The sequence below is a fragment of the Aotus nancymaae genome, unplaced genomic scaffold (genome assembly GCF_030222135.1).
Source record: "Aotus nancymaae isolate 86718 unplaced genomic scaffold, 86718_ANA_hifiasm-v0.15.2.pri h1tg000036l, whole genome shotgun sequence".
Classification (NCBI taxonomy): domain Eukaryota; kingdom Metazoa; phylum Chordata; class Mammalia; order Primates; family Aotidae; genus Aotus; species Aotus nancymaae.
In genome coordinates this window covers 29,029,939-29,102,027 of record NW_026988450.1, presented here as the reverse complement: position 1 = coordinate 29,102,027, position 72,089 = coordinate 29,029,939, and the positions used below count along the sequence as shown (strand labels likewise).

The window sequence follows — 72,089 nt, the reverse complement described above, 5'->3', positions numbered from 1 at the left end:
GCTGAAATCCACACATACACTGCCAATTACAGAGAAAGGCCTCTGCTCCCCTTCCATCTTCCAAATCTGACGCAGGTACATGTCACTGTAAGAATCTGTAAGTGTCAGAAACTGCAGTAGCAAAGAAGACAAGGAAATGCAGTTCACAGACTTTTAGTCCCTGGGAAGACTATGGGAGGAAATGGGAATGCTGCTGAATGACATTACATAATATCTGGCATATTCATCAATAATAATTAAAATAGTTATAAATCTTACATATTTTTTATATTGACAGAGTATATCCTTGACTAATTTTTCAGAAATCAAAAAGTAACTTATATTATGAGTTCTTATATTTCTAAAAATATCTTTATTTTGAACTCACATATGATTATTTGGTTGCATACAGGATCTTAGATTCAAAATTATTTTCTCAAGACTTTAAAGATACTGCTCCATTATCTTTTAGCTTTCAGAGTTGCCAAAAGAAGTTCAGAGGCAATTTGATTTTTATTACTTCGTAAATAAGTTATTTTTACCTCTGTTGAAATGTAAAGGATTTGAAGTTTCAAACGTCAGCATTTGTATAGGCGTAGTCTTTTTTTTGTTCATCTGTTTGGCACTTGGTTGGTTCTTTCTATTTGCTGACTCAGGTTGCACTAGTACTAGACCATTTTCTTCTGTTATTTCTTTATTTTGTACACGAACTTCCCTTCTCCCATCTAAGTAATGTAGAAGAGCTTTTAGATGAATGCTGGAGCCCTCCACCCATCCTTCTTTCTTCTTAACTTTTCTTTTAATGGGAGTGATAAGTTCTGTTCTCCATTTGAGGATATTAGCTATTCTTATTTCAAAGCCCTCTGTTTTCTTCATTAAACCAATCTCACCTTTTCTGTTCATTTGTTTTTGCTTCTGTTTGTTTTATTTTAGTGTCTCTATTTTATGGCATTTGTTTTTCTCAAACATTGTGATTCTCTGTGGTATGCTCTTCTTTATTTCTGAGTTTTTGTTTGCCAGCATTTGAATGCCATTTCTATTTAGCATAAACTTCATGTGGTGAATATAGAGAGGGGAATGGTGGGCCGTGAAGAGAGAGGGTTTGTTTTTGGATATGTGGACTCCTATCCTTTGGTGTGAGTAGCTATCTGAGGCACTACTTTGCCTCTGTGTCCTTAGGACTTACACTCTTAGGACTGCTTTAGTGTAAGTCCAAAGAGTGATCACTGCCCAACGCTCAGCAAAACCTGGAAAGGGGAAAGGAGTCAGTTGGGCAGGATGCTCAAGAAACATGCTCTCAATTAAATATGTACTCTGAGATCTGATTGCTTTAGCATCTGTTACCTCTTGACTCTGGGCTTAGGGCTCCCCCAGATTGGATATACCTGTGCAATACATGGCTTCCTCCAGCTGGGTTTCCCTATAGATCTGAGTCCATCTCTCTTTCAGAGGTTGCTCAAAATTTCTGGCCTGGTTATAGAACTTTTGTTTTCCATTACTGCAATAGAATTATTTTATCTTTAAGTATCTTTGATGCCATTTCCCAGGTACTGAGCAGAGGCAGTGATAGATGAGTATATCCAACCTTACGTCTTGATCCAACTGGTGACTTCTCGATTATGATTTTTAAATTTATTTTCCTTAAATCATTTACAGTATCACTGAAATGAAAGAAACTCACCACTGAATTTTGAAATTTTAATTAAACAATTAGATTTTAAAACATGTATATACAAAATTATCATCCTTGGTTTATAGCACCAAAATTACAAAATTGTTATTCCATCTGCTTTTATATGTTATAAGGTGCAGACCTGCCCAGTGACTAAAAATCAACTTGTGAATCTGTTGCGATTACTTTTGAATCTGGGTTTTTGAGTGTTTTGTTTTTACTACCCAGACATTTAGAAAAAGCTGTCATTGGCTATGGTTGTGGGCTACAGCCATGAAAAGAGAAGATGCATGTCAAAATCATTAAACAATTTATGTATTTCCTTTATTTTATCCATTCATTTTCATTCATTCATTCACTCCATAAGTATTTATAAGGCTCCTGCTATAAACTAGCACTTTGTTAAATGTTAGGAATAGCAAATCACAGTATTTTCCAGAAATCCAAGGAAATGAAGCTGCTACATAGGTTACGAGGCTCTAACTGGTAAGAGATGAAAGCAGTGAGATCACAAGTTTGTAAATTATGCTAGGGAATTTAGATTATCTTAAGGGCAATGAGAATCTCCCAAGATATTTTAAGTGGAGAAGTGACACAATCAGATTTCAATTTTAGACACCTCCCTCCCTCCCTCCTTGGCTAGAGGGTGTAGAACAGATTGGAGGTGGGTAAATTTTTTTTCCAAAATACTGCCTTGTTTCTAGCACCTTTTTCTTGCTCTTCTCCTACATTTGGTGTTAGCATCTTTTTACAAAAATGAAAACCTAGCCAAAAAACATAGTCTAGTTTAATTAAGAAGGTTACATTTGATTCTGTAATACATATTCTGTAACAGTAGACATTGCTTACGTTTAATAGATATTTTCCCATCTCTTTTGTGGTAATATATAACTATGCTTGGTTTATAGCCTTATAGTAGAAATTATGTTTCTTTCTTCTGTAACCATTAATTTTATACTGAATGTGTTAACATTAACAGTTTCCAAGATAGATATTACTCAAGATGTGAAACTTTGGGAGAATCATTGAGTCAGTCTGTTACTCCCACTATTTCTGTAGAGTATATAATTTACCATTAATTGTTCATCTTCCAGTAGATAATGAAAGAACTATAGGAGCAAAATATTGCTTCTGAGTGAGTGCTTGTTAGAGTAAATAAACGAATTACATAGTAGAAAGTTGTTGACAACAGCTCAAAGTTGTAACTGATTCTTATGTTTTGTTGGGTGATGTATTCCTTCATCAGAGTAAAAGTATGTGACTAATACGTTTTCTTTTTGTGGCTGCAAAAACTGTTAGAAGATATATATTTATTTATACCCTACTTATGTTCCAAAAATAGTCCTGGATATATGTATATAAATATAGGTTCTCATTGCAGGTGAATATATGTTTGAAAATTAAATCTCTTACAACACTTCTAAGAGAATGTAAGTTGTCTAGGTACAAATATAAAAATTATTTTGAATAGCTATTTGGAATGAGTTTAATATAAAGTTCATGAAAGAAAAGCTTATTTTTCAGCACTGTTCATATCAAGCTACCAATGTCATTTTTCACAGAATTAGAAAAAACTTTTCTAAAATTCATATGGAAACAAAAATACCCTGAATAGCCAAAGCAATACTAATCAGAAAGAACAAAGCTAAAGGAATCATGCTACTCAACTTCAAATTATACTATAAAGCTATGGTAACCAAAACAGCATGGTACTGATACAAAAACAGATATGTAGATCAATGCAACAGAAGAGACAACCCAGAAATAAACTGCACACCTACAGCCACCTGATCTTTGACAAAGTCAACAAAAATAAGCAATGGAGAAAGGACTTCCTATTCATTAAATGGTGTTGGGATGGCTGGCTTGCCAGATGCAGAATGAAGCTGGATCTCTTCATCATATACAAAAATTAATTCAAGATGGATAAAAGACTTAAATGTAAGACTTCAAACTATAAGACTTGTAAAAGAAAACCCAGGAAACACCATTCTGGACATCCATTGTGGGAAAGAATTAATGACTAGTCTTCAAAAGCAATTGAAACAAAAACAAAAATTGACAAGTGGGACCTAATTAAACCAAAGAGCTTCTGCACAGCAAAATAAACTATCAACAGATTAAACAGGCAACCTACAGAATGGGAGATAATATTCACAAACCACGCATTTGACAAACGTGTGATATCCAGAATCTGTAGGGAACTTGAACAATTGAACAAGCAAAAAACAAACCCATGAAAAATGAGCAAAAGACATGAACAGATAGTTCTCAAAATAAGACATACAAGTGGCCAAGAAATGTGAAAAAATGCTCAACATCACTAATCATCAGTGAAATGCAAATCAAAACCACAATGAGACGCCATTTCACACCAGTTAAAATGGCTATTTTAAAAAAGACAAAAAATAACAGATGCTGGTGAGGCTGCAGAGGAAAGGAAACACTTATCTACTGTTGGACTTATGTACCATTGGTGGGAATGTAAATAAGTTCACCCACTGTGGAAAGCAGTTTGGAAATTTTTCAAAAATCTTAATACAGAGCTACAATTCAACCCAGCAATCCCATTACTGGGTATACATCCAAAGAAAAATAAATTCTTCTACCAAAATGCTGAGTGTGGTGGCTCATGCTTGTAATCCCGGCACTTTGGGAGGCTGAGGTGGGAGGATCACTTGAGACCAGGAATTCAAGATTAACACGATCAACATAGTGAGATTCCATCTCTACGAAAAATTAAAAAAAAAAAAAAAATCAGCTGGGCATGGTGGCACATCCTTGTAGTCCCAGCTACTCAGGAGGCTCAGGTGGGAGAATGGCTTGAGCCCGGGAGTTTGAGGTTGCAGTGAGCTGTGATTGTGCCACTGCACTCAGCCTGGTCAGCAGATTGAGACTCTGTCTCAAAACAAAACAAAAGCAAAACAAAAACAAACAAACAAAAAAACAAACAAAAAAAAACCCCCACCCTGTAATAGTTCATTCTCACACTGCTATAAAGGACTGCCTCAGAGTGGGTAATTTATAAAGAAAAAAAGGTTTAATGGACTCACAGTTCCATGTGGCTGGGGAAGCCTCACAATCATGGCAGAAGGCAAAGGAGGAGCAAAGTCATGCTGTCAGGCAGAGAGCTTGTGCAGGGGAACTCCCATGTATAAAACCATCAGATCTTGTGAGACTTATTCACTACCATGAGAACCATGGAGGAAACAGCCCCCATGATTCAGTTATCTCCACCTGGCCCCACCCTTGACACTTGGGGATTATTACAATTCAAGGTGAGATGTTGGTGGAGACACAGCCAAACCATATCACCTTCCCAAAACCCAAAAAGACACATGCACTCACATGTTCATCACAGTATTATTCATAATAGCAAAAACATGAAATCAACCTAGGTGCCCATCAGTGGTGGACTAGATTAAGAAAATGTGGTACACATACAACATGGAATACTATGCAATCATAAAAAATAATGAAGTCATGTATTTTGCAGCAACATGAATATAGCTGGAGGCCATAATCCCAAGCAAATTAATGCAGAATCAGAAAACCAAATGCCACATATTCTTAATTATAAGTGGGAGCTAAACCTTAGGTACTCATGGACATAAAGATGGCAGCAGTGGACACCAGGGACTAGTTAGAAGGGGATGGGAGGGAGGGGGGAAAGGGCTGAAAAACGAAATATTGGGTAGTGTGTGTGACGGGACCATTTGTACCTCAAACCTCAGCATCATGTGGTATATCCATGTAACAAACCTGCACACGTACCCCTGAATCTGAAACAAAGTTGAAATTATATTAAAAAGCTTACATCACAGTTCCTTTTAGATAAAAATAACAAAAATAATGAATACTTTTCACCTTGTAAGTATAATAGTATGTATGACTCACTAAGGGACAGCCATTGCTTTTAGTCCTGAAAGTTGCTAATACATTTAATTCTCAATAAATGTTATGAGGTTGGTACTGTTATTATCCTCTAATTTATATGTGAGGAAACAGAGGCCAAAGGGGTTAATCTATCTGTTTATTGTCACGTGACTGCTAAGTAACAAAGGTGGGCTTTGAATCCAGCATTTTGTTCAAAAGTCCAAATTGTTGTCTAGCACATCATGCTGCTTCCAAATAGCTATCTCAATAATTCAAACAAGAGATAATGTTAGACCAGACAGAGGCAATAGGATCTGTGTCTATATGCGTATCTCCATCTGGATAGGCAGATTTTGAGAATAGAGGCAACAGAGTTTTCTTATGTTTGTCTGTGGGGAACGTAGAGGATAAAGGGAATCAAAGATACTACAAGAATTTTGGCTGAGCAATTAGAAGAATGAAAATGCGAAATATGGGGAGGGAATGTTGGAATATTGTTTTGGATGTGTTTTGAGATGCCACTTATGTATACAAAAGAAAATGTTTAGTAGTCAGTTGGTCACATGAGATGGGAGTTCAGGTGACAAATCTGGGAAAACGAGTTTAGGAACTAGCAGCCTATATATGATGTCTGAACTGTAAGAGGGATGTAGATCACCCAAGGAAGTAAGAGTAAGCATGGATACAGAAAAGAAGGAGATCAAAGACTGATCCCTGGGGCATGCCGACATGCAGAGGAGGTAGCAAAGGAGACAGAGAAGCAGTAACACTGAGATGTGAGGAAAGCCAGGAAGGTGTGGGGTAGGGAAAGCCAAGTGAAGAAAGACATAAAAAAGGAGACTCCTCAGTTGTGTCACATGATTGGTAGAGTAAGATGAGGGCTGAGAACCTACCATTGGATCTAGCCCCATGGAGATCACTGGTAACCTGACAAGAATAGTGTAACTGCAGAGGAATGAAGGTGAAAGCCTTATTGGAGAGGGTTTATGAGAGAAGGAGAGGCAATACATGGAAGACAATGAGTGGAGACGGTGCTTCTGGAGTTTTGCTGTCAAGTGAACTACGGAAGTATATCAATAGCGGCTGGGAAAAAATGGAACCCAAAAGTTTTTTAAGATGAAAAAAACGCAGCATATTTTATGTTGAATTTGTAGAAAGAAAAATGATGAAATGGGAGGAAGAGAAGAGAATTTCTGCAGCAATACATCTGAGATGGTGAGAGGAGATGGGATCTAGTGTACAAAAGGAAGAACTGGCTTTAGATAGCTCATCTGTAGTAGTGGAAAGCAGAGCATCAGTGTGGTAGGTGGGTAGATGTGTTGGAAGGAGTCTGTGGAAACTATCTTCTAATTGCTTCATTTTCTCAGTGAAGTAGGAAGAAAAGTCATTAGCTGAGGATAGGAGAGGAGGTGTTGGAAGTTTGAGGAGATTTAAGAGAGTATAAGACTAGGGACATATAGTGTGATTGCCGGGAAAAATTAAGGGCTCACTTGAGGTTCCTGTTCATGAATTTAAAGAGACACCAGTCAGCATAGCTATTTGATTCCTACTGTTATGTTCGTCTATATGGGTACAGGCATGGATTAGGTGGAGAGTTAATTTAGCTAGCATGATGGGTTTGACCTACTGAAAACAACACATTAAGAGAGGGAGTTATGGGGTTATATGAGAGAGATTACAATAATTAAATGATTGGAGTTTAATCTGGGTAAGGAGGGAAGACTAAGGATGATAAGGGACCTGGAAAGCTTCTATAAATGGATGGGAATCCCAGTGATGTTGAAGGATAGGAATCAAGCTACTGAAGAAATTTAGCTGGAAAGACAGGAGATGGTGGTCAGAAAGTGGCATGCATGGAATGGAGCTAATGGAAGGATTGTGATACTTAGTAGTGAACACCAACAAGGAAGAGAGTAGTTGAATAGACTGGAGACATGAGCTTCAAGAGTGGGTGTGTCTTAGAAAGAACTTAGAATTATCTAGAAGTCACAAATGAGAGCAAGGAAGATACTCAGCGTAACTCCTTGAGAAGACAGCAGAGGAGGCAGTGTCCTCAGGGGAGAGAGAAGAAGCAAGCTCTGTGCCTCTGGATTCTCTCTCTGCTTCTCGTCATCCTGCTCGGCCTTAGAGGCTGAGTTCTATACACAGGATAACTGGGCTCCCCTGCTCTGTAATTTCTGGTTGGATTTGGCCAATGTGAAACCTTGGCTTGAGATTGAAGGGTGAGGAAAGAAAGATATTTAGATATTTATTCCCAAATCCTTCCTTGCTAGGCTGCATTTGTTAGAGGCTGAGTTCCTCTCCTTAAGGTCATAGCTTCGGGTCAGGCAGTGCTTCACCATCCTCTGTTGGTTTCTCTTAATCTGCCCTCACCCTGATATAGTTTGGATGTTTGTCCCCTCCAAATCTCATGTTAAAATGTGATCCCCAGTGTTCGAGGTGGGGCCTGGAGGGAGGTGCTTGGGTCAGCAGAGATCCCTCATGAATGGCTTGGTGCCCTCTCCATGGTGATGAGAGAGTTCTTGCTCTATTAGTTCATGTGCGAACCGGTTGTTTAAAAGAGCCTGGTAGCTCTCTCTTGTTCTTTCTCTCACCATGTAACAAGCCTGCTCCCCCTTTGACTTCTGCCGTGAGTGAAAGCTTCCTGAGGCCCCATCACAAACTGAGCAGATGCTGGTACCTTGCTTGTATAGCCTGAAGAACTGTGTGCCAAATACATTTCTTTTTTTCAGAAGTTACTCAGTCTCAAATATTCCTTTATAGCAACACAAAATGTACTAAAACACACCCCTTTAATATAATCGTCATAAAATCCTCTTCATTTACTCTTCTGTACTAGGCCTTCTGTTTCCTGCTCGGATCTGAACCAACATGGTGATCAGTAAAAACCTAATGACTTTCGGGTCGCCAAGTCTGGTGGGCAGCAAGCCGGCCAAGAAATCTGCTTCCAAGGAGATTCAGATTCCAAGGAGGCATGTTTCTCAATGTCCTTGCAGATATGACCGAGGAGAATAAAGAAATAGGAAGATTTGCTTAGAGAACAGCCAAGAACCATGAAGAACGTTGGACTGAGGAGCTCCTTTCTGGGAGCATGATGGAGACGGTCAAGAAATGTGTTCCATCTCAAGGGTAGAGGGGCCTCACAGTGTCTGGCCAGTGGAATGCCAGAATTTATATGATCAGTAAATGTGGTGTTGCTCCCATTCTTATCCTTTAGAATGAGCGTGTTTGTTGTGATTATACTGTCCCATTTTGCCATTACATATTGAATATTCAGGGAAAGATGACTTCTTAATTTATTTGTTTCTCAGGTCACAAGAACCCATGTCTAAGTGTGTGTGTGTGTATGTGTGTGTGTGTGTGTGAGAGAGAGAGAGAGAGAGAGCGAGAGAACTGTGCATCATCCAAGACATTGACCTTGAACTTGATGCCATGATCAAATGATACTTTGAGGTTTTATATCTTGTGGACAATGTGAGTATACTTTACATGGAGGAAGGAGAGCGAGCTGAGTATTTAGTGATCAGCAGGATGACAGTCATTGGTATGACTCACCAAATAAATATTTCTGGCTTTCCTCCTGAGTTTATGATGAGACTGCACTTTTGTGCCCATTTCAAGTTAAATGAGATCATATCTCTTGCTTTGGCCAATGAGATGTGATGTGTACTTCTGGGTAGGAGCTTTAAGAGAGCTGGTGCATGATTTGCCATGTGCACATTTGTTCCCTCTTCCATAGTGACCAGCAACGTTCCAGATAGAGGCAGCTCCATCGCCTTTGGCTCCAGAGTGAGGCACAACATAGAGGAGAATCCACAGCGAGCAGGATGAACATGTAGCAGGAGTAGGAAATAAACCTTTCTGTTTTTAATTTACTGAGATTTGGGGGTTTTATGACAGCCTGACTTAGCCTTTCTTGTTGTACTGTAGTGAAGATAATTCCATACCGAGTACAGTGTGTGTGTGGAAGCCATTGGCATGTCAGAGTGAATAGTTTGGGGTTCAACGAGAGTAGTGTTTGTTTTGTTTTATTTTTTTTTTGAGACAGGGTCTCTCTGTGTTGCCCAGGCTGAAGTGCTGTGGCACAATCACGTCTCATTACAGCCTCGACAACCTGGGCCCAAGCAATCTTCCTGCCTCAGCCTCTCAAGTAGCTGGGACTACAGGTGCATGCCACCATGACCAGCTAATTAAAAAAAAAATTTAATAGACATGGGGTTTCACCATGTTGGTCAGGTTGGTCTCCAACTCCTGAGCTCAGATGATCCACCTGCTTCAGCCTCCCACAATGCTGTAATTACAGGTGTGAGCCACCACACCTGGCCAGCTAATTTTTTAATTTTTTGTAAAGACAAGTTTTTGCTGTGTTGCTCAGGCTAGTCTCGAACTTTGGGCTCAAGTGGTTTTCCCACCTCAGCCTCTCAGAACGCTGGGATTGTAAGTGTGAGCCAGTGTGCCTGGCCAAGAGTAGTGTTCTTGAGGAAAGAGAGATGGTGGAACACTTTAATGTCATGTAGAGGAGTGCAGATTGCATTCTACAGATAGAGGGGAGGGGCAGTAGAGTCCTGGAGAGACTTGATCACTATGTGTGGGGGCTGCGAACTGGAGCAAAGGAGACTTGTCAGAAGGCTGTTGCAAGTGTCTCCCAGGACCCAAACTAGGTGGTGGTTCTGGAAGTAGAAAAGAAACAAGGACTGCAGGACAGTGTGGAGGTCAAATTGACACCATTTGATGTTCAACTGGAGGAGGGTGGTGGGGGACAGTGAGGAATCTAGGACGACTCAGGTAATCTGGGGGAGCTTAGGGGGTCTTAGCTTTGCTCTGGGCTCTGTGCTTGTCTTAGTTTCAGCAAGTGGCCTGATGTCTTGTCCAGGGGTTGAGAACAGAGGGATGATGGGTTATTTGGCTGCTAAAGCCACAGAGGTCATGTCTTCCCCTTCTCACCCTCTCCCTCAGTAGGAGGAGGGTAGATGGGACAGAATATACCTATTGGCACTTTTTTCCCCATTGCTTTCTCCTCTCAAGTGTTGTGAAGGCTGGTGAAGAGCACAAAGGTGGGACTCTTGCTAGAAAAGAGAAGGAACTTTGTCAACTTTCAGTTGTTCCATACATTTTTGGGTGTAGAAGAGATAGGAGAAGAGGATGAATCATCAAACCAGTGGAACTTTGTAAATTTTCACAGAACATTTCAAAGCCATTTATACAATTTAAACACAGTACTGAAGAAGTCAAAACTCTGTTAAAAAAAAAAAAAATCTGTAAATGGAACCAGGCTAACAAACTGGGCAATTCACAGAATGGCAAATCTTCGCAAAAAGCACTCAGTTCATCTGTTAAAGGGTGGGGAGCATCTTCAGACTTTTGAGGCTTACTGAAATCAAGTTGTGTGAAAGATGCCGAGTCATTGGTACTCTGATTCCACCTTAGCTCTATCCCAGCCCCTGGGTGCACGATTGCTTCCATTGTTTCTCTGTCCTGCAAGCCACAGCTGTTCATCTTGCTTTTTTCTGGATTCCTTTACATCCTACCACCCCCGAACTTTTTTGAATAAGAGTGAATGAGTTTCTTTTCATGCCCTGCCTCCAACGGAACATGCCCTGATTGAAACAGATGCTCTCTGTGGCAGCCACAGAGAACGCACACACCTGGATCAGTTGCATTGTTGACAGCAGGACTTCTCAAGTGAGAGCTGCAGACAAGCAGTATTAGCATCTTCTGGGAAGATGTTAGAAATACACATTTTCAAGCTTCCCGAGACCTCAGGAATCCAAAGCTCTGGAGGCAGGACTCAGCAATCTATTTTTAATAAGCCCTTCATGTAACTCGGAAGCATACTAACATTTGAGGCCCCTGCTCTAAGGAGGCTTCCTAGGCATCATCCACCCTCACTGGTGTGGAAGGCTTGGAGGTGTTCTTTTTCCCCCCACTGTGAATTATGCTTTTATTTATTTTACTTTTAAATTTTTTTTGCTTTTTTATTTCCATAGGTTTTTGGGGAACCGGTGGTATTTGCTTACATGAGTAAGTACTTTAGTGGTTATTTGTGAGAGTGTGATATACCCATCACCCAAGCAGTATACACTGCACCTAATTTGGAGATGTTCTTCTGAGGAGCCTCAAATAAGGGGAGAAGTCATGAGATGTGGGCACTGTGGTCTGGAGCCGACCACCCACCTTGCCTTCCTCTGCTTTTCACCTTCTTTCTTTTTCTTTTCTTTTCTTTTTTTTTTTTTTTTTTTTGAGACAGGGTCTCATTCTGTCACCCAGGCTGGAGACACTGGTGCAATCTCAGCTCACTGCAGCCTTGATCGCCCTAGGCTCACGTGGGGATTTTCCTATCTCAGTCTTTCAAGTAGCTGAGACTATAGGTGCTTGCCACCATGCCTAGCTACTTTTTGTATTTTTTTGTAGAAATGGCGTTTCACCATGTTTCCTAGGCTGGTCTCGAACTCCTGCCTTCAAGTGATTGGCCTGCCTCGGCCTCCCAGAGTGCTAGGATTACAGGCATGTACCACCGCACCCAGCCTGCTTCTTCATCGTTGAGATTAGGCAGTTGTTGGACTGGCCAGCAGTTTCAGTTCTCATACAAAGTACTATGAGAAGCTTATTAACTATTTCTAATATTTCAGAAACTTCTTAGAAAAGATCTATTTCCCCCCAGTACGCTGCAGAGGCTGACCAACATATTGTGTTTGCTGTTTTGGAGCCCAAATAAGCTACTGGACTGTGAACTTCTTGTGGTCATTCATGTTCATGTTTCCAGGGCTTATTCTGATCCAATGAATAATTCAGGTAATGTTTTCCAAACTATGTTATATAAAACCAGTATGAAGAGACAGCTCATTTCTTGCTAATCGGAAGCTCATGTGTATCACATCAAGCACGGTGTCATCTATTGCAGTGTTAGAGTTCCACAAATATTAAAGGATATTCAAAATAGAGACCAGGTGGCCTGAACCCTAAACTTGGCTTATTAGAGCTCCTGTGGACCATGGCTCACTGTACTTATTCATAAATCTGTGTGGTTTCAATTATTTATGATTTTCTGCTAAAACTGGATGTGGTTCCTTTGGTCCTGTAAGATCCATCTGGGTCACTGACAGGACCCTGCTGCGTCCATGTGTGCCGTGTGTTTTCTGGCAGTACAAAATTCGGCAGTACGGCAGGGAATCACATCTTAACAGACGGCCTAGGCTCGGGGAGGCATTCTGTGGCCACAGGGGAGAACTTGAGATGATGCCAGGAACCTTCAGTGTTTTGAAAAGGGCTCTCTTCCTCAGAGTTATCGTCTGAATCTTTGGTATCTTGTTCAGTCCTGTAAGTTTTTAAGGGGAACAGATTGAAGACCTCTCCCACTGTGCTGGCCCATCAGAGGGCAAGAGAAGAGAGATGCAGCCTGCTGCTCCCAAAGGGAAATGACTCAGCAGGGCATTGGTTTCCTTCAAAACCTCATTATTATCTCTTTGCTTGTGAGATTGTCTCATTCAGTGGCCGCCCTTTTAAAATCTGTACTCCAGGGTCAGACACACGAGGTGGCAAGAGAACAGACCAAACCTTTATTAGTTCACAGAACTCCAATTCTTTATTAATCACAGCTTGCTCACAATGACATACAGGAAAATAGCACTAATGAAGAGTAAATATGCAGGCAGCAACCTTCAGGAGTTGGGAGTTGGGGAGAAATGACTTCAAAACTGCGATAGGTACTTATGGTGGGTATCTGGTGATTCTTAGTTGGCACAAATGCCCTGCCTAGCCCCCTTAACTGCGCCAGCTTCACAGATGGAGTGTTTTGTTGTTGTTGTTAATAGGCAGGATTGCCTCACACTGGGGAAGAAAGACCAGCTTGAGTGAAAGTCCGCAGTGTTTTTGATTTTGTTTGTATGTGTGTTTTAATGCAACAACCAGCTCACAGTTTCCAAGTGGAAAAATATTCAGTAGCATCATGTACTTGTACTATAGGTAAGAGCTTAAAATGAACATCATCAATCATGGCATCCACAAATAAGCCACCTGACACATTAATTAATTCATTCCATCAAAAGAACTTAAACTAGAGAATTAAGCCCACTTTATGAAGAGCGATTTCACGGCTGCTTGAACCATTCGAATTTGGATTTGTGTTCAGCGCTTTAAAAGGTTCAGCTTTTTGCTTCTACCCAGATTGGTCTCAGATCTGTCTTCTCATCCATCCCTTTCTAAAGCCAAAGCACATTTGTAGCACATAATCCAGGAGAAGAAGAAGTAAATGCTATGACTGGTGGTATTTCTTAGCCTGGTTTTGTAGTTTCTTTTAGGCAGTAAGTAGATTATGAGCAAACAAATGTGAAGGTTCATGTGGAGTCATAATACCTGTGATCTAGGTATGGTCTTAGTCAAGCTCAGAGATAACAAAGCCTTGTAGGTCATTAGGCAATGGTGGGTTTCTAGCACCATAGACTGTCTACTGACCTCATTTTTCTTTTGGAATGGAGTTAGACATGGGGAGCTTCAAAAAGAACAGACCTAGCAAATTCATTTGAGTGGAAAGACACAACATCAAAAGCCTGTTACAGGACATGTAAGATTATGAAATAACTTGCATAATGCAATACTTGTATTTTTTAACAAAAATGTAAGTATTTACAAAATAAGATCCAAGGTATTTTTTAAACATCAAGCAAAACATTCTGCAAAGAGACCGCATTGATTTTTTTAAATTTTTGATTCTTTTTTTTTTTTATAACGAGTTCTTTTTAAACCATGTCATACATTCCCCATCCTGATATCACATGATCCATTATAATATAGGCAGGGGGATTTACTATTAGTGGGGCGTGCCAGACCCTCCCTTGCTTCAGCCAGACAGTTCAACCTGGAGTTCCTTGTTCCTGCGCACCTCCGCAGCATGCCTCTCCTGAAAAACACAAAAGGAAGAAGAAATGTCACAGGCCCTCGTTGTCTGGTCCTTTGTGTACCATGTGCTTGACTAGAAGTAACCCAGTTTGGTGTTTTCTACCTTTAGGCATTTTTCTCATTTCAGCAGAGAGGAAAACATGGGCCCCAAGAAATGTCATGTTAGAAGAGACCTTACAAGACTTACCATGTTTTAAAAAATATATTTTACACTGTTTTTGTTTAAAACTGTGACCAAAAGTTCATGTTATTAAGATAATTTTGAATATTAGGACTACAGTGTAACTCCAGAGAAAGGCAATAAAACATCACATTATTGTTTCTCTATCATTTCTAATGATGTCGTTCCTTTTCACTAATATTTTAAGGACTTCGTAATCCTGAGGGACACTTCAGGAGGGTTAGATCCAGGCACAAGACTTTCTATATTCCTTCTTAAACTCTTGACCTATTTGTCAAGGCCTTTCGTAACTGCAGTCCAAGTGACTTTTCCAGTCATAACCCCCATCTTTTCCTACGAACACCTGATGTTTCAGTTTAATGGAATTGTCTTATGCAGTTTTCAATGCTTGACAATCCTCGTCTTTCATCTCCACTGGTCAGGATTATAAACCTACTCTTTAAGCCCTGTGACTGTTGTCCATTTCTTTACAAAGATTTGTATGAGACTGCAAAGGCCGCAAACCTGTTTCACTTTCCATTTAAACACCTGCATACCTCTTTCCTTTTATTCGGCAGTTGTTTTATTCTAGCTTGTATTATGAGCCTCTCTGTTCTTGTCTCCTCTGTTGTATTTGACTGTAAGCTCATTGAGGGCCTGGACTGTGTTTTCTCATTTTTCTTCAATTTGCAGGGCCTAGCAGAGTGCTTTGCAGATAGCATGTGATTGGTGGATGTTTATTTACACAAGGAACCAAGGTACTGGCCTTGGGTTGTGAACTGGCTTTCCTGAGGAGAGAACTGATGGAGGAAAAGTGGCCCCAGTATTTTTTAGTATGTGGCTATACATCAGATGGCCAAAATCACATTGTTTTGCATATATCATAGCTACTAAATAGATGTTCGTTGAACTGAAATTTTAAGATGTGAATTATTATTCGTATTATTTATATTTCTATTTAGAATGTTGCTTATATGGCTTCTCTCCCTCCCTTGAAGCTCTAGAAATTATTTGAGGCTCTACAGATTCTTTTAATTCAGTTGCTTATAGCCATTACTGGATAGTGAAAAAAGAAACAAACAAAAACAACAACAACAACAAAAAAAAGAAAGAAAAAAAGAAAAAAATTCTTTTAGTTCAGGAGAAATAAACTTGACCAGCTATAAAGTAAATCTTACCATTAAACTCTATTAATCTCAAGGAGTCTATACTAATAGGGTTCTTTATATTATAATACTGAATATTTATTAGGCACTTAATATGTACCAGGCCTGCATCAGTACAGGTTTTACCTGTATGAATTCTGTTAATCCTCACAATAATCCTACAGTGGACATTCTATTATTGTCCCCACTTTGCAGATGAAGAAACTGAAACACAAGAAGGCTAAGTAACTTGCCCACGTTCATGACACTAACAAGTGGGATTTAAACCCAGGGAACCTGGCTCTACAGCTCACCCTCTGAATCACTGCTATACAATTTCAATGTTGAGTGAGGAGAACATATTATAGTTGTGTGGAAAAAATGTGTCTTTTCAAGTGTAGGTTCTGGAAGAAAAAAGGCTTAGACCACCCTACACTTTTTTCAAAGATACAGAGTTAGAGTAAGCAGGAAGTTGACTCTAGAGAGAGAGATTAAAAACAATTTTATTTAATTGGTTTAAATGAGCTTTTGTGTATGTTCAAAAACCATGAAGAGAAGCAAAAAGGCATGCATAGAGAAATCAAATCCTGTTTGGAAATGTCACAGGGGAAATTAGCATGGATGCAGCTGATTCTTCTTTTCGTTCTGCTGTTATGAGGAAAAAGATGAAGCAAAATCTTTTTCTCATGCAGAAAGAAACTAATTAGTGAGAGCTGAGCTCTGGCAAAAATTGAGAAAAAGCCCAGACCATCACTATGCTAGGAAAAAAAACCCCTCAAGTCTAAAGATTCACATAAACTCAAATTTATAACATAGCAGGAAATATTATAATTAGTATTATTAGGCTACTTTGGAGTACACTTCTTGGTAAACTCAAAATTAGTGTTAACGAAATGGATTTTGCCATAGGAAAGAATAAATAGAATTTGTGAGCTTGAGATAATGTGGAAAAAGATAAAATGAATTATTATGAGTTTCTAAATAAAAATTATTTGTTTTCAGGCATTTTAGTCACTCTTATCTGAACACTTTACATTCACATTATCAAATATCTACTCATGAAATGTTATTGTGACTTTATATCAAAATGTGGGGGAACCAAAGGAAGTTCATGCAGGAAGCATATAATTTCCCGCACAGTCTGTTTTTCTTATCAGCTCTCTGTTTGCAATTATCAGACTGGGAATCTAGCGGTTCCTAAGGCAGTTGAGATACTCAGAGAAGGTTCATCAGGAGACTACTCTTTGATAATATTTATTTCATTATTGAGCTCCTGATATTTGCTAGGCACTGTCAGAGGCCCAAGCATATCTAAATTTACAATGTTTTCTGCAATTTACCCCCTTCCTCCCATCAATATAAAGGAAATGTAATAGTGTTTTAGCATTGTATGCAACTATGCCTTTTATATGAAAAAATGTATGAAAGTTGATTTTAGGAAAAATTCTGGTTCTCTACTTCTTTCCTCTGATTTCATGGAAAGGTTTCTCTACTGGAAGGTAAGAAATATGGGGTATTTTCTTTCTTTACATTTTAATGTCCTTTTAATCTCACTAGGTATCCAATATAAACAAGGGCTTGGACTGTTATGACCTGGGACGCCAATTCCATCTATGGAATTCTGTTATATGAGCCTAATTAAATTCAAGGTGAGGTCAATACCATCAAAATTCCTTCTTTTTACTAATGACTATGCACTTGCAATATAAAAGAGGGGTTAGGGTGGTTGTGTGAGCTAAGAAAGCACATGTTCATACATTGAGATGATAGTGATCAGGGGTGATGGGCGGCTAGTTAAAAGGTTTGGCGTCAAAGAGACTTGCATTCATATCTAGTCTTTGCGGCCTACTTGTGATCTTGGCCAAATGACTTAACCTTTCTAAAGACCACGTTCCTTAGATGTGAAATGGGGATAATCGCAGTATTTTCTTTTAGGGTTGTTGTTTGGATGAAATGTGATAGTACATCTAACAATGCCTGTCTTATAGCAAACAATTAATAAAGGCTAGTTTTAATCCTGTTTCTTATTTCATTATTCATTCATCAGACATGTTCAATAGCAAATAGTTGCACAAATGCTATTTGTGAATCAGAATCACAAGAAAACAAAAGATGAAAAGAATGCAATAGATATAAATTGATAATAGTTGAAGATGTAACTAAGGGTTAAATATTATTAACATCAGGAAATGCAAATTAAAACCACAATGAAATACCATCTTATTCCTGCAAGAATTGCCGTAATTAAAAAGTCAAAAAACAATAGGTGTTGGCATGGATGTGGCGAAAAGCAAACAGTTTTACACTGCTGATGAGAATGTAAATTAGTATGACCATTATGAAAAACATAAAGAACTAAAAGCAGAACTATTATTTGATCCAGCAATCCCTCTACTGGGTATCCACCCGAAGGAAAGAAGTCATTGTATGAAAAAGACAGTGTCATGCATGCTTATAGCAGCAGCACAACTTGAAATTGCAAAGATACAGAACCAAAAGTGTCCACTGACCAACAAGTGGATAAATAAAATGTGGTATATATACACCATGGAATACTACTCAGCCACAAGAAGGAATGAAATAGTGTCTCTTGCAGCAACTTGGGTGGAGCCGGAGGCCATTATTCTAAGTGAAGTAACTCAGGAATGGAGCACTAAATATCATATGTTCTCACTTATAAGTGGGAGTTAAGCTATGAGAATGCAAAGATATGAGTGATATAATGGATTTTGGAGACTTGCAGGGGAAGGTTGGGAGTGGGGGATGAATGACTACACGTTGGGTACAGTGTAAACTGCTTGGGTGTCAGGTGCACTAAAGTCTCAGAAATCACCACTAAGGAACTTTTCCAAGTAACCAAACACCACCTGTACCCCCAAAACTGTTGATGTTTACAAAAGAGTTACATATTATCAAAATTACCTCTTAGGGAAAGAATCACAGAATCTTATTCTCTGAAAATATTTTTATCATTTTAAGTTACATCACATTATGTGCTGCTATTGCCACTAAAATAATGGCTATATTTTCATTGAATATTTTCTAGATATCAGAAGTGAAATGATAAATTATAGTGAAATGATTCCTTTTATTTCCTAAGCACTGTACTGCATGGCTGGATAGGGTAAAGCAGTTGTCAGGTCTGTCTGGGTTACTTGCTTCTCTCCTTTCTGAACAATACTGAAAGCTCCTTTGGTATTTGTTACCGTATTATGAGCGCGGAAGTCTTGGCATTGGCTAAGATGATGCAGTAGAATTACAAAAGAAAGAAGATACGAAACAATCTGGATTAAGTGGGGAATTCAACAAGGTTCAGTAGAAGTCCTCTTCAGTGACTTGCCATGTTGACCCTCTCTATTCCTTCCATTGTCCTGCTGTCTGATGGCTCCTAAATGCTGAGTTGTTTGAGAGGAGAAGGCTCTTCCCTAGTTTTGCCACATACTGTCCCCCTCATTGGTTGTGTTATATGCTTGATTTTAGCCAATGGTATTTCCACAACTGTTTAGCAATTTGCATTTGAAAATTTAACTGTCTAATTTAAAATACTACATTAATGGAAAATTGTGAGGGTGGAGAGAACCTTTGGAAATACTTGAGAAAGTGAAATATTTAGTAGATATTGGGTGAATCAACTATGAAAGCTATGGAAAAGTTGCAAAAAGTCTATATCCAGGTTATTTTGCAGGTGTCTTTAGTCCCTACTCAATTTTAAAGAAATTAAAACTGTAAATCATAGCTAATGTGAATAGGTGTGAATAATGACAAGAAAAGAAATTCCCATAGAACCCCCATTAACCTATCAATTTTTTGAAAAGGGATTGGGCCTAACTACATCAAAGATTGGTCAATAAGTTTATATTTACATATTTGACATTAAAATTATATGTTTAGTGAATAGATGTATTGTTGTTAAAATGATTGTATCTGCCTTAACTGATTTTTCAAAACTGTCTCACTGCAATTCCTGATTGGGTCTAAAAGGGTCAAGTGGTGGATTTTCTGCAGGATGCTGTGTAGTGCGTTAGGGGAGAAAGGGACACATCAGGGGAGGAAGGAAGTGTGTCTTGAATCACTGTATGGCAAGAACAGGTGTTCCCGCCTTCCTTTCTTTCCTCTTCCTTTCTTCCTCTCTCCTCCCCTTCTTTGTTTCTCTCTCTTTCTACTTCTCATACCACTCCAAGAATAAGAACATTTTGAACTTCACTAGTGTGTCAGTCATAATCCACAGACTCCTTGTTTGAGTCCTGGGTATGACATAAATAGATCAGCCTAATGCAGGTCTTTGTGGCATAGGCATCCCTTCTCCCACATCCTTTTCCACATTTGATTCTTTTCTATATAATAGCCTGGAGTGTTAAGATGAGGTGCTATGAAAACAGGAAACTGAAATAAAAAGTAAGTGTAACGTTTTTTTTTGGAGGAAGAAAGAACACTTATGCAACAAAGACAAAAAATACTAAAATATAATTTATAATGACATAACAAAGTATACTTAAGAAATCTTTAGCATAGTCGTTCTCAACAATGGCTAAATATTAGAGCCTATTAGTGAGCCTTTAAAATAATATGAAGTTCTTGGCCCTATTCCAGACAATTAAATCAGAATCCCTTAAAGAGCTGTCCAGTAGATTCTGAAATGCAGCCAGGGCTGCTTTTGCCTTAGGCTTTCAGTTTTAGTTAAAGGCTTTGAGATAACATGGCTGGGGCTCTGAGGGGTTTCTGGGAATTTATCAGTCAGTGACATTGAAGATACCATTATGGGCATCATGGTGAAAATATGCTTGAATGCTCAATTCTCTTAATTGAAGGGAAGTGGGACTGAGGGCTGAATGGTAGGCAGATAGTGGAAAAGCTTGCACAGAGTTGTATCATGTCTCTTGCCTAGTTGATAGGGGCAGTGAGGGCTGTCAAAAGGGTGGGTTCATGGTGTAGTGAAGTTACTTTTACTGATATTATTCAGTGTCTTTGTGTTTACTGTCTATATTGGACCATACTACATGTTGTCTTACTCTCTAATTGTTGGTGCTATATTATTTATTGCTGAATTTTGTATTGTCTGTATTGGGAATGACATGGTTGGTAAATACCTTTCATATTACATCCCCTTCTAGTTTCCTAAGCATATAGTAGGGACTCAATAGATATTCATTGAATGATTGACTCATTAATAGGTGTCATTTCAGAAGTCATCATCTTTTTTTTCTCTTTTTGTTTTAGAAACAGGGTCTCACTCTGTTTCCCAGGTTGGAGTGCAATGGCACGATATTAGCTCACTGTGGCCTCAAACTCCTTGGCCCAAGCAATCCTTCCACCTCAGCCTCCTGAGTAGCTAGGACTACAGGCCTGTGCCACCAGTCCTGGTTAATTTTTAAATTTTTGTTTGAGACAAGGTCTCGTTCTATTTCCCAGGCTGGTCTCGAACTCCTGGCTTCAAGCAATTCTCTTGTCTTGGCTTCCCAAAGTGCTGGGATTACAGGTGTGAGCCACCATGCCCAGCATAATCATCTTTGTATATGGTAGATTTCAGGACAGCTTATGTTACCTTGGCAGTTTCATGCCTTTCACCTTTACTGTTATTACTGACCCTCTTTTAAATTTCTAATTTTATAGGAGTAACTTCATTCAAACAAAAGGCTAAATGTTGATTACAATATAAAACTTTGTCTTGTTTTAGGAAAAAGCAAAGTAGTTTTAGTATACACAAACACATGTACAATATGTAAACAATTTTGTACTAAATCTATGTGATATACATCAAATCAAAGTCAATTTGGTATTTCCACTTTACTGAGGATATGAAAGATCTTGACTGACACTGCCAAAGATCCTATTAGATTTGAAAAGCACCTCATTAGCTATGAAACACCAGAAAAAAATATGGTCCTAGAAATTATCTGGGCTATATTATTTGACATGGGATAGAATGCTGACAGCTGAGATTTAAATCAGAACAGGCAACAAACCACTAGCTCTCAAATCTGGCTGCATATTGGAATCATACAGAGACTTTCCAAAATATATGGATGCTGGGTCCCATCCTTGGAGATTCTGCAGGTTGATGCCAGGAATTTTAAGCATTCTTTAGGTTATTTCCAGGAAAAGTGGTGTGCAGGTATGCATGTATGTATGTATGGGGGAAGTCACTAAAGTTGGGTGGGAGTGGAAAGAGTGCAAAAAGGAGCTGAGCATGGCTGGGCTGGGTGAAGAGGAAAAAACACAGAGAAAACAATGGCCTATTAAAAGCTAGCACTTCTGGAAATACTAGATAAAATATGCAAATTTTATGAACTATTTTACAATTGAAATCAAGAAGGATAAGCCCTGGCCAGGCATGGTGGCTCACACCTGTAAACCCAACACTTTGGGAGGCCGAGGCGTGTGGATCACTTGAGGTCAGGAGTTTGAGACTAGCCTGGCCAACACGGCAAAACCCTGTCTCTACTAAAAATACAAAAATTAGCTGGGCGTGTTGGTGTATGCCTGTAATCTCAGCTACTCGGGAGACTGAGGCACGGGAATCACATGAACCTAGGAGGCAGAGGCTGCAGTGAGCTGAGATTGCACCACAGCACTCCAGCCTGAGCAACAGAGTGAGACTCTGTCTCAACAACAACAACAACAAAAAAGGAAGATATGCCCTGTGTTTGTCTATGTGTAATTTGAAAAATAAAAATGCTCTGGGACTGCCAATGATATAAATCTTGCATTGGAAGCTAAAGGCCTAATTGAGGACATTGCAATAAGATCAGCATGTACCGCTGTTAGCAACTTCACTTAATATTTTTAGGGTATAGGATGTGAGATGCAGGTTGAGTGACAGTGATCTCAAAGAGAACACACGGTGTCCCTCTGCTGTCCATGTTATGAGCACTGGCCAAGCAGGAATATTCTTAGTTCTCTAGAGAAGTGCAAAATGGGGACAGACGGAGGAAGACTGATTGGTTCAATGTCAGGGGAGTAAACTTTAGCAAATGGAACTCTGCTCTGAGTAAAACATGTGTTCCTACACTGCCATAAATCACCTGCAAATTCTGTTGCCTCTTCCAAATCCTGACTTGACTCATTTGGGTGAAACGCAATGGCATTGTTCTGAGAGTATGAAAGCACCATCTTATAAACACAAATTTAATCGGAACTTTCATGTTTTGGATAAGGCATCAGGTGGCTATTCCAGCTCTTGCCCAGGTCAGCAGTACTCATCCACGTACCTCTGAGAGCCTCATCAAAGCCCACACACCCTTCCCCAGCAATGCTTTTAAAAATTCCTCAAGAGCACAAATGAAAATCTCCATGCAATTATACCTTTAAAAGATTGCATGCCTGATTTTTTTGGTTTGTTTGTTTCTAGGTGGATAGTTGCAGTCAGAGATTAAGAATGAAAACAGAATCATCAGAACTTCAAGATAAGGTTGTCTGAAGCTTAGATGAGATGGGCCATCTCTAATAGAAGACATGACACTCTGGGAAATAGTCAGAAAACAGGAGGCTCATCTGACTAAACTCTCAGGGCTCTGATGACAGGCACAGTCCGTTTTACTCTGCATGTCCAATGTCTATCTCACAAATACACTCACTACTGGTGGGAAGGGTGACTGACTGCTCAGAAAAGGTTGAGGCATCTTCCTCAAACATCCTATTTTCAATGCTTAATCTAGTTTCTGGAAATGGATACAGCTAAACTACTCACAGCTAAACTGTATATTTTCAAAGGAAAGGTTTTTGAGGGGATAGGTGGGACACAGCATAGAAAGTGCAAAAGTGAAAGAGAGTGTTTTTGGAGGGCCTCCAGCGCAGTGCCTCCTGGCTCATGGGAATGAGTATATGTTTAGATTATTGAGGAGAAGGGCATCAGGATCCCAGAACTGGAAAAAACATCCTCTATAAGCTAATCTTTGCTATGGTCCTATGTGATGTTATTATACCCTAGTTTTCCATGTAGAGTTTCTACATGGAAAGAATGGGTTTTCCAGTGTTCATAAATATCCTGGCAAATATGTTTTCCTAATTTAATATTTTAATTAAATATATATATTTAATGACACGTTAATTAAATATTAAGTCAAATGTTATTTATATTTTATAGCAATATATTAATATTAATATTTCCAGTGTAACATTTTTCCAATAGATTGCCTCTTGAAGTCTGTATAGAAGTTACACATTTCAAAAGCATGAATTGGCCTCCCTGAGTCCACTCACCATGGGAAAACTTGACAAAATTCCAGCTTTAGTGTTAGATTCCCATTCCTATACTGTGTTGCACCTCCGGCTAAGTCAATGCTACACTATGAGACCCTGCCCGTGGGAGTTAATTGTCCTCACACCTGCAGCAAATTTTGACTTAGTCTCTGGTGCTTAGGCATATGAGAGTTCACCCAGCTGTGTTGCATATGAATATATCCATCTTGCATATGAATATATCCATCTGCTCAGGACTGTGCTGAGATTACCTTTTCCTGCAGACGTTCAATAATAGCAGCTAGATTAGCCTCACGGTTTTCCTTAATTTGTTCCATTTTCAGGATCAGCTTTTCCTCCGCCATCTTGCTGAAGTTGTTGTTCTCCTCCAAAGCCTTCTGAAGGACTTCTCGCTCGTGTTCCCTCTTCTCTGCCAATTGTTTCAGCACCTGGGCCTCCTGAGACTGGGGAAGAAAAACATAGCCATCTTACAATTATCCAAACACAAACCTAGCAGAATAATGGCCCACCAATTGGAGGGAGCGTTCTTTTCAGATGAATACTTCCAGCCTTGAGTACTATTGTCAAGTCTGTATTCATCTGCATGGCTTAGAGTTTTCTATAGAATGTGGCTAGTTGGGAAATGCAGTTAGCTGAATTTTCAGCTGTGAATATATTTCAGACTGTCTTAGAAGAAGAAGCATTTAATTCTCATTGAGGAGGTAAAAAAATTTTTTTAAAAGAAGTTTCTGCTAAACGTCTATGCAACAGAAAATGCTATAATGAATTACTGGATGGCAATATTCCATTGAAGCCTGAGAAAAATGGTTGAGGATTGAGGCAAGTTCTGCTCTTCTTCCTGACCTATTTTTTTTTTTTTTAATCAACGGTAGGCTGGGCCCTACAATGAGCTTTTCAGCTTTCATCAATCAAATCATCAAATTCACTTTCTCCTTTTATATATTTCACACACCCTTCCCCACCACCCCATCCTCCATACACCAAAGTCTCTTTGAAGATCTGAGAACAGTGCAAATTTAGTGTCCACTTGGCCACAGAGAGCAGAAAGTCCTTGTCTTGACCCTCTCTTGAAACCCTGTGGTTGCTCAGTGATTAGAGCTAGATGTACACCCTGCCCTGCACTTTGAACACTGTAATTTTCTTCCAGCATCAGGAGGTTGTATGGCTCTGAACAGTGGATAATCATTGGAGCACTTGACAACAATGCAGGTGCCTGGTATCTACCTCCAGGGATTCTAATTGCAAGGTTCTTTGGTGAGGCCCAGTGATAAGCATCACCAGTGATTCAAATGCAGGTAGTCCAGTCTACCTTTTGTAAGTCATACTGGCATGGGCTTTGATGTCAGGCCTGTGTTCAAGTCTTACCTCTGTTTATGACCCAGGATGTGTTATATAATTTATTTCTACATTCATTTTATTCTCTTCATTATGCAGCTAAGAAAAATCCTACCCAATACTGACCTATCCAGGTTTAAGACTAAATTATTACACACTCATGGCTCCTGGATAATTCCTTAGGATCAGCTGACACCCTGAGGCATTCCGTCACAAAAGTAATTATAAATGGGGACATCTAAACAATGATTGATTAAAAAATATTGCTAAGTGCCCTGTTAAATACTGATTACCATTGAAAGCATGAGTGGGAAAACAGTTGATGGTAGTGGTTGTGGGCATTTACTGGAAGGGTCTTGATGTATAAACAATATGGGGCCTGGAGAAAGAGGAAACCTATCTTCAAATAAAATTCTACAGAAATGGTAAGGGCAGAGAGCCTTACACATCTTTATTGATGTGTTTATTTTGAAGTTGATCAGAAATAGGTCTGTGGCTCACTGAAGGTTAAGCAGAAAATCCTGGGAACCAGCCTTGCTTCTTGCTTTAACTCCATAATGGTTTCAGAACATTTTGTTACTTACTTGTTTATTTTTTTTAAACAGAATCTCGTTCTGTTACCAGGCAGGAGTGCCGTAGCGTGATCTCTGCTCACTGCAACCTCCACCTACTGGGTTCAAGCAAATCTCACGTCTCAGCCTCCCAAATAGCTGGGATTACTGGTAGGTGTGTGTCACCATGCCCTGATAATTTTTGTATTTTTAGTAGAGACAAGGTTTCACCATGTTGAACTCCTGGCTCAAGTGATCCACCTGCCTAGGCCTCCCAAAGTGCTGGGATTATAGGTGTCAGCCACTGTGCCCGGCCGATTTCAGGGCATTTTTAATGGACTAAACATATTCTTACTTTGCATTAGTTTCAGGAAAACTAACACAAAAATAATAAGAAAATTATAACATAAACTGAGTTCAAACTCCAATGGAGCCTTTCTGGAAGAAATATTGGTTCTAGCTGGTTCACTCTCCTGCCTCTAGGTGGGACTGTTGTTAAAGCATCCTACATAGATTTTGCTCATTTACTGTTATCAGGACTGCTGAATTGTTACAGGGAGAGAGATGTGTGTGTAAATATTTCTCTCTCTGAGAAAAGTCTTCATGAAATTAATTTTTTTGTATGTGGATAAGCATAGTACCTATCTCATATGGTTGTCAGGATCATATGAAATACTGTTTGCAAGGTATTTAATGCAGTGTCTAATATTAAGTAAGTCAGTACTGAATGAATGGTAGTCATTATTATCAAAAGCAAAACTTAAGATACTTGTGACAAGGAGATGATGGCAACTGGACTTACTGGTATAACTCAAATGTAAAATTTTGGCAATTTCATGTTTGTGAAGTATTTGTTCACCCTTCTTTGATTATGGACAGTTAGTGGATTCGGGGATTCTGAGGGTTGATGAGAGTCCAAGTCCTTCCGAACTTCCTCATCCCCACCTCATACATGTCCACTGACTCGGGCTGTATGGATAAGAAATCTCACAGTGAAGTGGGCACCATAAAGAAATAAGAGGAGATAACTTTGCATCTTCATTTTGGAAAATTCCATACATGTAACCTCCAGTGCAGAAAGCCATCTGGAGGAAGAAGGCTGGGTTATCACAAAACAAGGGTGCAATGTGTCCAAGTATTAGGAATTGGATCGGAGCCCTAGGTTTCTCTTGTAATGAACAGAAATCTGTGGGGCATGCTCCAGGAAACAAAGCCAAGCCAAACAAATCAAAATAAAGCAAAATAAAACTTCAACATCCTCTAAATGCAGTGCTTTAAAATCAGTTTTCTATCTTAACACACCGTTAGATAATGCTCTTCTGAGCAACTCGTGCCCATTGGCCACAGCTGCTAAAGGCAGGTAGCAATGTAACATTGCTGCTCATTGGTTTAACAGTTCCTTCCTGCTCCTCCCCGCACAGATCAGTGTTTCCAACACTGCCCTAGATAGGATCCACCTGGATTTTTAATGGCCACTTTTTTCAAGTAGCCTTTCTACAGAAATTTCTGTGGCACAGTGACACGAGCCGCAGCCTGGTATTCGGAAAGCCTGGGTTTGCATCCTGCTTTGCTGAGCCTGGCGCCTTGAGATGGACTTCACGGCCGGGGATCCGCTTACAGAGAGTTACTGTGCAGTATTGTCAGGAGGCCACTGTTAACTGCCAAATGTTTCATTTTCAAATGCTCCAATTAACTTTGGCATTTTGTTCAGTTGTGCTTTAAGTTAATGTTTATATTTGCATTCTTAATTTGCCTTTGTGAAAGAACCAGAGTCAGGAGGAAACAGCAGTGAAATAGGATTCAGACGGGGAAGGCTTTGAAATTACAAGGTAACACAGCAACACACACTTTTCCAAATTTCTTGCCTTGGTGGGACACATTTGATCTGCATGAACAAACTCCTACTGTTCCCATTATGAATAATGGAGAATTCCCATTATAACCAATGCCTACTGCATTTACTGGAGTGCAACGTTTGGCTCAGTTTGAAATGCTTCAATTTAATGGGGTTAGTACTTTTGTAGCTATTGGGGCTAAATGAGATTACACAGCATAGGTGTCAAGTGCATTTCTTTAGCACAATTAATGGGGCGAAGCAGAAACAGAAGGCAGTACAGAGTGTGGTCATGTGAGTCCGCTGCTAACTCACAGAGACCTGCCAAACTGGGCCAGGCTGTGCTTTAGGGCTGCTCGCTGCTGTGGTGCCTTTTCTTACACCCTGGAAGGGAATGTTACATCCACTATTATCTCAACTCACACATTTGCAGGACCTAATAATTGTCTGTGTTTCAAATATTTAAAGCTGAAGTCTACACATACAAATACAGGATGTGAAGTCAATTATGGTGGAAAGCATTCTACCCCAAGGAAATACTTACGGCTTCCTATATTAGTCTGTTCATAAGCACTCAATTTTAAAATAAATTTAGAGACAGGGTCTTGCTTTGTTGCCCAGGCTGGAGTACAGTGGCATGATCTTAGTTGACTACAGCCTCAAATTCCTGGGCTTAAGCTATCCTCTTGCCTCAGCATCCCGGGTAGCTGGGACTACAGGCATGTGCCATGACACCTGGCCAGCACTCAGTTTTGAGCAAATTATTCTGTGGTGCTAATAACCATGGGGGCATCTATCTCAGTTCCTAAGGCTCTGCTACTTCATTGGGGCAGAAAGTCATAACCTCTTTTCCTTTTTCACAGTGTAGAATCCAGATAGATACTGCTGCCTATAACTCGTCTAACTCAGTTCCTAGGTAGAAACTGATTCTCACATGAATAGCATTTAATCTTCTAGTCATACCCTCAAGGAAGAAAATTGGTTCTAATTCCAATGAGCAAATAAGCAGTTTAATCAATGAAAAAATAAGCAGTTTGTTCAGAAAACTGCACTAAAACATGATGAGAAATGAGTGAAGCTGTAGAATAAACACATATGCTATACAAAAGTGGAAGCATTTTTCTTCATTTTTGGCAGAGAAGTAAAGTTCTCACTACATGTTCAGATGGGCATTCTTACTTTATATCTTGACTGTGCAGATTAGCAGAAGGGAATTGTGATTGTGTGGACTGATAGGGAGGGTGGTGAAGTGAGATATTTGCTAAAAGTTGTTAAAAATAAATTGGTCAAGGAAAAAGTATCTGGCCTTGGCGGAACACTTCTAAATAACCTGTACCTAACATAGAAGGTCACTGAAATATTAAAATGGAAAATTAGGGCAAGACAATGATCAGCTGATATAATGCAAATGTCAAGGCAAAATATAGAACTGAGATATTCAACGTGACATTCTGGAGACTAAAGAACCTTCTCCATCTTGCTATTATGGGAACCGAGGCACATTATTGGTGAGCAGCTTTTCTAAAACCTCCTCTCACTGAACTCAATATCATTGAAATAATTACATGAGTGGTATGCGAAGGGAAAAACAATGAGACAGGGAAGGTGACTTATTGTACATTTAGGAGCACCTTAACATTTTGCAAAGAGGTTAATTACCATTTTTTTGTATTACTGAGCATAAGAGTTTAATTACTGTACAAATGAAGTATAAGATAAATTTGAGTAACTGGTATATAAAACTCATTTTACTTTATGTACACAGATGAGACTTAGACTACATTTTAGATGGCACTAATTTTCCATTTATTTCTGAAGTAAACATATTTATTTTCTTGTTACTTTTCATTATTTGGGGGATATATTACTTGCTATCCAAGACTATTGATCAGACACTAAATTTCCTAGTACCAAAATGTCTTCACACTAGTAGGTTAGATGATGTGTCTGTAATTATTGGCTTTACTGCTAACAATGAAAAAACATTATCGACCCATCTAAAGTCACAAATAATGTCCTGTTGAAATATGACAATTGAATATAATTATGTAAAGCCAAAGAGTGCAATATTCACTTTGTGTTGAGGAGCCTGAAGCATAATAGGAAATTTGAAATGAACGAATAAAATCCAAAGACCTTCAGAATGAGCCCTTCTGCTGAAGTGTGTAATGGGTTTACTGTGGTTAGCTCCTAGGAAAAGAAATGTGGGGGTGTTCTTCCCCAAGAAGGTAGCACACAGGAAGATGCTGTGGCCCACGTGCCAAATTCTGTAAGGAGCAGAATGCTTCCTGAATGTCAAGTTGTGAATAATCCAGTACTTTATTTCATAATCCACTGCTATACAAACCGTCCCGTCTTTCCCTGGATTCCATTTTAATTGCCATAGCCAATGTGAGATGCCAACAAATGGAAAAGGTAAGTCTATCATGTTTGGTGACTAATGATCCACTTTTATGCCATTTTATTAAGAATAAGCAACACCTCTTCCTTTCAGAGGCTTAGTGACTTTGAAGCTGATTATGCCAGTAATGAGAGCATGCTAATGAATGAAATCTCACTGGACTGTTTGGAGTAGGGTGCTTTTTAATTTAATCTCTTTTAGGGTGAGATTTTTATCAATGTCATTAAGATCCTTTTGTTTTCACAATATTAATTGTTTTAAGACACTTTTAGTTGGCTTGATCTATTTATGTATCTATTACCTATCAAACTGTCTTTTCTTCTATGCAATTTGATAAAGAATATTTTATAATATTTAAAAATATTGGCTGGGCATGATGGCTCATACCTGTAATCCCGGCACTTTGGAAGGCCAAGGTGGGTGGATGACCTGAGGTCAGGAGTTTGAGACCAGTCTGGCCAACATGAAAAAACCTTGTCTCTACTAAAAGTACGAAAATTAGCTGGGTAGCTGGGTGTGGTGGTGGGTGCCTGTAATCCCAGCTACTTGGGAAGCTGAGGCAGGAGAATTGCTTGAACCTGGGAGGTGGAAGTTGCAGTTAGCCAAGATGGCACCATTGTACTCCCGCCTGAGCAAAAGAGTGAGACTCCATCTCAAAAAAAAAAAAAAGCAATGTATTGTATGGTAGCGTTTCAGTCTCTGTTAATGAGAAACATCTTTTCTTTATACAATCACGAGTTTCCTAGATAATCTCTGTGAGGTCAAAAACTGGATGCATCTTCACATAGTAATTGCCAACCCTTTTATCATGCCTGTTAGATGTCTTTATGTAGAGTAACCTTCCAATTCTCACAATAACTTCATGACGTAAATTCTATTACTAGTCTCATTTTACAGATCATCGAAAGAAGACATAGAGAGATAAGGTGAGTTGCTTGAGGTCACACAGCTTTTAAGCAGTGGAACTAGAATTTGAACACAGACATTCTCTTAACCATATGTTCTTAAACACAATGTTTTAAAGATGCTTTTAAACACTGTGCCCTGCTAAGGATGACCATGTAATTGATTGTCCAAACTAGAACACTTATTAGAGTAAAAGAGAAATAATTAATAATGGTATCAAAACAACAGGAGTTAGCTGGAGTTGTCCTGGGCTGACTGATAGTTAGGCTAGCTCTGCTGCCTCTTGCTAAATAGGTATTTGTTGAATGGATGAATAAATGATAAATGGATGGTTATTCATGTCACTTCACCCTTGTGGGTCAGTTGCATTATGGAAACTTTGATTTCAAGGGATGAGCTTCAAGCTGACCTCATGAGATTGATACAGACTCATAGAGGTGATCACTGACTACCAGCAATAATCAAAGAATGGAGAAAAAGCAGGGAAAGGGCTTATTCTTTTTATTACAAGCTGCTTCTACTAGCTGATCACTGGAGCATTAATTCTGGTTCAAAGAAGCCTGAGGGAGTATCCTCCAACTTAGTAACCAGATGGTCAGTGCTGCAATAGTGTCAACAGATGGAGTAGGGAAGTGGGGAAATGGCCAAAATATTGAACACAAAGTGAATCTGAGCCTAAATGGAGATGCCTCTGTGGCAGCCTTCCAGCTATAAATCCAGGAAGTCCCCCAAACACAGCCTAGGTCATTAGTTTCTTGAAGGGGTCCCTGAAGTCCCAGAAAGAGGCTTTCAAGGTATTAAGGGTAGGGGGAGGGAGGAGAACTCATAAGCTTTTTATGTTTAAAAAGCCCTAACAGAAATCATATTTCACATCTATATCCATGTCTATCTTTATATTTACTTTGAGTTAGAATTATGTCAATTTGGGGCAAAAATGCTTATCTTATAATAATTAGGAATAATAGGCAATTACAGATTACTTTGATTATTAATAAATTATAAGATAATTTATTAATACTTATTTAAAAGTAATATGTTTGCTAGGTAGAATCTTAAGAAACCTGCAACTTATAGGAAAGGAAATGGGCCCAGGGCAATGAAAATGTTGCTGACCCCTGGGCCAGGCGGAACATGCATATATTTTTGGAGAGTCTGTAGTGACTCTTTACTGCTTATATAATGGAGTTTTTATACTAACCTGGCATTCACAGACCTCCCTAATCTCACCTCGCTACTCTCCGAATCCCTATCCAAATCCACTAGTCCAAACCATTGGTCTACCCACTGCCCTAAAAACACACTTTCTGCATTCTCACTTCTATGGATTCTTAGTTCTGGAATCACTGTCTTAGTCTAGAACGTTTTCATGTTTTCTCTATTTATCTAACACTATTTTTTTTCTAGTCATCTCCTCCTTTAAAAAAATGGATACTTCTTTAAAAAGATGCTACGATTCACATAAAGTGGTGAAATGGCTTTATTATCCTCAATGATCTCTCATTTCAGGTGAAGTCAAAGTCCTTAATTGCTACCTCTGACTTCAGTTGCTGCTACTCTCCCCCTGCTCTCTCAGCTTCAGCCACGCTGGCCTCCATGTTATTTCTCAAACATTCAAAGTAATGCGAGTAGCAGGGCCTTTGTACCTGATACTCTCATTACTTTGAATTTTTAGATCCCAGAGAAGAGCTGCTTGCCTCACTCCCTTGCTACCTTTGTGCTTCTTTTCAAATGTTCTCTTATTCAAGAGGTTTTTTTCTGATTATCCAACAGTTATATTATTATATAGTAATAATAATATATGACATATTATTATACTATAGCTTCTGTCACCCCCACTCCCCTGGTTCTCTTTGTCCTGCTATATTTTGTATCATCTAATATACTGCATATATATTTATTAGCTATTTCTTCCCCACTGGAATGTAAGGTTGAGGGTCTCCTCTGTGCCTAGAACAGGGCCTGCCAAATAGTAAGTGCTTGATAAATATCTGTTGATTTAGTGATTTTGCCTAGACTAGGAATTCCTTAGTAAGGTTTTAGACATCATTTGGAAACTTAGTGACTATAATTGTTTTAGGATGGGAAGATGGGATAAAAAATCCAAATGAACTATATATTACCACTTTCTCATTTGGCCCTGAAAGTTATTATTTATCTATTCACTTAAAAACATTTGTAGTACTCAGACAGTGACTAGCAGGAGTTGAATAAGAAAGAAAAAATTTTTGTAGTACTAACTGTTGCCAAGTACTATAAACAAAAGACAAGTTCTATCTTCATGGAGTTGATAATCTAGTGGGAGATACAGGGCTAAATAAATAAATATTCATATAAATACTAAAATGTCAATAAATACTAATTACTTACTAACTGTGCTAAGTGCTACAAAGGAAAACCTTGTTACCGTGAAAGACAGTAAGAAATGAAACCTGGGTTCAGAGTCCCCTCCCCACAGTGAGGAATTGACATAGAAACTGACAGTAGGCAGCTAAAGGAGAGGGCGTGAGATTTAGAAGGTCCTGTTACTTAAGCACGTCTTAAACCTCACACTTGCCTTAGTTCTGATAATGTAGAGATTAAAATCATAGAATGGAAATTTCTTTTGAACTTTCTGAGTTCCTATATCAATGTAATTTTTAAAGAATATATATATAAAAGTAAAGTCAAATCTGAATAGTTATCTGGTATCAGTTTTAAAAACTTAGGCCTAAAGTTTCCCCATTGTTCATTAGATGTTTTTTGGTTTAATATCTGTGTCTGTGCTTCTGGCTACCTTTGGCTACTAGGCACTGGGAATATATCTAATACGAATTGAAGTGAGTTGTAAATGTAAAATAAACACTGGATTTCAAATACTTAGTATGAATAAAAGAATGTGAAACAGCTCATTAATACTTCTATATTGATTACATGCATATTGAAATAATAATGTTTTGACTATATTGGGTAAAGAATATTTTATTAAAATTAATTTCAAATTTCTTTTATTTTAAAAAATGTGGCTTCTAGAAAATTTAAAAATACACATATGGCTCACATTATATTTCTTTCTTTCTTTTTTTTGAGATGGAGTCTTGCTCTGTCACTCAGGCTGGAGTACAATGGTGCCATCTCTGCTCACTGCAACCTCTGCCTTCTGGGTTCAAGCGATTCTTTTGCCTCAGCCTCCTGAGTAGCTGGGATTACAAGTGCCTACCACCACACCCAGCTAATTTTTGTATTTTTAGTAGAGATGGGGTTTTGCCATGTTGGCCAGACTGGTCTTGAACTCCTGACCTTAGGTGATCCACCTGCCTTGGCATCCCGAAGTGCTGGGATTATAGCAATGAGCCACCCCATTTGGCATGGCTCACATTATATTTCTGCTGGAGAGTACTGTTTCACAGAGCTGCTTAGACTGATAATTTTTATTCTATAGATAATAAATTAATTGCAGCAGGGCAGCAGGAGAGAGTTACACATTGAATAGTGTATGGACTAAATAATTATTCTAATTGTTATAGTAACACTAAACATTTGTAGATAAAAAATGTGGATATCTATAAATTTGTTTACTTAAGATACGTTATTTCTTCCTCTTGTGAGAACACCTCGATTTGTTTCTGGGAAACTACCCCTCCACAATTCTCACCCCAGGGATCCTATCTAAACTCCTTTGCAGGTCAGTGGTGCGCATGTGATTCAGGCTAGCAAATTAAAGTACTACATCCTTTTGGCCACAATGATTGATTCTGGGTTGAGCATGTGATCCAGGTCAGGCCATTGAGACTCAATTTCAAGACTTTTGTTGAACTATTGGGAAAAAGAAGCTGTGTTTCTGCTGAAGTCTCTAAGTTGTGAGAAAAATAATTTGGAACTGACTACTGAAATTAAACTTTCTTGGTAATGAAACCAATTAAATGCAGGAAGGCATGGCCGGCATTGAAAGAACGTTTTCTGATAATTCTGTGATCCTTGGATCCAGCTGTTCCTGATGCTGTAGCCACTCCTAGACTTTTTGGTCACATATTCACTCTTTGTTTTAGCTAGTTGAGTTGGGTTTTGGTTATAGGCATGTCCTTACTAAGATAATTACTGAGATATATGCACTTGCTAAAGGCTCTTTAAAGAGAATGAATAGTTCTTTAAATTAGTGCTAATTAAGTCAGTATAACCCAATAGAATAAAATCAATTAGTGATTTTTTAAAGTTGGCACTTTCTTTAATTAGTTGTATTTTCTTTTAATTAAAATTCTGCCATTAACAAAAAAATAAAAAAATAAAGGACAAAAATAAAACCCTACCACTAGGACATAATCTATGTGGTGATTTTTGCATTACAAAAATTTTAACAAATAACTGGAAAGGTGATGAAATACGGCTTTTAAAGGGTTCCAAGGAATATTCTTTTCTGGGCATCATCATCCTGGATGATTACATTTGTAAATGTCTTTTAGCCATGTGGCCAGTTTCTAATTCAATTCAATTGTTTAAATATATAATCATTGACAATTTCTTGCTGTCAGGGTGCAGGAATTTTATCAGATTCATTAATTAGTAACCTCAGGGAGTTTTATAGGAACACCTAGTTAATTTTGATCATCTCAGTTCTTTTTTTATCCTCAATAATTTCCTTCAAATTAAGTGTATTACCTAGAAACATCAGCAACATCCTAAATTAGGATGTTGAATTTTGGTTTCTGAGTTTTAATTTCGCCTCAGTCATTGACTTTATTCTAATCAAGTCATAGCATCTCAATATATGTCAACCTATGACTCATATCTCTACCTATTACCTATAAGATGACAATGCTTGGGTCAGAACTTAAACTGCTTTGGGTACAACATGCTCTCCACTGTTTTAGATATTGCTTATATCTGTTGGCAGCAAAGTTTTGATAACTTTGAATAATTTATTTTAGCTTTACTATGAGAATAAAGCTATAAATAACAACAAAAAAGCCGATAAAAATGTTTTAAAGCAACCTCCTGTAGTTACCTTAGTTGAGTTAGTAGCTCAGTTCTTGCTTTCTAAACCTAGAACAATTATGGCTAGTATTATATATATATACACACCCCCCCAATATTAATATATAATTATGGTATATATATACACCAAGATTAATATATAATTATGGCATATATAATAGTAATATATAATTATGATATACATGTATACACATCACATATATACCAATTACCATTGTTATGTCTATATCTATAGTTGGTATATGTAACATATAGAGGTAGCTATATATAATATGTCTATAATATGGATATCTCTATATACCAATTACTATTGTAATTATATATATAAAAATTTATATATATATGAAATACTCATCAGGCATTTGGAGAACATCACTCTTAGGTGAAAATTGAGATCAGTATGTTATATATCATAGGAAGATTTTTTTCAATCACAAAGATTGGTATTTTCTTGTTCAGAAAATTTAATCTAAGGATTTCTAATGTTTGAGCCTCGTTATTTGATAATACACATATTTGTGTACATATATGTGTGTATAAATGCATATATATTATACACACATATTTGTTTTTGTTCCACATTCCCTCTTGGAGAATTCAATCTTTAGGAGGACCATCTTCATTCTGTTTTTAATTATCCAACATAGAAGTGTCTAAAGTGTTGGCTGACGTTTTATAGACAACATCATAAAATTGTGCAGGGAACATGTTCTTAGTGACTACCTAATTCTAAAAATATATCATTAAAAAGTAATGGAAAATACAACGTAGGGATGAATTACCTGAAAGCATTTCACTTTTGGATGATCAAGAGTACCTAGATGGGATTAACTACCATAACCACATGGTTGGAACAGACACATTCAAATGTACAGAGTCCCTAGGATTTCTGAATGTTCTCAAATAATACCCTTGGCTCTTCTTAGGCATGTGATTATAGAAAATCAAAGATTTGGCAAAAGGAAAGCTCTTTAATACAAGCAGGGACCAATGGAAAAAAGAGAAAAAATTCCCATCAAGGCTTAGAAAAAGATAAAGAACATATTCAAAGATCTCAGTGAAGGTCCTGATGTTGGAAGGACCTTCTAAGGAGGAAAGGGGCAAGCTCTTGACCCTTACCCTTGGGGAGAATAGCATCTGGGTAGGAAAGATCTTGGAAGGAAGATCTGATAATTTATAATTCCAAGGAAAACCACACCTGACACTGGGGGTGACACAAATCCTCAGAGGGAGGAATCAGCACTCCTTCCCCTCCCCGCCACTGGAGTTCGCCAGGGCTGTGTTTTCTCTAACACAGTGCTTCTGTCTGATGGACTAGGGAAGGGAGACTTTTATAATAAGGGTATTTAATATAGGGGAAAGGGCACCAGTGCATTGAAGCTCTTTGGGTTTCTGAGAGCTCTGGTTTGGCTAGCCTAAAATTAGCATTTATCTTACCATAATTGAGGCAAGCTTTACCCCAACTAGCCTGGCTCTGTGTCTACTGAAAACCTATACATGTTGAGATGGTGCAGGTTCAGATGTCATCATTGTTCTCTGTGTGTGTGCTCCTGTGCATGAGAGGGAGGAGCAGAAGGAGAGAGAGAAGAAAAACCTATGGAAAGTTACCTTTCTTCTTTCCTCTGCAGCCTCCAGTTTCTTCTGGATCTCCTCCAGGGACAGGTCTTTCTTCTTTGGAGAAGCTAAAGTTCGAGGGGCTTCTGAGATAGGAGATGGTGGCTTCAAGATCAGCTCAAAAGCCTGGCCAGAGGCACGTTTGTTGATTTGCTTCACTTCCATATCTGAAAAATGAACATTTGAGAATGTTAAGCATATAAAGCTTGCAGCATGGGTTCATTTTAATAATTAGGATTCTAGCAATTGGAAGTAGTGCTGTAATTATGGGAGATAGGAATAAAATGCTGTTTATGGGCATTTGCTCTATGTTGTTTTGAACGTATAAGACCTCTCTGTCTTTATTATAACTATGGATGTATTTTAACAGAATACATATTTACAACATTGGGAAATTTGACAATATCTACAGGGAGTTGAATAATGGTAAGCATACTTAGAAAAACAAGCCTAAATTGATTTTAAATTAAGCTTTATTTTCCTTTTGAATAAATATGAGCTTTGCATGAAAATCAAATAGCACAGATTTATGTTTTTGGAAATTATCATAGCTGTAGGCACTTTTTGGTTAGATGAGAAAAATAACGAAATTCTCCAGTTCTCACACATAATAAGATATCATTATATAGATATGTATATATATGCATACACCATTATATATATTATCACCATTCCTGTGCTTAGGAATCACAGGAGCTACGGTAGAACCAATATAACTCCTGAACAGTTGGGCATGTTTGGCAAAGTCAATGCTGATATGCAAAGCATCTTGCTGATTTCCGTTTTGCCCTTCTTTATGTTCATTGCTTCCAGTAATCAATCATGCACAGTGTCCACTCCAGGGATGACAGCATCACTCTGTGATGGGAGTCCTTGTCTTCAAGATGCTTACAGTCTAATGGGGGCAATAAGATAACACCCCATTGTAATGTCTTTGCTCCTGTGTTGCTGCTGCTTAGAATATCCTCCTCTAGTGTACCTCGGCTGGAGCCGGGAAAGAGTCACTGTGGTGGAGGAGGGAGGAACAACATCTATTAATCTAATTTACACACATGCAGTTGGGCGTAGCGGCTCACGCCTGTAATCTCAGCACTTTGGAAGGTCAAGATGGGCAGATCACGTGGTCAGGAAATCAAGACCATCCTGGCTAACAAAGTGAAACCCCGTCTCTACTAAAAATACAAAAAATTAGCTGGGCATGGTGGCATGTGCCTGTAGTCTGAGCTACTGGGGAGGCTGAGGCAGGAGAACCACTTGAACCTGTGAGGTAGAGTTTGCAGTGAGCCAAGATAGCGCCCCTGCACTCCAGCCTGGGCGACAGAGTGAGACTCCATCTCAAAAGAAAAAATATGTATACACATGCACATTAAAAAAAAATGTATACACATACACATGTAATACTATTCAGCCTTAAAAAAGCTTGGGGGAAATCCTGTCATTTTTGACAACATGGGTGAACCTGGAGGACACTATGCTAAGTGAAATAAACTAGGCACAGAAAGACAAATACCACATGATCTCACTTACATGTGGACTATTCATAAAGTTGAACTCACAGAAGCAGAGTAGAATGGTGGTTACCAAGGGCTAGGGGTGGAGACTGGGGAGATGTTGGTCAAAGAATACAAAATTTCAGTTAAACAGCAAGAATAAATGCAAGAGACTTACGGTACAACATGCTGACTATTGTTAATAACGATGTACTGTGTTCTTGAAAGTCACTGGAAGAGTAGAGCTTTTGTTCTCATCACAGATAAGTGATAGGTGTGTGAAGTAATGCATATGTGAATTTGCTTGACTTAGGCATTCTCTAATGCATACATTTTGAAACATGCTGTACACCACAAATAGATATAATTTTTATTTGTCAATTAAACAAAAGAACTGAAGAATGGTTAGCCATTTTTTTCTATCAGTGGCTTATGTGTTAAAGATAAGCAGATTATCAGGCCCTTATGTTTTAGGCCTGCAGAATATAAATTATACTATGAAATAGTATAATTTGTAATAGAAAAGATCATAGCTAGCACCTGCTAGGACATGTATAATGATAGAACTCACAATTTAGTAAAATGTAATGATTTTTAAAAGAACCTCGTTGGTCAGCCCTCGATTTCAGATGAGCATTCTTTGAGCCCCGAACTCCATCTCTCTGGTTTTAGCCCACTGATCCTTGTTTGAAATCTGAAGCTACCCACGATTAGGCCATTCTCTGCGGTGCACCACCATCTTTCAAGTATTTGAAAACAGTTTGGTTCCATTTCAAGTTTTCCCCTGGGCTAAACATCTTCAAGTGCCCTAGAATAACACTGTTTCTACATCTTTACCACCATATTATTTCTTAACCTCTAAGTGCTCCCTAATTTATTACTGTCTTTTTAAAATTGTGGCAACCAAGCCAGCCAGGTCTCCAGGCTCTTGATGTGCAGGTTACGCTCCCATTAATGTTCTTTTAGCAGCCTGGTTAGAGACTGTAGTCAAGTAAAATCCCAGGCTGGAGAGATTGACCTCATATCCTTAGCTGCTAATAGATAGTCTAGATAAAACTAATTCAATAAGTACATTGGAAATAATGTGGGGCTTTTCCTTCATAAATGTAAAAATGTTTTTCATTTTCCTGATGGCATCCAAGATTATACTTAAATTTTAAATACAATTCTATAAACGTTTTGTTAGCCTTTGGCAAAGGATTATAAGAGAATATGGGCAAATAAAAACAGTTTATTTGATAAGGTGATGGGGTTTTAAATGGCTTAGGTTAGAGGCTCTGGAATTAGAACGGCCTATACTTGCATCCAAATAGCGAGCATCTCTTAATAGCTGTGTGACACTGGGTAAGTTAATTAACTTCTTTACGCTTTTATTTCCTCATTTAAAAGATGGAGGTAAAAAGAGTACCTTCCTCCTAAGGTGGTTGTAAAGATTAAAAGATAAAGGATGCTGAATGCAAAGCACAAACCATAATACTTAGTGCTTACAAATAATTAATAATAATAATAATTTCTTGTTATAATGTTTGCCTACAATAAACAAGCCACATTGTTATCTAACATAGAAATATCAGGTCAAGTTAAAGACTTCAGAGACTTGAGATTCTCTATGGACTCTTTGAGGAAGCACAGTTTACAAGCAGTGTTGGATTGTCTATTCAACTTCAACTTTAAATACAACTTAATAAAAATTATGGAAGCCTATAGAAAAGGATTATAAGAGAACACAGGCAAATAAAAACAGCGATTTCAAGACTCAGGTCACACATAACTTCACATTTTTTCCTTCCCCTTTTTTCAGTCCCTAACCCAGCAAAAACCATCCCTGCCTCCTTTGTCCTAACCACTCTGTTTTCTACTGGTCATTCACATAAGACTCTTTTACTAAGCCCTGAATTCTTTGTGGGTGAGGACTCTGCTGTATTGAAATCTGGATCCTTAGGGACAACTCGTAGTTCGACATTAGAGTCTCATAATAAGAAACATAGCTGGATCCTTTGTCACAGCTACATCTAGCAAATAATAAAGATCTGTCTAATTTATCTGTTGACTGAATGAATTTGTACGAAGTAGGCATTGGCCCTGCATTCTAATGAGTATTGTGTTTGGAAACACAAATCCTTTCACGTGGAGGACACTTCCTTATGAAACATCCTTATGATGCTTGTGCCATGATGGAATAACGTTAGGAGGAAAATGCCTTTGAGTCCTCGAATAGGTTTTAAAGGCACAGAACGGGTTAACTGCCACAAAGTCTGTTTGTCTTATCTTTAATGTCTTTCTTTACATATGTGGAAAGGAAAAATAATAGTGAGTCTGAGAGTTAGCAAAATATGCCTTAGGGATATCCAGGATACATATAACTGTATGAACTATTTTAGTTAAATTGACTGAATTAGGTAAGGATGACGTTGATAATGTTAGCTGTCATTGTAGAGTGATATAATGAGCTAGGCTTGGTTTTGAGTATTTGACTTATATTAAACCATTTAAACCTTACAACAACCCTGGGAGGAAGACGCTAGAGTTAAATGAGACTCAGAGAATCTAAGTATCCATTTGCCCAAGGTCATGTGAATTGTGGCAGAGCCAAAGTAAGCAAAACGAATCAGGATAAATCAAACCTAAAAAGTTACACTTCGATGACGTTAATTGTAATGCTAATTCTTAAACCTTTTCTTTTCAGACCCTCTTTATCTAGGGTAGCAGTTGTAAGTCAGAGATTTGTTGAGTAAATTATTGTTATTATTATCAGTAGCTTGTTGACATGTATGTACAAAATACAGAAACTTTATAAAGACTACAAGAAAGCAAAAACAGTGATGGTTGTTGATACTTTCCCTTGAGTTTTCTAAGTTTAAAGCATTTTCTTACAAATTTTGATCTGCTCTAATTATGGCTTAGCCTATTATATTATTTGCAATATGCCTTAGGCATATTGTGAATGTTGATATGCTAGATGTGGCTGTTAATAAGAGTCCATCCACATTTCTTTAACGGACATTGATGTGTTGTTATTAGCACCAAATTCAAACCATTTTGAGCAATAGATAATCAATTGGACATAATAGCTAGACACAGCAAGTCAATAGTGAGATCTACAAAATATTGATTTAATTACATTGGGAACTGTGAGAAGCAAACATACATCAAGCTTTCCAAATGATCTAGCTAGCAGGGGCAGGTCTGTCGTAGGTAACTCACCGTCGTAAGTATAGATGTTGATGTTGCGAGGTTCTGGGTAAAAGCAAGAGCAGATCAGTGACAGCATGGACAGCTCCTTCATTTTTTCCTTGTAGGCTGAAATGAAAAGCTGAAGATAAGTATATTTCATTTTTTTTCTAAATTTCCCTTTACTGCTTTCTTTAATTTCAATAATAATTATAGCCTCCTGTAGAGTAAATATTGCCAGGCAGACTCCTTTGCCTTCTTTCACTAAATATAAAAGAATGCAAGATGTCAACAGAACTCTGAAGTGCATATTCCTTATTGCAGAGGACATGAATTGCATAGTATAGCAGGTTAAATAACAAGGGAAAGAAAGGGAGTTAGAAAAACAAGGGAAGGTCAAAGGAATTAAGATCCAGCAAGACAGGGAGAGAGAGGAAACAGATGGAATTAGTGGAAACAGCATGATTACCAGAGAGAGAGGCTCATTCTAGTAAATATGCATGCATATCTATTGTGCATAAGTAAGATTCTGGAGGGCTTCTCTGTTGGTTCAGCCTGAACTGCCACGTACTCGGGGATAGTCAGAGAACTCATCAGGATAGTTATTAAGCAGATACATTATCCAGAGTCCTATGTTGTTGCTTTCTCTTAATCTCCAAGTGCATTTTCTTATCTGTCCCTCTTCTTTTCTTTTTTTTCCTTTCTTTCCCTCCTCCTCTTGCCCCTCTCTCACACAGAGTTGCTCTGTCACCCAGGCTGTAGTGCAGTGGCGTGATCTCAGCTCACTGCAACCTCCACCTTCTGGGCTCAAGTGATCTTCCCCTCTCAGCCTCCCTAGTAGCTGGGACTAAGGTGTGGTCCACCATGCCTGGCTAATTTTTGTATTTTTTGTAGAGACAGAGTTTCTCCAGGTTGCTCAGGCTGATCTCGAATTCCTTGGCTCAAACAATCCACCTACCTTAGCCACCCAAAGTGCTGGGATTACAGGTGTGAGCCTTCACGCCCAGCCCTTTTTTTTTTTAAATTTCAAGTTTTATTTTAGATACAAGGGATATATGTGCAGTCTTTTTACATGGGAATATCATATGATGCTGATGTTTGGGGTATAGATCTCGTCACCTGGGGATTGAGCATAGTACCTGATAGGTAGTTTTACAAACCTCTTTCCTTCCTCCCTCTACTAGTCTGCACTGTTTATTGTTCTCATGTTTCTGACCATGTGTGTTCTCACTTATAAGTGAGAAAATGCTGTATTTGGTTTTCTGTTCCTGTGTTAATTCACTTAAGATTATGGGTCCCAACTGCATCCATGTTGCAGCAAAGGTCATGATTTTATTTTTTCTTATGGCCGTGTTGTATTGCATGCTGTATATTTACCACATTTTCTTTGTCCAATCTACCACTGATGGGCACCTAGGTTGATTCCATGTCTTAGCTATTGTGAATAGTGCTGCCGTGAACATACTAATGCATGTGTCTTTTTAGTAAAATGATTTATTATATACCAAATAATGGGATTGCAGGGTCAAATGGCAGCCTCTGTTTTAAGTTCTTTTTCTCTCCCTCTTTCTACACACACCAAAGTCCTGGATCTGAGACCTGATTAAACTGATAAGGATCTCCTTCTCTCCCTTGCAACTCATCTTGGGTGCCAACCTTGCCAAGCAGTTGCAGGAGTCCAGATTGTCACCTCCTTAGTCCTTCACTCCCCTTTCCCATTTTATTTTCTCATTTTTCCCCTAGGAGGCCTCCTGCCCAGGTAAACTTGGTGAATATCTCATCACTGTCAGTTGTCATCAGGCCAAATATCTCCAAACTACCAGGTGGGGGTAAGGAGGTGAAATCTTCTTACTTTTGCTGATTATTCAATTAGTAAAATTAATAAATTAAGGAAAATGGAAGAAAATGATAGATATACTGTGCACTAACTTGTGAGAAAGTATAAACAGATGGCTGTGGCCTAAAATATAGACCTCACAGGTTAACAGTTGCCTCTTGGCAGGGGCTTCCAATCATTACTATAATATAACCCAGGGGAGAGTGGGTATCTTGGGAAAGAGCATTCTCAGAAGATGAGTTTGGGCATTATTGACAAGTGCAAGTTCTTTTGGCCAGAAAGAAACATATTCAACACTTGGATGCTTTAGGTCCAGAGATATTAGAATTATTCTAAGAGATTACTTAGTTAACTGTCCACATATCTCACCACGTATCTCACTTATGTGTCCATATATCTCACTTCATTTTTACAAGTGAAGATATAGCCCCACAGAGGCGAAAGTCACATGTAGCCAGTGAAAACGGCGAAGCTTCTGAGTAAATTGCCATAAATCAATCTATTTTAAGACTGCCAGAAGGCTTTCTTCCAGCTCTACTTTTTTAGGATGAGGTTCAATGTGTTAACAGGTGCAAAGATCAAATATCATTTGCCTGTGATTCAACCTAACACATCCTGAGGCTCTGCTAAAAGAATCTCCTCACTATTTAGCTTATTTTCTTAAAATAGGCAACACATTTTGTCCTGTGCCATAAAAGTCCTGGAACACCCATTCTGAGACATTTTATTGAACACCTTTGGAATTTTACAAGGCTAAACCAAAATTCTGTGTATCATTTGTTTACTTAGTTAATGAAATTGTGTCACTTACAAAGGCCCAGGCAGATCTAGATTCATATGGATGTTCAGTGAGAATCATTATTTCTGCCAGAGGATAAAACATTTGGTGATTTAATACATTTAATTCCACGAACTAACTGAAAACAATAACAGCAAGGCTTTGTAGGCTGGTACCTTTTTTGGAAAAGAAATGCAATCTGGTATCCAAAATATTTTGCAAAATTAGCACATATTAGAAGCACATGAAGCATATTACATGCTGACTTTATTAAGAAGAGTCAATCCAAACATAAAAATAAAAAGATTTTCCATTTCACAAAGTAGTAACAAATGAAAGCTGCAGCAGAACATGAATTTTTAGTGAAGAAAAAACTCTTCAACATCTGTCCTTAGGAAATGAAATTCAATACTTTTCAGTAAGGCCACTGCCCTAATTATGCTTGACAAGCTAATAAAGAGAGGTGAGTGTAAAAATTGTCAGACGCTAGCACATTTAGAGCCCCATGTATAATGAATAAGCATTACTATTATGGACTAAACATTTGTGTCCCCCCACAATTTGTATTTGAAATCTAATTCCCAACATGATAGTATTTGGAGGTGGGATCTTTGGAGAGTAATTAGTTCATGTAGGTGAAGTCTTCATGAATGGGATTAGTGTCCTTGTAAGAAGAGACCAGAGAGCTATCTCAATCTCTTTCTGCAGCATTAAAATGCAACTAGAAGTTGGCAGTCTGGAAACCCAAAGAGGGCCCTAACTAGCATCTGATTATCCTGGCAGCCTGATCGTGGACTTCCAGTATCCAAAACTGTGAAAAACAAATTTCTGTGGTTTATAAGCCACCTGGTCTATGGTACTTTGTTATAGCAGCTAAAACTAAGAAAATGATGATAAAAATGTTCTTTCCTGTTCGAGGTGGTCTGGGGACAAAACCTAGTTAACCTCTGTGGGTGATTCCTTTAATAACATTCTTGTTTTTAGTGTTGTTTGTATCAAAGGCTATGACTCCACATAGCATGACTCTACTCAGTGACAGCCATTGCATAAGTTCTCATTGATAAGTTGCTTGCATTCTAGGGAGATCCTTAAAAGCCAGCTGCAACCACAGCCCAGGCAAATCCCAATTGCTTCCCTGCAGCAAAGGAACACTCTCTTGTGAAGAAGGGTTTCTTCCTAACGTGGTGAAGTTGCCCAAACTCCCCAGATGGCATTGCTGGAAAGATATGTTATCGGGAAGCAAACTTAAGACACAAATGCATAAAGCACAACAGGTTATGTGACTTGGCTAAGGGAAATGGTAGAGCAAAGAGAAAAAAAGAGAAGAGACTTAATGAAAGAAGAACTGATAGGAAATAGTAACTGAATTTGGAGCCACTGAACCCTTTGAAAGGTGGGATTAACTCATGAAAGACTCTTCTTAGAATTTTTTCTGGCTTGTGTGAGAATAATCATGAATACGAATTTAAACACATCATTTTGTTGTTTAATTTGGAATTGTTAGTAAAGTATCATAAAAATTGCTTCTGTTTATTCATCCTAGGCAAAATTTTATTTGACACCTTAGTTTTAGCTAATGCTGTGGGTAAAAGAAGTAGCAGTATGTATTAGACTTCCTGATCACATATAAAAGATAGTAAAGAATGCTCTGGAAATGTCATTAATATCCTACTTTGGGAGAAAATGAGTCATAATCCCTGATAGGAATACTTGTTTGTGTCCTGACCCACTGGTGTTCTTAATGACCAGAAAGAAAGCGTCATTCACAGGACCAGATGTGCTGACCACGGCCTTGTGTTCAGGACGGCTCCGCTGACAAGTGCCCGGGGTCTGTTATCACATTCCCTTGCCACTTTTCCTTTCTCTTGTTTTCCCTGCAATCATGTTAGCCTAGTGGGAGGTTTTCTTGGCATGTCCTAAATACTCCATTTAAATTCAACCTCATTTTTTCCTTTTGAAAAGTGCCTGGGGATAAAGTAAAGGATAAAATCAGATGTTATAGAATGCAGGATAGATGTCTCTTGGCCTTGGTTTTACAGCAATTTGATTTGCACTGTTTCTGATAGACAGAAAGGACAAAAACACTTTATTTGAAGTTTACCAATCTATATATTCAGTGGTAGAAAGCACCTCTTTCTTTAGGAAAAAAAAACCCTGTCATTTCCAGGCAGTGACATCTTTAATACCTGGTAAACTGGGGCACTAGCTATGGACCCTGCAGTTCTCAGAGCTGGTGCCAGGATTTAAAAGGGACAGCAGTTAATGGGAGAAATAGGGGTCTCTGCTAATGGGTTCTAGAAAGACCTGAGTGTTACACCCACAATTGTTAAACACTGCTCCTTCCCTAACTCTGTCCTCCCTTTTCTCTTTCTCCCATTACCTAAGTCTTAACAGAGACAGAAATAGCTAACTTGTAGTTCATTTTTGGCTCTTTTTTTCTTTTTCATAAGGAAATAACATTTCCTTTTTAATTTCAGAAATTAAGCCCCTGATGATAATTTTAATTCAATTCTGATCATATTGTGTGTATTTGGAAGTTTGCTTACTTCGGGGCACTATAACTCAAGGTCAGATTATTTTTTTAAAAGGCAGATATGTAATCCCATTTAAAAATCCTTTTGGGAGGTCCATCCCTGTTATATTCTTCTTTTAAGACAAAATAGACTAAAATAATTTCATTTCAAACACTTCTTATATACTACATCAGCTCAAATTTGGAGCATAAAATATTTAGGTTGATGAATATGTAATTAATGATGTAACATTTAAAAAGAAAAAGAAATAACTCAGATTTTTAAAGACCCTTTTAATATCTCAGAAGATCACTGACATGAGGTAATGTTCTAGATATTTCTGCTGTGATGATGTAATGCTAATTGCTTTAGAATAAAATTAGATTCAGTTCACATTTTACCCATCTCTGTCTACAGAAATTATGGTTTCCTAAGCCAGGGGGATTTTGAAAGATTAATATTTTGACCAACCAAAGCATTATAGTTTTTCTATAGGAATAGATATCAAATCGAATAAAGGGACATTTAAGAAGGTCAAAGCAGTACAACCCATCACTGGGTTATACAGAAACATATGACGGTCTTAAATTTCAATTTGATATATTCTTGGCACCAGTGATAGTGACAAGGAAAAGGAACTAGATGACATGAATCAGTCCTTGTGATCAAAACTGTAATAGAAGCAGTAAATTGTTCCAACCTGGGACCTCAACTTACTCTTGATTCCAGTTAAAGCTCCTGCTGTGTTTAATGAGAGCTCTGCTACATCATGGAGTCGCTTGTCCTTTTTTTCTTTCCCCTGATGAAAGAAATTTTTACAGTCCTTGATGGAGACCAAATGGCTGTGGTTTAAAGGAGTAATGAAAGCCCTTTATTCTGTGTATGTGTCAAGATTTTTATCACCAAGTCTAATTCTGAGTTTTGAGGGTTTTTTTTCCCCCTAAGCCTCTGTATACTACCAGGTAGTAAAAACCTAAAATGATAGCTAGATTGATTGGGACTTACATGAGACAAAGCCAGGGTAAAAAAATAGAGAGTCTGTTCATCTGGTTAAGGACAGTCCTCATGTAAGAATGACTGTGCTGTTCCCTTCCTGCAGTCTTCTGAGCTGGGATGCTCCTGAACAGCAATTTGAGGCTGCCATGACGTTCTCTGAATTGTTTCTCCAAAATGGCTCAATGTAGCACCCAAGTGATTTAAATTTCTCCCTATTACTTTTTAATTCCGGGCTGAAGAGTAGAAAAATATTTTGCATCCATTTTTAATTAGCAAAACTCACTTTCTATGCAGAATGATTATGGCATTTGTGAGGCCGATGTCCAGAATCACAAATGTTTTGGTTGTCAGTGATAAGGATTCTGGCTTCATTGTTCACTGTGTTGTAATGTGTGGCTTTTCTCCAGAAAATAAACCCTGGCTTCTATCTCACATAGGTTTTTGAATTTAGCCTGACTATGACTTTGTATATAAGACTACATAAGGGTGGATTGGCTATTATGTTCTCAGTGAAAGCAGGAATTTCAGAAATAAAAAGTGCAAGACTTTTATCACTCTGCAAAATAAGAAAAAATTTCAGATGATTTTATTTCAGTTCATGGGCCAGTTGACTTTTCCGTTTGAATTAACCAGAAGTTTGGAGATTCAGAATACAGATTTAATGAACTCAAAAGGAATCCTAGAGCTATCACCATGGGATGGGGTTGATTGTCTTCAGATAATGAAATATGCTAATTTATATAGAACATTGGGAAGACATAGAGTCAGATTAAGCAGCAGCAATTTGTACCACAAACCTATTAGTTATATCATGATTTAATTCCTCTAACAATCTGAGAAGTTAAAAGTTCAGAGCATATTTCTTGAAGAGTTTGCATAAAAACCTCAACTTCTTTGGGCTGGTGTGAAGTTTCAGTGCATTTGAAGAACTCCATATTGCTGTTTTAGATCTGAGTACATCTTATAAAATTCACTTTATGTGTAATAGTTATTAACATCAACTGTGAAATGAATATTTTAACTTGGTGTTATTGCCAAGTATTATTTACTAATGTCCACCAAAACAGAATTCTTGTCTGGGTAGTGTACAAATTGTACTTAAGGCAGTTTCCCTAAATGTTGCCTTAGGAAATGAATGATATCTAAATAATTAATGGAAGATAACTATTTCAGGCAAAAGTCACAAAAGCTACATATAGGAGCCAAAATTTCGCTTCCTTCCATAATACTAAAAAGAATATCCAAGTGTCCTTCAACAAAATTTTGTAAAATACACAGTGTGTAGCATTACTTAATTGTGTCCTAAAGGTTGGATTTTTCAAATCACATTCATTAGAGTTTTATTTTAGCCACTCATTCAAGCACTGTGCATTGTTTGCACAGTTTGCAGCATTAGTTTGGCTTAGGTAAATGGTGCAGTGAACAAAAACCGAGAGTCAGGTAAGAGTTTCCACCTGAATGACAATAAGCCCCATGACGTTGCTAGTTATACTTAAGTAATATGTCCTATGGTCACTTTGTGTCAAAGAGAATAGAATCAATATATTCTATTTTATATGTTGGCTGGGCGTGGTGGCTCACACCTGTAATCCCAGCACTTTGGGAGGCTGAGATGGGCAGATCACGAGGTCAAGAGATTGAGACCATCCTGGCCAACATGGTGAAACCCCATCTCTACTAAAAATACAAAAATTAGCTGGGCGTGGTGGCACATGCCCGTAGTTCCAGCTACTCAGGAGGCTGAGGCAGAAGAATCGCTTGAACTCAGGAGGTGGAGGTTGCAGTGAGCTGAGATCATGTCACTGCACTCCAGCCTGGCGACAAAGCAAGACTCTCTCTCAAAAAAATGTTATATTTTATACTTACAAAATATAAAATCTACTATATATAAATAGAAAATAATACTGTCAAGGTTTAAAACTACCTGATGTTACCCAAAAGGTTACAGTGATTTTATTTCGAGTAGCTCTGGCAGTCCGTGAGAATAACAGCCTGTGAGATGAGTGTGAAGCATCGTACTATTGTTTCCACAGTGTAATTATCTTCAACATCCATCTTAGAGGCAGCTAAATAGGGTGAAAGAAATTTTTGGGTTAACCTAGATATCAAACTGAAAATTGCTTTTTTGTTTTGGAACTCAAATGTTACTTCCTCAAGCTTTGCAATGTAGACTCATTTTCTGAAATTGGTTTTATCAAATCATATCCTTGATAATTAGTATAATTTTCTGCAAAGAACCTAAGCAATATACAGTGCAAGTAAGTAATCCTTCCGAAGCCTTTGCATTCCAGTCACTTTTGTGTCATGCAGTTATGTCACAAACAGGGTCAAAATATAAAAGACAACTTAGTCTACAATACATTTTCTGTTTTTTGTTTTTCTGGATACTTTGAAATAAAAGCTCCAAGAAGTGGTTATTTTCTCCTGAATACACAGTCCTCAAAGGAAGACATAAATGACCAGTAGTTATATGAAAAAAGGCACAAGATCACTAATCATCAGGGAAATACAAATCAACACCACAATTAGATATCATCTCACACCTGTTGAAATGTCTATTCTCAAAAAGACAGGAGATTGGTTAGCCAGAATGTGGAGAAAAGAATCCTTGTGCACTGCTGGTGGAATGTAAACTCGTAAAGCCATTATAGAAAAGGGTATGGAGGCTTCTCAAAAAATTAAAAAGAGAACTACTAGGCCAGGCGCATTGGCTTATGCCTGTAACCCCAGCACTTTGGGAGGCTGAGGTGGATGGATCACTTGAGATCAGGAGTTCAAGACCAGCCTGGCCAATGGTTGAAACCCTGTCTCTACTAAAAATACAAAAATTGGCCAGACATGGTGGTGCATGCCTGTAATCCCAGCTACTCAGGAAGCTTAGGCAGGAAAATCGCTTGAACCCAGAAGGCAGATGTTGCAGTGAGCTGAGATGGTGCCACTGCCCTCCAGCCTGGGTGACAGAACAAGGCTCTGTCTCAAAAATAAAAATAAAAATAAAAAAGTAGAACTACTAGATGATCCAGCAGTCCCACTACTAGGTATGTATCCAAAAAAAGTGGAATCAGTATATCAAAAAGATATCTGCACTCCTATGTTCACTACATCATTATTTACAATAGCCAAGATATGGAATCAATCTGAGTGTCCATCAACAGATGAGTTAATAAAGAAAATGTGCTACATATACACAATGGAATACTATCCAGCCTGAAAAAGGAAATTCTGTCATTTGTGACAACATGGATAGGCCTGAAGGACATTATGTCAAGTGAAATAAGCCAGAAACAGAAAGACAAATACTGTATGATCTCACTAAAAGTAGAACTCATAGAAGTAGAGAGTAGAATAGTGGTTTCCGGGGGCTAGGGTGGAGGTGGGAGAATGGATATTGGTCAAGGATACAAAGTCTCAGTTAGACAGAATGAATCATTTCTTTGTATTTCATAATAACTATCTATATGATAGGTATAAAATATATGTGATGTGACAAATGCTCCATAAAGCAATTAATGTCTTGAATTCAAATTGTTAAACTATCAGGACAATTTCTACTCTTCTACATACTACGTGCAAGATCTATTTTTGGCTTCAAATAGTCTTTTTCTACTGTTAGGCAGAGTAAGTGAAGCATAAAGTATAAGCTTTTTAGATGCCATCTGGAACTCCCTTTGAATTCCTGATACTCATTCTTAAGACATGAGAAGGACTACGTGTTGACCTGACTGGCTGAGTCTGATTGGAATAACCTGTGTATTTTATCTGTCACAGAAAATACCATACAACTTGGTCATAAACATACCCAATAAAAAAATGAAGGCAAAAATAGAATGAAGTGTTTGATCTGCATAGATAAATATAACTGGGAATCTGGCATGATAAATTGCTGATAAACCAAACTCACAACTTGGGAATACATAATACATAAAGGCAGAATGTTGGCTCTTCTTTATGTCCTATTTTCTCTAGTGTGTTCAGCTTAAATATTACTTGTAAAAAAAGTGGGATTCATGGTTTTAAACATTGCTCATATCTTCAAATATTTTGCCAAATAATAATAGGAAGGGCCAGACTGAGGATATATAGACTAGAATGTGGTGACAATTCCTAAATGTCTCTAGTGGTTGTGGCCCTGAGGTTATTAAGACTGGATTTGTATCTTCCTAAACACAGAAGCGAAGCAAACTTAGTGGTTTCTATCACAAGGGCCTTGGAGTTTCTTTTCTTTTCTTTCTTCTTCTTCTTTTTTCTTTTTTTCAAGAACAAGGTTATTTTCCAGGCTTGTTTCACAGACCTAGCCCTTACTCTTCTATGGCTTTGTTTTCTGCTAATCATTTCTTTGCAACTATACTTAAGTTTCTTGAGGGCAATGGAAGGCATCTCCTTTAACATTTGCCATATTTTCCCTTGTACATAGGAGTATGTGTTGCAGTTAGCAGGTGTTCCATAAATGCATATTCACTGGCTGCTAAGCAGGGAGGGGCTGTCCCTCAGGTGCAAATGGTAGCTGTTGAATCTTCCAGTGGCCCAGTTGGCTTCCCCATGAAGAAGTATAGGGTAGAGGTTAAGAGCCAAGATGTTGGAGCCAGATTAAGGTCAACTCTCCTCTCCACTAAATTTCTTTATATTATGCTACAAACTGGTATTTCTGTGCACTTTGAAGAGGTCTTCTTCTCTTTCTTGGCCCTTACCACATAGCTGCACTGATAGTTTGAAATTGGCACTACTTGGTGATACCACTGTAATTTCTTGGTGTAGAGACAAAATTTAAGAAAGTCTTCTCATTTCTATCCTTTAAAAGGCAAACTTCATGACAGCAGATAATCAACCTTCTCTATGTAAGAAGAAAGAGAAGCAGGTGACTGTTTCCTTTGTATTCATTTATGTGTTCTCTTGCTTATTTTAGCTCCAATACTAGTGAGTGAATGTTAGTTATCCCAGGGTAAGGGTAAGGATATGATAGAAATTGAAGATTCGAGCTCTAGGTCTGGAACTATTCAACCTTAGATAATTTATTCAACCTTCTGAACATGAGTTTATTTATCCACAAAATGGGGAAAGGATATTGTTGTAAGGACTGAGTTAGGTAATGTATTGAGAAACTGAAGTGCTGTACTGATACAAGACATTGCTAATAAGCATTAATTTCTCCAAACTGATCTTTATTCTTTGGGTGACCTTTTGAAGTTTTAAGGGGTTTTGCTATAGCCAAGTGTTGTGGAGCCTTATTTCTTATAATTCTCCCTGCTTCTCTTACTTACTCCATCATAATAAATCAAATCACCAAACACAATTAAAGCTCTTACTATGTCTAAGAAGACCGTGTGTACAGTGGTTAATGAAGTCAATTTGGGTCAGACTGATTTGTTGCAAATCCTGGTGCTACCACTGTTGTTGGCTGTGTGTGACTTTACCTCCTTTTCTTTATCACCTGTAACAATTAGGATGATAATCCTCCTATAAGATATTTGGCACAGTAAGTACCCAATACATGTTGGCCAATACTGCAGTGATCCAAAGAAAGACAAAGTAAGTGAAACAAGTTTCTAACCTAAAAGAAGTCATCAGCATAGTTGGGTATAAGAGAAAAAAAAGTTTACAGTGCAAAAAATAAAAATTAGTTCAAAATGAGGAATCTGAAGTGCAGTGGAGAGAGCACTAGATTTGAAACTTGGCTCTTCCCTGGCCAACATTTGTGATCAGGAGCAAGTCATTCAACTTTCCATGGCTCCGTATTTCTTTCCTGTCAAGTAGGAATAATGAAACATGTCTCAAAGTGTTATAAAAATTAAATGGGAAAAAGTGCATGAGACATATGACTTGCAGGTGACTCAAGCAGAGAAGCAGAGTAGTTGAAGGATAAATAAGGGAAAAGGTAACAAATATTGCTACAAGATGATATGTGGCTAATTGCCAAATTCATTGTTAGATAGTAAACGTGTGAGACTGCACAAGAAGAAAAGATGGCGGAAAGCTGGATTCAAGGTTGACTTGGAAAGCCTGCTATTATTTGTTTTGTGGAGACCATGATCCTTCCAAACAGCAAATCCGAGAAATCCTCTTTCACTTCTTAGCTGGCTATCCTCACCCTATGTATTCATAGTTCACTTCAAAAATTTATCAAAAGGGATAAAATGCATAATTTTCTGTATAGAATAACTTCATGGCCCTTTGGTATTTGTAGGAGTGATTTTGCAATGACAAAAAATGGACAGGTTTTTATTCTTTTCAGCTATGCAAGCTGAACACAAAGTCCAGTATTCTTTTCAAGTGGCTTTTTACCTTACTTCTCATCTTAAGTAAGTTGTAATATAGCTTGCCACAATCCAGAACCAATACACACTGTAACTGTGTACACTGTCTTTTAAAAAAAATTCATTCTCAGAAAAATTTCAACAAATGGAATCGGATTCTTCAAAGCTGCTTAATTCAATATTTCTTCAATGTTGTTACTGAAGTTAGACAAACTTTTCATCCTAAACACTGAATTTCATTTATCTTTATTTGTTCTACCACAAAACCTTTTTTTTTTTTTTTTTTTTTTTTTTTTAAATCATCAACCAAGGCTTTGGTTCAGAAGACATGCAGTTCTTTTATCTCCACCTTTATGCTTTGGCTTGGCATTCTAGAACCTCATTAGATTTTTTTTTTTTTTAATAAGTAAGGGAAATGTCTACATTTTTTTTGAAGCTGAACTCTCCTGCTCAGTGCAATATATTATGACCCTGTGAGAGTTTAAATTGAACTCCTCCTTTGTTGCTATTCCATGTTTATGAGAAAGTAGACGCATATTTTATTATTTGTATTTTATGGCTTATAAATGTGAAAAAATATTCAGTATTTTTATATGCAGATTATCAACGGCATCTGATATGAAACAACTATACTAACTTGTAAAAAAAAAAGCACATATTTCTCTTAATATGTCTGTAGCTATGTCGTGAATATAATTCCTAGTTTATGTACCATACATTTACATGATTTGATATTTTGGAGGCAAAACAAAATGCTTAAAATGCTTTGGTATTGATAGTTATCCTCCCTTAAACCTTTGTAAACTCAGATGCTAGATGAATATTAATTTGATTTTACAAGATATCTTTGTTACTCTAGTAATTACATTTTACTGACACCTTCTAGATTTTAAAAATAGCAATAACAGATTATTGATTGGTACCTGAAACACTATTGATTGTAAAGGTGTTGCTTTCATGTGTGACTGAGAGAATAGTGCTAAACTCTAAGTATTCATATCTTTTTCCTCACCACACTTTTCTAAGGAATATTCTCTTGTATTTTTTGACTCTAGTGTCCTTGTCATGTTCATCCTCTAATGGGTGGAGAGAAGGAAGGCTAAATTGATCCAGATAAGAAAGTAACTGGAGAATCCCTGAAAGAAAAGATCTAGCTGAAGGAAGGGGGTTGAAAGTGGAGGCAGGAGAGCAGGAGGGTGCCAGGCAGGGAAGAGACTGGGAGGTTGCGATGAGATATTGTGCCCAGTCAGGTGATGTGGGGAGGGAGTGAAACTGATGGGTTGATAAGGTGTTAAGAAAGAACAAGAGGCTCTGTGTGTGCATGCGTGCTTGCACGCATGCATGTGTATGTGTGTGATATCATTTTCTTTTACCTGCATTCAAGAGACCTCAGTGTAGACTTTTATACTTTAACGCTTCTAAAGTTGTCTTTTGTTCCTACTGAATGATGGACCTTCCTGGGTAAGCAAGAAGGCTCAGTTTTATTGAAGGTATATATGTATTTGAAGTAGGATAAGATATAAAATATGATAGGGAAACATGAGATGAGAAATGTATGCAAGAAAAATATACTTTTATTTTAATTATCCATCTTGTTTGTTGTGCTATGACCTAGATAAAATGCTTAACTATTAAATTCTGGCATTACGCAGAATGGATTTGTCCTTGGAATTATATTGGCTGCTGTCTCATAAATACGATACTGTCTCTCCCTCTACCATGAAGAATTATTGAGTAGTAATAACTTCCCCAATTCCAAGTAATTTCTAGTAGATTTGTAATACCTATAGAAATGAATGAAGTATAAGAATTGAGATGTTTACTTTAAATTTTTATTATTTTTATTTAGTATTTTCATCATTTATCAGGGGAATTGGGGAAGGTGATTAATATTTTTGATTACCAAATGCTTAACAATCAATTCCTTACTTAACACCCATAACAATCATGTGATTCAAGTATCACTTTCCCATTTTATAACTGAGAAAATTGTAATATAAAAATGATTAATATATTTGCTTAAGAATTCTCAGTGAGTAGTGGAGCATGGTTCAAATCCATTTCCACTGGATACCCACACCCACCTCTAATCCATGAGAGAGCTCTCTCTTACCTGTAACAGGAACAGTTACTGACCTAAGCATTTTTGGGGGGAACTTGTGGTACTGCTTTTTAATATTCATAGGATTTTACATTCTTTTGAGTTCCAAGACAAGCTGATTTTTTATTTTAATTGCACAAGGCTTTATGCTTCTGTTTTTAGAAGTTCTTTAGTTCTTAACTTTTGAAGGCAGCTTTAAACCAAGCTTTAACACTTTTGGACATGGGCTGCTTTGTCTAAGCAGAGCTTGCACCATCTCAGGAAGGCAGACTCAGAGGGTAGAGTGTGTCAAGGTGCTGCCAGCAAAGCGTAGATATGAACCAGAAGCAAAGTGAGTACTGAGTTTTATCTCTGGCTTATCAGGCCTCTCACTTTTCGGGGTGCTTGCCAGAGGTACCCCTGCTTCCAGATATTCTCTAAGCTTGATGGCTGCCATCTTGGGCCACCACTTACCACCCTTCCCTTAAAGCAGATTGAGTTGGGGAAAAGTTGGGTGTGGACTGACTGTAATAAAATGCTGGGTGAGTTAATTTCTTCTTCTGAGCCAACCTTCATTTAAGAAGAAGACTCTTCTTTAGAGGGGAGAAGGGCTGGCCAGGTGGGTTAAAATCACAAGAACTGCAAAATGTCTGATGCTATTGTCAGAGGGACTCAATTAACATTTTATTTCACTTTCATTACTTAGAAAGTACTTTTCAAACAGCAAATGACTCAGTTTCTGATTGTGCTCCTTGTTCCCTCTTCACTCATTCTAAATGCATGCACATAGATATTTATATTATATCTAATGATAATTTAAAAACTGAACTCCTTGCATTTATATACTACTTGACAGACACTAATCATTTTTCACATTTGTTTCCTTGAGTCCGACAAAGACCTTCTGATAGGGACAAAGCAGTTCACATGGCTGTTTTACAGATGCTGAATTAGAAGAACAGAGAGGGAAATTGACCTGACCAAGGTGAGTCAGCCAGAATAAAGACTAAAACTCAGAATCCCTTCTGTGCTCTTCCTTCTGCGCAGCACCAGCAGCACTGGTGGAGAGGGCAGAGCTGTTGGGGACTTAGGCTCTGACCTCTTGACGCCTTGTGGCAGAGCTCCACAGGGGAGGTAACTCACATGCTGTCCTGGCCTGCTGCTTGGGGACCCTACAGGTCACTGCTGTTTTAGGTTTACTCCAAGTGCGGTTCTGGATCAGCCTCATCAGCACCACCTGGGAGCTTGTGAGAAATGCAAATCCATGGGCCCTGCTTCAGACTCACAGAGTGAGAACCTCTGGGGGTGGGTTCTAGCTCCTCAAATGCTGCTGATTGTCAGTAACATTTGGGAAGCATTTTAATTAAAGAATTCTCTGGACAGATTGGTTGATGGATTTATTAAATATTTAAATTTTTCAGCCTTTTGGTGGATCTTAGTACTTCCTAGTTGATATTACTAGTGTATCATTATGTATTATCTTGTAATATTGTAGGGCAGTATCATAAAATTGTTAAAGTGGTGAAATAGTAAAATGGCGAGTTCTATTTATAGTTCTAAATTACCATTATTACTGTTCAACTTTTTTGATATGTACAAGATCATTTTTTCTCCAAAAGACTAAATCAACAAGGGTAAGGAACATTTTTATTTTTGTTCTCATAATACCTAGCACAGGCTTCAGAACAAAGTTGGAGTTCAAATCTATTTTAATTTAGTTAGTGACATTAATGATCAATGACTTTAAACTGAAGACAAATATGCCTAGTGTGTAGTTTTTCTCACTGTGCATATTTTATTACAGATCAGCGGAGGGAGTGCTAAACCTTATTTTGTGTGAATATGCATATATGTATGAAATAGGCACATACATGATATAACACATTTATATATTACATACAAATATTATATAATAGGTAAATAATATGCACAACTTTGTTATATGGAATACATATATTATATGTTATAATAGATATAATGTATATTAGACCTGTGTTCCGAGCCTGCCTCTGAAGCTTGCCACTGAATAAATTCTTTGAGCCTAAATTTACCAATCTTTGATTAAGATAACTTGTATACTATGCCCATCTCAGAGGGATTATATGAAGATTAAAAAGGATGAAGCAGGTGAATATTTTCTAAAAATGGCAAGGTCTCATATAGATAGATCATGTGATCTAATTTTTCTTTTGAACATTTTTTAGTCTTTTATGCTTGCCTGCTTGTTTTTAAAAACTATATATGAAAAAAACTATCAGAAGTAGAATGAAAAAATAATTTTTAAAGTGACAAGAGTGCAGGATCATGTGATACATCATCAAAAGACCAGAACAACTTTGGTATTTTTTCATGTGTTTGAACAATTATTATTGGAATTTCTCAGATAAGGCTGTTAAATAATAACAATAGATATTTGTGTTAGAAATAAAAAAGAACTCTGCAGTAGTAAAAATAATTATGTTCTGAAGCATGGTTCCCAGGGAGGCTGCAATAAGTTTACCCTAACAGTGCCTAAGATGATTGATATTCTTCCCCTGAGAGTCTGGAAATGATAACAGTACCGTCATGATGGGATTTTCTGGTTTCAGTTTTGTAACAGTCAATATATTATAAGTTGGGGTTGTTTCATGTGAGTTAGGTTGCCGCTGTAAGGCCGGCTGCCTCGCAGGGAGCTTGGATGCACACCCCCCTGCCTTTTTTCCGAAAGCTCGGACATGCTCGGGTTGTTCCCTTTTCCCCTTCTCGCACAGCCTGGCTTTCCCTTAAAGAACCCAGGATGCAAGCAGGGTCTTGTGATTCTAGCCAATAGCAGCTGAGTCTTTCTAGGCAATAGCAGCTGAGTAATTCTAACATAGCAGCCAAGTCCTGTATGCAAACAAAGGCTTGTAACCTTACCCAGTGGTAGTCCTGCTATCCCACAACCAATCGAGCTCCTTCACTCCCTATAAAACACCACATCTGAGAGGAGTCTCAGATGTGACTTCTCCGGCCCCTCCTGTCAGACCACAGAACCTTGCCTGGGAGCCTGAATAAATTCCTTTATATTGGATCTTCTTGTGTTGGCCTCAGTTTCTGGAAAACTGTTATTATAATAGGTTTACTGTGAGGAGCTTCGTTAATGGAAGTTAAACTTTATGGCTGCATTTCATAGGGAAAAAAATCTTCCAAAAGACAGAGTAGAATGCTAATAAAAATTTAATTTACACTTTAACATGCTTTCTTGTAAAAGTATTTGTGGGACTAGGTTTAGATAAATTTCATTCAATTCTCTTTATTCTGATATGAAGACATACAACTAAAAGACGGACAGATTCATTATCCTGATGATCTATTGTTATATTAGATACTTGTACTAATGGATAATGTACAAACTCCAACTTTCAAAATACAATTATTCCAGAAGAATAACTGCTAAATGGGCACTCCTGCAGGCGTTGCTTTACAATCTTTGTAAAAAAAAAATTCAGTCCTAGGCAATATTCTTGCTCTATAAAAATAAATTATTTTTAATGTGCTCTATGAGAACTGTAATTATCTATTTCTTGCCATAAAATAAATTTTGAAACCTATAATTTTCCAGAGTATTAAATATTTTACTCTGGAGGTCAACAACAAGTGAGAAAAAACTTAAAATATTTTTGTTATGATCTTATAGTATGATATGTGGCTTCTCCTCTAAGTACAATTCCTAGAGAAGCTATATTTCCAGATGACTGGGAAAATGATTGCTGAAATGCATTAATTAACCTTTACATTCACATAAAAGTGTTTTGTGAGAACAAATGTATACAAAATGTTGTCTTTAATCATGACTAATAAAAATGGTTATTATAAACACAGGTTTTACTACTACAAATGTCTCCTTGACAAATGACAGGGCCTGATTCCTTTATTAAAAGATAATTAAAAGTGTTTCACAAGGGACTCAGAACCTTCCTACAGTTCTCTTCTGCCTGCCTGCCTGCTTTGGAGGTGATAAGATGAGGAGAATCTTGACATAATATCTAATAGTTATATTAAATGTGGATGTGTAAATTTATTTCATTCAACAAAATTTTAAAACTAAATATCTCTGGTCTATGGAAGTAGTTAAGGAGCCATTTTGAAATGTGCTAACCATGATGGGACTGATGAGATTAAAGCAACGTTATTTCTGGAATTGGTCATCAGAGTGTGTTCACAGCAGAACAGAGCTCCACGTGTCTCATACGTTACAACCCGCATGGCCTCATAGCTCTTTTTCTCCCAAAGCCTAAATCATGGCAATTATTTGAATAAGCCCCAGGTAAGCTATTAAAACTAGTCATCAATTTGGAAGTATTTTCTCTTCAAGGTGAGTCTGTGATCAGAAAGGAGAAGACCATCTCAGATCTGGTTAAATGAAATGGTGGTATCACAGGTGTGACCTCCACAGTGGGAGCACCTCTAACATGGAACAGATATGAGACTAGCAGGAATTGGTAAAACACAGATTCCAAAGCCAGATGGCCTGGGCCCAAATTCTGGATCTGACTGTGTGATCTTGAGTAAGATACTTCAACTTTCCCCGCCTCAGTTTCCTTATCTGCAATAGAACCGACTTCTTAGGATTATTGCCAAGTTAATATGTGGAAAGTTCTTATAACTTTGTTCTTAGAACAATGCCTTGCATGTTATATGTGCTATACAAGGGTTAAATCAATCAATAACAGTTACTTCCCATAGAGAATCTGGAATTTACGAATACATCAGAAAAACTGTTGAAAGAAATCACCATTGGAGGAAAATTGTTGTGTAAAGGACTAGTTAGGAAGAGCTGGAGGCCCTCTAGTTTAGATTTTTGTCATCTCCAAATGAGGTTATACAGAGAACCACACCTGACTGCCAGAGTTAAACATTTAAAACATGAATTACTTTTGTAATGCTGTTTTAGTGTGTCTTCCTTTCCTTCAATGTACAAGAAATTGCAAAAATGGAAAGTTTCCCAGCTTCTGAGAGATCCTGAAATGAAGTATTAACAGCAACTGAATGGCTAACTTTCAGACTTAATCTAACTTAATATTGAGTAACAGTATATTCTGCAAACTCTGAAGCTAGTTTTATCTGGGATCTTGTTTTTAGTGCCTTATAGGGGAAATGCTGTATTTTTAATTTGAGACATTTTATGTATTGTATCGTTTTGCAGCATAACAATTCCAGAAGAGTGGTAATGGCTGCATGGTCAATGGCTGCCAATCTTTGCATGGGAGACCTGACTAATTACGTCTTTGATGCTGTTCCTTGAAGATCCCTTTTTTATCTGTAGGTTGACTTTCTTAGAAAGTTCGAATTGAATAATGAAGGTCCTTTGTTGGCTTAAGTCAGCAGAAGAAAACACTCATACTCTTTTCAAATATACAGTTATACTCAATAAATTCTTAAGAATTTTCTCACATGGTATTCAGGAAGAAATACTCTTAGAATAATTTGGAAAACAATAAATATAGGATATATTGAGACAGCAGTCTTTTGTTTAAATTTCTTCAGTATGTTGAATATTTGTGGTGGATTAGTTATATGATAAATGAGGTCACAAATTGCACATTATCCCACATATTAAAATTTCTGGGTTGAACTTTTTGTTCTTCACACTGTTTTTAAATAATAATAAGCTTGCATTATTGATTTATTATCCTTGTCAACTGTGCCACAAGCTGCATTCACAATTCACATTCATTTCTTCTTAGGCAGACACTCTCTCTCTCTCTCTCTCTCTCTCACACACACACACACACACACACACACACACACACATGATCACACAGAGAGCCAAATTCTTATTTTCTACATTTCTCTTGAAGGTCTTCTGCTGAATCCTGCAATATGAATATAATTAAAAAAATCTAATTAAGAGAGAGTGATGATGCAGAACACATAATCCCCAGAGTAATAAAATCCCTAGGTATATGAGTTCAGAAATGAAATATTTTTTAAAGATTGCCATGGATTTTAAAATGTTAAGACATAAGACCAGAGCTTACTAAGAGGGGTATCTGTATATTACAACTTTATATCCCTAAAGCTGATGTGTTTGGTGGTTAGAATCAGCATCATCTGGGAGCTTGTTAGGAAGACAGAATGTCTGCCTCAAGCCAGATCTATTGAATCACAATTTGCACTTTAATCCAAATTAAAGGTAATTCACATGCACATCAAAGTTTGAGGAACACAGTAATGTGACACTACTATTTTACAGATGGATTAGAGTTACATAAAATATAATAGAAAAATAATTCTATCAATGCATACATTAAAAAAGTCCACTTTTGATGATACCCAAAGTAGTTTATATATTTCTTCTTCATTAAAATTAACATTGATTTTATAATAAACAGAAAACTACTACAAGGAGATGCTCAATAATTGTTAAAATCTGATAAAATTAGATTGAAATCACATTGGATTTGATTTAAAAACATCTCTTTAAATGGAAAAGGAAAACAGACTTAGAAGATGAGAAAAATAATAGCAGTCAGTTTTTGGTACACCTCCTCAGTATCACATACTGGCCTGTTTTCCTCACTAACCTGCATGTTCCCTGCAGGTGGAGATTCTGATATTCAGATGTGCTCTGAACACGAGGCACATTTCAAATCGATGAAGAAGTAAACAATGATTTTCTTTAATTTATCCTTTTATTTTTAAGCATTAAAATATTCTGCTGCTAAATAATTTTGCTATTACTATTGACATTTTCCTACCTTTTATCCACTACAAAATCCCCAAAGTAACATAACTGGTATTATAATAACAATGTAATAAAAGTGGGAAGTAAAATCGTCAGGGAATAATTAACCAGGGCGTGTATCTACTTTCAGATTATGACCACTCATTTCATCCTTTCTCCTTGAAAACTGCACAAGCTCTTTTCATACATTAGGGTAAAGCATGGCATCAGCTTATTGAATAAACACTTGAATATTTTTGGTAAAAGAAAAAGATTTTATTAAAGAGTTAGTATTTGGAACTAGGTTTACATCAATCATCTACTTTAGAGAACATGATTGCCCTCTAGTGTGGTGAAAAGTTAATGCAGACACTGAGGTTTTCCAATTGACAGAACCAGTCTAGGTTCTGAAAACATCTAGGTCACTGGCTAATTCAGTATTTTTTTTTTTAAATGAAAAATTTCTTGCATTTTTCATATAAGATCACAGATCTTGTGACAACAGGATAATATGTGTTTTTCTTCCCACGACCAAAGAAGAAACTGGTGTGAGCTGAGCTGAGCTAACAGCAGCTCCGGGTGGCCACGCCCAGGCCTAGGTTTGTGCTGTGAGCTTCCTCCTGCTCTGAGGCCAGCTTCCTTCAGCCTCCTGTGAGCAATGTGCTACCAAGGTGGCCTGAGCATATATCAGTCACATTCAGTTAAAGTAAAAAATAATGGTGATTGATAAATCAGAAATTTTCCTAAAGATGGTTGGAATTTATCAATGACAAAATCTTCCATTCAATATGTAATCGATTCATCTTCCATTTCATTGTTAGTTGCACAGAGTTAACTTTAAAATTCTGTTTGATAGCGACTGCTAGGTATTCACAGAACTAAGTAACTATTTGGTCCTAAATTACAGAGAGGAAAAGTATTTTATTATATGAATCAGCCTTATGGCACTCCAAAAGGACATTTCCTGAATCTGAGTAAAATGTAGCCTCTTGTAGCATTTTTATCACTGAGAATGAGCTATTTGATGGAAGCCATATTGTGCCAAATGATCAAATACTTATTCCACAATCTATCCATTAATAATTTGAAAATTAAAAACCAAAAGTAATTAAAACTGCTTTCAATGCAACAAATAAAACTTTACTAAAAATATTAAAGAGGTAATAGCTCTAACAATAAAAACCCTCATTTCTCTTTAAGAATAGAATAATTTACTACGAATCTGTAAATCACATTATTGTAAAAAAACCATTGTGAATTATGACTAAAGTTCTAGATTTTAATAGCACAAATTGTCCAATCTTAACTATCATTTTAAAAGATGCTTTCTCTCAGAGAATTTTAACCTGCATAGACAAACACCACCAGGTCTATTAATTTATCCTCTCATTCTGGGTACCTGCAACGTGCTACACGGGGTCAGAGAGTGTTTACTGCAGGCTCAGCTTACTCACCTGGTATAGACTAAATATATGAGATTAATTGATAAACCACTGCCGTTTCTTTCAGTTTTATTCTGAAATCCTGACCAAATCCTCAGCTTTCCTTTTCTAGTTATTTATATATTCATTCAGAAGGTGCCCACTTCATTTGAAAAGATAATGGGGAATATCATATGCACCTCTTACAATCATGCTGAATACATAATTGTTTAATGAACCAGGAAAAAATACTTGCCCTGGTAACGAATTAATTATTTTTGCAATTGGAATTTCAAAATCTGTTATTTTAATATTGCAGAAGTAGTGTTTTTTCATGATTTGCAAATGCAGTTAAATTATGGCCAGAAAGGATCCTTGCGTTTGTCATATTTGAGGGGGGATTTTTATTGGGATGGCGGCTACCATTTCACGATCCATGTGTCTGTGTAGAATTGAGGCTGTTTCAAGAATCAGCAATTGGAAGAACAGTTTCGGAAGAAACAAACTTAAAATGTGCATAACCTATATTAATATATTTATAGATATAATCTTATGCTGAAGATCGTAACATCTCAATTATATTTGTGGATTCTCACCCATTGCAGCCACAAACAATTCTCTGCAGAGAATTTTCCAGCAATCGTTGGCACATAAACCCTGCTCTTAGCAAGCACCTGCACATATATCCTAGTCATATGAACACACATAATCCTGACAGGAAGCAAAAACGTATTTGCTTTATAACTTAAAATCATAAACTGGAGACAAAATTTCATTTTTTGGGGAGAAGGGAATGAGGCCAATTAGATGAAGAAAAGTGAACGTAACAAGGGTTAATCCTTAACGAAGAGAAATCCACGTCCCTTTTGAACGAATGAGAACAAATAAGGCTACTGAGTCATTAAATAATAATAATGATTTGAAATGATAATAATACTGATGATGACGATGAGTTTGCAGCTGCCAGCCCGCAGTGGAAACCTTTCTGAGGGGTGCAGAAAGCGAAGCGAGATAGCCCCCACCACCCAGTCTCAGAATCTTTCTGGACGTGCGGGTGAACTGCGAATTGTGGAAAGCGGGGGTAGTTCAGGACACTGCGCAGAAACCGGTCTCCCTGGCTGCACCGCGGGGGCGAGCGCCCAGCTCCAGGGAGGGGAGCGCAGGGCGCGGCGCGGGGCTCTGCAGGGCTGGCTGCGCTCCACGCGCCCAATCACCATGTGCGCCCCCACCCGGCCAGCGATAGGCGGCTCTGGGCCCCAGATGGGAGGGGTGGGGCCGAGCCGCACCCCGCTAGAGGAGCGAGGGTCTCCCTTATATAAGCCCCTCGCGGGGTCTCCATTCTGGAAAACCAAAGAAAATCATAGATTACAGAGGGTGGGTAGTGGGTTTGGGCTGGGGGAAAAAAAGCCCCAAGTTCTGCGGTCCGTGGGTGGGCAAGAAGAGACAGCCCTCCCTGAATGCCTGGGAAGGGGTCACCTCTGCGGTCTCGCGCCAGGGCTGGGTGGGGCCGCGCCTTTGTGTGGCCGGGTGGGGCTGGAGCCAGCTTTTCTGCCGAGCCACCCGCTTGGCTGGGAGGGGCTCGGCGCTGGGGCTGAGAGCCACGCCGGGGGTCTGAGCACGTCAAGGGGTGCTCCGGCCGCTGTGGACTGCGGGGCTGAAAAAAGAGGTTTCAGGACTACATACAGCTCAACTGCCCCTGCCATATTCCTCTTCCCAGCCAGTCTCGGAGCCTGAGGTCTCCCCAGCTCCGCGGGGAGGGTGGGGCAGGGCGGAGTCGCGCACAGCGAGCCCTTTCCGCAGCTTTCCCAGTCTCCGGATCCTGCAACCAGGTCTCAGGGGACGCGTACTTCCAGCTGCCACAGGACCCCGGGCACCACCCTTCCTGTCCATCCTGGGGCCATTGAGCACCAGAAAGAAGCATGGGCACTCAAGGCACAAGACCCCTTGCGGATGAAGGCCCTGAATCCAGATTCTTTTTCGGTCATTTTGTGTCCCTGTAGCCCGTCTCTGAGCCTATGAAATAGCTGATATTTGGCACTGCCTGACCCACAGAAAGGAAATTTCGCGTGGCTCAACTTAAGACTGACCTCTTTCGCTTTACATTAAGGTTTCATGTCATCTCTATTATTATACATACACATGTCTAGGTTCCAGAAGATTTTCCCGCAAACGATCGAAGGTCTTCAAAAAACCCCTTATTTTTGACTATGTCTAAACACCCTATGTAATGTGGTTTCGAAAGAAAAATGTTAACCCACTTTTCCCACCTCTCTCTAAAGCCGAACAATGAGGCCAAAGTGGGGAGGGCGGGGTCAGTGGTCAGGTCTCTCTTGGAAGCCGCGGCGGGGAGTCGGGAGCGCGGAGCGCGGGGCGTGGCGCCGCTGTCCCCGCAGGCTGGGCTCCTGGGTGTTGCGCTGCGTTCCCCACCCGACCGACCCCCTTTCGAATGAAGATGCAGCACCAGGCGGGGGGCGGGGCTGCGCGGTTCCGCACTGGGTGGGGCTGTCCGCATTGTGCGCCCCGCGTTGCAGGTGCCTCCCCCCGGGACCGCTGGTCCGCACACAAAGAAACCCCACCCCAGCGCCTTCGAAGCTGCTGTCCCTCCACCCCTCCCCACCGCGCGCTTCCCCGCCCCTGCAGCTGCCCACCCGCGCCCTCCACGCCCTCCGCGACTTCCTCTCTCCTTCCCCTCCCTTGCCCTAAAACAAAGGAGCTGAGGTCCTACCCCCTCCTCCCGTTCCACGCCGTCTTACCTCCCTGCACCGCACCCCAGGACTAGCGGTTTCTCCAAGGAGACAATATTGTAAAATGTGCCCCGTTCTCTCCATCCCCTCCCCCCGTCTCCACCCATCTTTCAAACAGCGGGATGGGACAGCTTTGACTTTCCAATTTTCTTTTTCTTTTTTCCCACCTTCCCTTTTCTCCTTCTCTATTTTCTTTTTAAACTAGAGGAGAAATAAAAGAGGTCGTTATAAAGCACTTTCCCAAAATGTCCCTTAAGCCCATTTAAGGCAAACAGTTAAGGGTAGCTTCCTCCCCTCACGATTGAGTCCTAATTTTAAATATGCAAACAGAATAAATTCCCTACCCACAGGAGAGCAACTTACCTGCTTCTATCTTTTAAAAGAAATTCTTCGCTTTAGATTTCCATAGACCTCTTCTCTGCCCTCCCACCTCCCCCAAGAACTGCCCCTGTCCTTCCTGGTCCTGTGTTACCATTAACGTCGTTTTCTTTATAAAATATCTCTGAATGCTTTCAGAGCTCAAGAGTGGAGGTGAGAGGTGGGCTCCAGGTAGAGCCGACAGAGAACGAGGCGCGGTGCCTTACCCATTGCTGTTTTAGCCATTGTAGGGATGTGCAGACGCTGAGCGGTGGCGAAGGCAAAGGGTCCGGCTACAGCAGCGGAGAGAGCGAGAGAGAAGACTGAATAAGGCACTGAGTCTGCAGAGTGGGACCGTGCTAGAGAAAGAGCAAGAGGCAGGAGCCCATGAATAATTATCACACAGAAGCTCAAGCAGATTGGCTCCCAAGGTCCCCTGACATGACTCCCGCAGAGTCAGAATCTCCAAGCATTAAATATTGATCGGCCAATGGTGCTGGAGTACAAAGTACCAGAATGCAGTTTGAAATGGAAATCAGTCCTTCCCTGGCGGCTCCCCCCATTTTGGGGTCCTGATAGTACAGTCCAAGTAGAGTGGCGCTTTAAGCCCTGAAGCTTCCTAGGAGCTAAGAACTGGGCTGTGCCTACCTGGGAGCCAGGAGGCTTGACTTTGCTCATACATGTGCCATTACACAATTTAATGGAAAAGGATTCAGACGCTTGAGAAGTCCTCACTACATGCAGGCTGTTGGAAAATTCTGTTTAAACACTATGTTTTCACTTTTTCATATTTTCTTTCACCTTTGGCTCTGCCCTTGATCCTAGTCTTTCAGGGCTACCCCATGTCTGGCTATGGTGGCAGCTCAGAGCAGACTTGCATTATTGTCCTTTATCTTACAGCTAGACTTAGGTATCGCTAAACTCTTAAAAGTCTCTCAGGAGAGGGAGGCATGGTGTTTTCTCCCCTTGGCGCAGAGGAAGGGGCTACCTGGTTTTTTGGGAGTAGGGATGGTAATTATGGTCCACCTGGGGACATGGGGAAAGAGGAGGAACCTCTGGCACCTGCGTCCTGTCCATCTGCTAACAAGGCAGAACCAGGTTGGCTGGCTGGTTTGGGCATTGAGGAAACCACAGGTGAATGCCATATTGCCCTGAAGGTGCAGAATTAAGTGGATCAAAATTTTAGTAACCTTTACAGGGCTCTAAGGAGAATGCGTTACATGGAAAACTTAGAAGAGATGAAAGGTGTGTTCTGGGGCATTATTTTTCTAAGATCCAGAGAGACAACACTTATGTAGGCCCAGGAAAGATGTGTTAAAGTTTCAGTTTGAGCAATGTGGTATGTGAGAATCTTTGAGACCAGTTGCAAAAAGTCACTTTGATTACAAACAAGGCATTCATTAGTTCCTCTTTTTTGCTTAATGGGTGCCAGTCATTCATTTGTTCTTTTTCACTTGACTCAAATAGGTATTGAGCAATTTACCATGTGCACAGCTCTGAAAACACAATGGCGAGAAAAAATTTAGGAGTTGCTGCATGAAGCTTTTAATTACTGCTAACTTAACACTTCCGTGACTTTATTGAGCCAGTCTAATTCCACGCAGAAACTGGTTTTAATATTAGAAAAATAGGCAAAGAATTGCATATTTGAAAGCTGAAAGAAGAGCACGTTGTTGCAGTCATGAACAGGTATGAAACCCTGGGAAGTTTTTAATTTCAGAAAAATGAATAGAATTTTTCTCCTTATTAAAATAGACTTTTAGCAGCTTTCTGTCCAATCACATTTCAGTTTTATTTCTTTCCTCAGGAATAATACACAGTTTCAAATACATAAAACCATTTGAAACTAGCAGGGCACTCTCCTTGGTGCTGAAATAAATTTCTTCACCTCCTATTAACTTGTAAGACATTTTAACCTCATGGACATTTTGCTGAATGATAGGAAGCTACTGGAACTGGGACAATTTTGACCTGCTGAATCATGGGGGAAAATAAAAGATGAAGGGCAGATCAATAAAATTATTTCTTGAACAGGAAGATTAGAAATTATAGTTCCTGTCTTTGTACAGGTCTGTGACCATGACACAGCAAGAGAGTGATACGGAAGTTGGCAGGGTCTGGAAGTAAGTAACCATTTTCTCTCTCTCTATAGGCATTTCCCACTTTAAATATGAGAGCTAATTACCTCTCACTGGAGTAGTTATCACTCATGAGATGAAGGATCTTCTGCATGTCTGTATGACTAATATCTTCAAAGTATTTCTCTTCTCCCCACCACACCCTTTCCCCTCAGGCTGTGTGTCATCTTTACACATTCTTCAGCTTCCTTGGAGAACAAGGGCCCTAAGTCATGGCATTAATGTCTTTAATAACTGCAGTTGGCTGTTGAATGAAATCGATTGCACTTTTGATCACTATGATGAAAACAAAACACTCATTCTACTGCCCTAAGTGTCAGATGTGTAACTCTTTTCTGTTTCTGACTTTCTAGGTATTGGCCACCTAACTTTAGTTATGAATGACGTTCAAATAATGTCAAACAGGGAAGGGAGTAGGTTAATATGACTTACCATAGAATAAAAAGAAAGCAGGCAAAATCGTCAATCAGCTAAGAAAAACCAAATAAATTCAAAGGACTGTGCCATTATCAAATTGTTTTTTGTTTTCTTTTACCATTATAGTATGCTATCATGCATATTCACATGGGAAAGTAAGAGCAAAATGTGAATAGAAAAGTTATTTCATATTCAATATGTTATTCACTTATTCATTCATTATTTTCAGTTAATTTATTCAACAAATATTTATTTGATGAAGTTTCAGGCTTTTGTGATGCTAGCCAAGCTTCTCCTTAATGTCTAAAAAATAGAAAGTGAAGGAAAATATAACACTCATCTCTTTAAGAAAATATTAATTTTGGGGAGTGAATATTATCTTGTGTATTTTGAATCATCTTTTGTTGCAAAATATTGAAAAAATAACCCAAACTGGCTCTAATAATAAAAGTGCCTTTGCTGTTTCATCTAACCATAGAGTTGGCCACAGAGATCTGGAGATGAGATCAGCTTTCCCTGAAGCAAATGGTTTTGATTGGAATGAGTGGACACTCAAATTAAAGAATAGGTACTACATCTGAACAATGTAAACTGAGGACAACTAGTATCTGCCTTGCAGGGATTTTGGTAGACTGAAGGGTTGTCATGTATAAGCTGCCTAAGCCACCATGGATATTCAGTAATTTTAAGTACTATGATTATATTTAGGGTTTCCAATACATTTAAACCTTTGAAGGGTGGAGAATGAGTAGTGTGTTTCTTTATACCCTTCCTAGTGGTTGGTTTCATTATTCATATGATAGATAGTTAAAGATAATTTGTGAAATAATACATAATACACTGTTCAAAATCATTCCAGATGGCTGAAACCAGTGAAACCATATTGATACTTCTAACCTCCTTTGCTTAGCTTGTGTTGGGAGCAGGTATTAGGCTGTTTACCAGTGTTTATTTATTTATATCTTGCCCTATTCCCAAAGAACCTAAATGAGTAGAGCTCACATCAATTGAGGATTTTTGTTGATTTTTGTTATCTTTAACAGAAATAAGCTGGAGCTATTGGAATCAAAGACTTGCTAACAGAAATTTTAATTATTGTGGGTTATAGCCTATTGTGTATTATCTCTGTGAGGAGGCCTGAGGTATTGACTTCTTTCCAAACCAGAGAGGAACAGTTGCTTTGGAGGATTAGCCGATTCCATCTAACACAGTCATATGATTTTCTGCTATTAATAATCAAGTGCCTGGGAAAGAATCCTAAAGTAATTATTAAAATTTAGTGAGATACAAGAAACATTGCTAAGGTCAAATTAATTGTTTTAATATGACCTCAGTTGATTACAAAAGCAGTTTGAGAGATAAAAGCCACAGAATTTTTTTTAGATGTTTAGAAATTTAGGATATAAAGTAGTTACAGCTGAAGATATTTAGAGATGCATCTAAAATAATCACACATGAAAAAATAGTTGACATTAACATTTTGATTATTTTGCCATGTTTAAATTCTTATAGATTCATGAAAAATGAAAAGAATCATATGTCCTTTAGTAGAACTGTCTAGCATGGTTTATTGAAAAGGAAAGTCATTCCAAGGAGGGAGAGCTAGTGTTCTTTATTTGCAATGAGCTCTAAATTGCTCAGGAATTTGCCAGTGTGTTAGAGTTATTTCTGAAATG

At 38.3% G+C, this 72,089-nt stretch overlaps 1 protein-coding gene across 2 annotated transcripts; it reads right to left on the bottom strand.

Annotated features, from left to right (window-relative positions):
• Positions 1-13,090: 13,090 nt before the first annotated feature.
• Positions 13,091-68,322, bottom strand: STMN2 (stathmin 2). 2 transcript variants are annotated; one of them, XM_012450931.2, is made up of 5 exons: positions 68,086-68,322; positions 42,230-42,325; positions 37,530-37,702; positions 24,178-24,369; positions 13,091-14,423 (listed from the first exon to the last, which is right to left on the bottom strand). In XM_012450931.2, the coding sequence occupies exons 1-5, from the start codon at positions 68,102-68,104 to the stop codon at positions 14,364-14,366; spliced, it is 540 nt and encodes a 179-aa protein (XP_012306354.1). In that variant the 5' UTR covers positions 68,105-68,322; the 3' UTR covers positions 13,091-14,363. The 2 variants fall into 2 exon arrangements, with proteins under 2 accessions (XP_012306354.1, XP_012306356.1); XM_012450933.3 differs by lacking the exon at positions 68,086-68,322 and adding an exon at positions 67,865-67,947 and having other exon boundaries at positions 14,227-14,423.
• Between the last annotated feature and the right edge of the window lie 3,767 nt (positions 68,323-72,089).

Bases quoted from the DNA above. Each gene is read 5' to 3' on its own strand.
- STMN2 (XM_012450931.2), bottom strand. The intron at 24,370-37,529 runs GTAACTTTCCAT...TTTCTTCCCCAG, and splicing joins CTGCAGAGGAAAGAAGAAAG to TCTCAGGAGGCCCAGGTGCT. The intron at 14,424-24,177 runs GTAATCTCAGCA...TGTGTTTTTCAG, and splicing joins TTGAACGTCTGCAGGAAAAG to GAGAGGCATGCTGCGGAGGT.